Source organism: Liolophura sinensis, chromosome 12 (genome assembly GCF_032854445.1).
Source record: "Liolophura sinensis isolate JHLJ2023 chromosome 12, CUHK_Ljap_v2, whole genome shotgun sequence".
Lineage (NCBI taxonomy): Eukaryota > Metazoa > Mollusca > Polyplacophora > Chitonida > Chitonidae > Liolophura > Liolophura sinensis.
The window spans coordinates 1,603,194-1,675,282 of NC_088306.1; the positions used below are offsets into that span (position 1 = coordinate 1,603,194).

The 72,089-nt window shown below is 39.6% G+C and overlaps 1 protein-coding gene across 1 annotated transcript; it reads left to right on the forward strand.

Annotated features, from left to right (window-relative positions):
• The first annotated feature begins 10,637 nt into the window (after positions 1-10,637).
• LOC135479267 (fibropellin-1-like) lies at positions 10,638-50,160 on the forward strand. Its single transcript, XM_064759084.1, has 11 exons — positions 10,638-11,047; positions 39,174-39,280; positions 40,285-40,460; positions 43,061-43,200; positions 44,486-44,639; positions 44,954-45,193; positions 46,503-46,645; positions 47,313-47,412; positions 48,282-48,416; positions 48,968-49,172; positions 50,007-50,160. Exons 1-11 carry the CDS (start codon positions 10,874-10,876, stop codon positions 50,152-50,154), a joined length of 1,722 nt encoding a protein of 573 aa, XP_064615154.1. The 5' UTR covers positions 10,638-10,873; the 3' UTR covers positions 50,155-50,160.
• Positions 50,161-72,089: the final 21,929 nt, after the last annotated feature.

A 72,089-nucleotide genomic window follows, 5' to 3' on the forward strand; every position in this document is an offset into this window, starting at 1 on the left:
TCAGTGTCTGATGGAATCTCTCTAGTGCTCCTTGACTTTGTGGGTGATAAGCTGAGGATTTATACTGGCTAATACCTAGCTCATGCATAACTTGTTGGAACACACCAGGGATTGTCTGATTAGGTTTCCCCACTAACTGACATGCATGACAAGACCTGCAAAATTCAGTAACATCTTTCCTTATTCCTGGCCAATAAAAATGACTGAGAATCTTATGATAGGTCTTATTAACACCTAAATGACCTGCTAACGGCGTTTCATGCGCTATAGTCAGTATGTCTTTACGATAAGACTTGGGCACAACTACCTGATGCTTAACTGCCCATTCATCCTCCAACGAAACATCGGGAGGTCTCCACTGCCGCATCAATATGCCAGACTTGACATAGTAGTAGCATGGGTCAGGTAAAGATTCACCATCTTTAGCTGCATCATTAAACAAGCAAGAAATACTTGGATCACTGTGTTGTTCAGCAATCAACTTAGTCCTACAAAATGGCTGATCACCACTAACAAAATTAGTATCTACTTCCTGCTGGCTGTCTAATTTGGAAGAATCTCCATCCAACATGTTGTTGAGAAAAGTCTCACTCAAATCAACAGTACTACCCTGGTCCGTACTGACTTTTCTAGACATAGCTCTTGTAACAACACAGGACGGATATAAACCCGCTATCTCGCTTTCAACTGGCTCTGTGACTGAATTCAGAGAAGGCTTATCAACCATTAAGGGATCAACAGTAACCTTATCATGTGCTAAGTCATTTCCTAACAACAAATGAATACCCTCAAAAGGTAATGAAGGCTTAATGCCTACCCTGACAGGTCCAGATATCAAATCTGATGACAAATAAATATCATGAAGGGGAACACTGACAAAGTCACTAGACTCTACACCTCTAATAAGGGCACGAACCCCAGAGTATGACTCTTCAGAAAAGGGCAGAGTATTCATCAACAACAGAGACTGAGATGCCCCAGTATCCCTTAATATCTTTATAGGGGTAGCACAAGACATGTCGCTTCTAAGCGACACTGAACCAGAATTGATAAACGGAGCGAAGCTATCCATAGAGCATTTGGGAATCTTATCCAATCCCGTATCAGCTAACTCAGATCTGCTTTTAACTGCTGATGTAACGTCCGGCAATGTTTTGTGCATTGCAACACAAAGACCTGTGGGCTTAGACTCATTCTGAGCTTCCCGTCTCCTTTTCAACTTGTAACATTCACTCATCACGTGACCTACCCGCTTGCAAAAATTACAAGTGACCCTATTTCGAGGACTACCATTCCAATCTGAACTACGTGAACCATGAGCTGTAGAACCATTGGAGCCTGGTGTAGAACTCTTCTGTATAGAGCTACCTCTACCTGTTGCATGTGACTGGATATTTCTACGTATAAATGAATTAAATGGCTTACCCGTGTATGTAACCTTATGTGTCAAGGAATAATCATCAGCTAAACTAGCCGCCTCTTCAAGTGTACTCGCCTTCTGCTCATCAACGAACACCTTTACATCATTATGAATACAACGCTTGAACTCTTCTACCAGCACAAGCTGACGCAAACTTTCAAAATCCTTGCCTATTTTCTTGGCTATACACCAGCGATCAAACAACTGCTCCTTAGCTCGACCAAACTCAACGTATGTCTGATCTCTACCTTTTTCACAGTTACGAAATTTCTGGCGGTAAGCTTCAGGCACCAATTCATAACCCTTCAAAATTACCTCTTTCACATAGTCATAATTGGAAGCATTCTCTACACTTAACTGAGTGTAAATTTTCCTGGCCTTTCCAATTAGCACACTCTGTAATAACATAGTCCAGAACTCTTTAGGCCACTTCAAGCTATATGCAATTTTCTCAAAATGCAGAAAATACTTATCCACCTCTTTTTCCTGAAAGGATGGAGCTAACCGAATGTATTTGGTCACATCAAATCCTGTACCCTGTCTACCGGAAGGACCCGGTTTCTCATCTCTCTCTACCTCTAACTTTTTCATTTGGAACTCCAATTCTCTTTCCCTCTCTCTTTCTTGCCTCTCTCTCTCCTCTCTCTGCACTTCCCTCTCCCTTTCCTCTCTCTGCACTTCCCTCTCTCTTTCCTCTCTCTCTCTCTGCATTTTCAACTTTTCTAACTCTATCTCATGTTCCCTCTCTTTCTTCTTCTCTCTTTCCTCTCTCTCCAATCTCAACTTTTCTAACTCAAACTGCTTAAACTTAAGCTCGGCATCAGACTGACCCTCGAACTCATAATCAGATAATGCAGAACTATCAAACTTCCCTATCTCCACTAAATGTTTCAACAAAGTATGCTCCATATCTCTTTTCCGACATGAAGACTTTATGGACAGACCTAAAAATGTCCCTAACTTAACCAAGTCGTCCTTCTTTAAACTCTCAAAAACATCCTGATCGGGCGCATTAACAAACTGTTTAGGATCAAAATCTCCCATTGTAAATATTTAGCCACTGAATCATTCACTGTTAAAATTAAGCAATCGCTTCTCACATATGTTTAACTTCAAATATCCGGTGCAAAACAAAAAGGAAACAATCAGTTCCCGGACAAGCCCCCAATTTCTGTTACGATATTGACAACGGCAACAGAAAACAGACTCAGTGACTCAATATTACAATGTAAACAATGCTTTATATATATAAAATGAGACGTACAGTTTTACAGACAGTTCAACAACAACAACATAAAAAACACACATCAGTATTACCGGTCTTTAAAAGTTTCCAGTTCACCTTTTCATCCCAAGGAATGTATTCCAGGAAATCCAACGTAAAGACCATGGGATAAACACACAAGTCACAAATTGTCCCAGACAGGTACTTCGCCAGGTTAGCGAACGCAAACACAGTACACAGGTTACACAGAACTGGAACAGTCAAGCCTTTGAATGACGTCACACCCGCAGAGCACAACACAGGGTAAATACAGGCATGTAGGTATAATCCACTTCAGATCAGTCACAGCTCCCGCAGAAGCTCACAAACGAGCCGTTCAGAGACGTAGAGTAATGTCACCTTGTGGCAGAACGAACGTCCTTTGCAAAAACTGAAAACTTCAGTTTAGAGTCCTTGACGACCTTGTCGGTCAGGTCCACACTGTATAATCATAATAAAGATCCGAACACCAATAGACGTGACTTCCGCAGAAATTCACATAAACCAGACATCAGTACTACTGTGGTACACAAACGGTGCCGGCATAAAAATCTGTCCTCCCAAATGAAACTGGCATCACCAGCTCATATAAATATAATGGACTCCATACGAGAGCGTCGCACACTCTCCCGGCTCCCAGTGGATGCAGCAAAAATACCTCCCCTCTGCACAGAAAACACGGCTTATATACGCTCCAGGTGGATTCAACTATTTTTAGACACAGAATTAACAGCCAATGTAAAGCTAGTTAAATAAACAGAGCATTGAACAAGGTGCTTTCGGCCAGGTCCGCGCTGTACATATATAACAGGGCCTGTTATGCTTTCACAAAGGTCCGCAGACTAACAGTACATGAAGACGTTAAATAGTCATACATAACAATACCCACACATCGTATAGCAGATTATACCTACACATCGTAGAGCAGATTATACCCACACATCGTATAGCAGATTATACCTACACATCGTATAGCAGATTATACCCACACATTGTATAGCAGATTATACCTACACATCGTATAACAGATTATACCCACACATCGTATAGAAGATTATACCTACACATCGTATAGCAGATTATACCTACACATCGTATAGCAGATGATACCTACACATCGTATAGCAGATTATACCCACACATCCTATAGCAGATTATACCTACACATCGTATAGCAGATTATACCCACACATCGTATAGCAGATTATACCTACACATCGTATAGCAGATTATAACTACACATCGTATAACAGATTATACCCACACATCGTATAGCAGATTATACCTACACATCGTATAGCAGATTATACCTACACATCGTATAGCAGATTATACCCACACATCGTATAGCAGATTATACCTACACATCGTATAGCAGATTATACCTACACATCGTATAGCAGATTATACCTACACATCGTATAGCAGATTATACCCACACATCGTATAGCAGATTACACCTACACATCGTATAGCAGATTATACCCACACATCGTATAGCAGATTATACCTACACATTGTATAGCAGATTATACCCACACATCGTATAGCAGATTATACCTACACATCGTATAGCAGATTATACCCACACATCGTATAGCAGATTATACCTACACATCGTATAGCAGATTATACCTACACATCGTATAGCAGATTATACCTACACATCGTATAGCAGATTATACCTACACATCGTATAGCAGATTATACCTACACATCGTATAGCAGATTACACCTACACATCGTATAGCAGATTATACCCACACATCGTATAGCAGATTATACCTACACATTGTATAGCAGATTATACCCACACATCGTATAGCAGATTATACCTACAAATCGTATAACAGATTATACCTACACATTTTATAGCAGATTATACCCACACATCGTATAGCAGATTATACCCACACATCGTATAGCAGATTATACCTACACATCGTATAGCAGATTATACCTACACATCGTATAGCAGATTATACCTACACATCGTATAGCAGATTATACCTACACATTGTATAGCAGATTATACCCACACATCGTATAGCAGATTATACCTACAAATCGTATAACAGATTATACCTACACATTTTATAGCAGATTATACCTACACATCGTATAGCAGATTATACCTACACATCGTATAGCAGATTATACCTACACATCGTATAGCAGATGATACCCACACATCGTACAGCAGATTATACCTCCACATCGTATAGCAGATTATACCTACACATCGTATAGCAGATTATACCCACACATCGTATAGCAGATTATACCTACACATCGTACAGCAGATTATACCTACTTATCGTATAGCAGATTATACCTACACATCGCAGAGCAGATTATACCCACACATCGTATAGCAGATTATACCTACACATCGTATAGCAGATTATACCCACACATCGTACAGCAGATTATACCTACACATCGTATAGCAGATTATACCCACACATCGTATAGCAGATTATACCCACACATTGTATAGCAGATTATACCCACACATCGTATAGCAGATTATACCTACACATCGTATAGCAGATTATACCCACACATCGTATAACAGATTATACCTACACATTTTATAGCAGATTATACCCACACATCGTATAACAGATTATACCCACACATCGTATAGCAGATTATACCCACACATCGTATAGCAGATTATACCTACACATCGTATAGCAGATCATACCCACACATCGTATAGCAGATTATACCTACACATCGTATAGCAGATTATACCCACACATCGTATAGCAGATTATACCTACACATTGTATAACAGATTATACCTACACATTTTATAGCAGATTATATCTACATATCGTACAGCAGATTATACGTACACATCGTATAGCAGATTATATCTACACATCGTATAGCAGATTATACCTACACATGGTTAACAGATTATACCTACACATCGTATAGCAGATTATACCCACACATCGTATAGCAGATTATACCTACACATTTTATAGCAGATTATAACAACACATCGTATAGCAGATTATACCTACACATCGTATAACAGATTATACCCACACATCGTATAGAAGATTATACCTACACATCGTATAGCAGATTATACCTACACATCGTATAGCAGATGATACGAACACATCGTATAGCAGATTATACCCACACATCCTATAGCAGATTATACCTACACATCGTATAGCAGATTATACCCACACATCGTATAGCAGATTATACCTACACATCGTATAGCAGATTATAACTACACATCGTATAACAGATTATACCCACACATCGTATAGCAGATTATACCTACACATCGTATAGCAGATTATACCTACACATCGTATAGCAGATTATACCCACACATCGTATAGCAGATTATACCTACACATCGTATAACAGATTATACCCACACATCGTATAGAAGATTATACCTACACATCGTATAGCAGATTATACCTACACATCGTATAGCAGATGATACCTACACATCGTATAGCAGATTATACCCACACATCCTATAGCAGATTATACCTACACATCGTATAGCAGATTATACCCACACATCGTATAGCAGATTATACCTACACATCGTATAGCAGATTATAACTACACATCGTATAACAGATTATACCCACACATCGTATAGCAGATTATACCTACACATCGTATAGCAGATTATACCTACACATCGTATAGCAGATTATACCCACACATCGTATAGCAGATTATACCTACTCATCGTATAGCAGATTATACCTACACATCGTATAGCAGATTATACCTACACATCGTATAGCAGATTATACCCACACATCGTATAGCAGATTATACCTACACATTGTATAGCAGATTATACCTACACATCGTATAGCAGATTATAAGTACACAACTTATAGCAGATTATACCTACACATCGTATAGCAGATTATACCCACACATCGTACAGCAGATTATACCTACACATCGTACAGCAGATTTAACCTACACATCGTACAGCAGATTATACCCACACATCGTATAGCAGATTATACCCACACATCGTACAGCAGATTATAACTACACATCGTATAGCAGATTATACCCACACATCGTACAGCAGATTATACCCACACATCGTATAGCAGATTATACCCACACATGGTATAGCAGATTATACCTACACATCGTATAACAGATTATACCTACAGATTTTATAGCAGATTATACCCACACATCGTATAGCAGATTATACCTACACATCGTATAACAGATTATACCTACACATTTTATAGCAGATTATACCCACACATCGTATAGCAGATTATACCTACACATCGTACAGCAGATTTAACCTACACATCGTACAGCAGATTATACCCACACATCGTATAGCAGATTATACCCACACATCGTACAGCAGATTATACCCACACATCGTATAGCAGATTATACCCACACATCGTATAGCAGATTATACCTACACATCGTACAGCAGATTATACGTACACATCGTATAGTAGATTATACCCACACATCGTATAACAGATTATACCCACACATCGTATAGCAGATTATACCCACACATCGTATAGCAGATTATACCTACACATCGTATAGTAGATTATATCTACACATTGTATAGCAGATTATACCTACACATCGTATAGCAGATTATACCTACACATCGCATAGCAGATTATAACTACACATCGTATAGCAGATTATACCTACACATCGCATAGCAGATTATAACTACACATCGTATAGCAAATTATACCCACACATCGTATAGCAGATTATACCTACACATCGTATAGCAGATTATACCTACACATCGTTAACAGATGATACCCACACATCGTATAGCAGATTATACCCACACATCGTACAGCAGATTATACCTACACATCGTATAGCAGATTATGCCTACACATCGTATAGCAGATTATACCCACACATCGTATAGCAGATTATACCCACACATCGTATAGCAGATTATACCCACACATCGTACAGCAGATTATACCTACTTATCGTATAGCAGATTATACCTACACATCGCATAGCAGATTATACCCACACATCGTATAGCAGATTATACCTACACATCGTATAGCAGATTATACCTACACATCGTATAGCAGATTATACCTACACATTTTATAGCAGATTATACCCACACATCGTACAGCAGATTATACGTACACATCGTATAGCAGATTGTACCTACACATCGTATAGCAGATTATACCTACACATCGTATAGCAGATTATAACTACACATCTTATAGCAGATTATACCTACACATCGTATAGCAGATTATACCCACACATCGTACAGCAGATTATACCTACACATCGTACAGCAGATTTAACCTACACATCGTACAGCAGATTATACCCACACATCGTATAGCAGATTATACCCACACATCGTACAGCAGATTATAACTACACATCGTATAGCAGATTATACCCACACATCGTATAGCAGATTATACCCACACATCGTATAGCAGATTATACCTACACATCGTATAGCAGATTATACCTACACATCGTATAGCAGATTATACCCACACATCGTATAGCAGATTATACCCACACATCGTATAGCAGATTATACCTACAAATCGTATAACAGATTATACCTACACATTTTATAGCAGATTATACCCACACATCGTATAGCAGATTATACCCACACATCGTATAGCAGAATATACCCACACATCGTATAGCAGATTATACCTACACATCGTATAGCAGATTATACCCACACATCGTATAGCAGATTATACCCACACATCGTATAGCAGATTATACCTACACATCGTATAGCAGATTATACCTACACATCGTATAGCGTATTATACCCACACATCGTATAGCAGATTATACCTACACATCGTATAGCATATTATACCGACATATCGTATAGCAGACTATACCCACACATCGTATAGCAGATTATACCTACACATCGTATAGCAGATTATACCCACACATGGTATAGCAGATTATACCCACACATTGTATAGCAGATTATACCCACACATCGTATAGCTGATTATACCTACACATCGTATAGCATATTTTATCTACCCATCGTATAGCAGATTATACCCACACATCGTATAGCAGATTATACCCACATATCGTATAGCAAATTATACCTACACATCGTATAACAGATTATACCCACACATCGTATAACAGATTATACCCACACATCGTATAGCGGTCCCTAAATAGTTGGTATTGTTTTAATGTGTTTGTGTTTTCTATGTGAGGTAAGATGACAAGAGGCCGTATTTTACTAGTCAACTGTGGTAAGATTTTACTCTCTGTACTGTACTCCGTTATACTGAAGTTTCAAGCCTGTCGTTAGCTGCTTTGCAGTACGGCACTTTACGGTGCAGCACAGGAGCTGTATGGTTCTGTGTGAAAACAGTACAGTATAGCCATTGGCTGACGCTTAGTACTGTTCCGTCATAAGCCATAGGGTAATGTGTAGAGGTACAGTACCGTATACTTACCGGACATATCGACAGTAATAGGAAAAACCTCAGCTTACTATTGCTATTGTTAGCTTATGGCTATTTAAGAGTAAAACCAATGCAGCAACGACAGTCTGATAATTGGCACGTGGCCATACATAACCTGTAAAATCCGGCGTATTTTGTTTATGCAGTTATTATTTTGATTCTATTTACGAATGTTCATCTCGAATCGAGTAATACCATTTGGCCACAATGGTAATTTTAGCACTATCTCGCTTGACGCACGTCATAACCTACTGGTCGGCCAGATGTTCGTATAATGTGACTCGGTGTTGCGTCGTGTGTGTCGTTAGCATGGCGTTCCAGTGAGGCAGTGCCATAATTACGGTGTGTCTGCACTGGGTCCGTACTGCTACAAGGCGACGCCGTCGTAATATGACCGAAATATTGTTGAAAGCGACGTAAACCTACAAACAAACAATTTAACTGTTCGTGTAAATGCCTAAACAGAAACAAGGTAAACTATGCCTATCACAGCTGCTTAAACAGTAGAATTAGGTTAATGAATGCAAAGATTTTCAGACTGCAATCAAACTCTGTCGTTAGATGAGTAAAATTATACTAATAGTGAAGTTAAAGAAACAGACAACCACAAGTTTGGATTAATTTTACAAATCCCATAGTTGCATGCAACGTCAGTAATGGCACCCACTCGGTAAACCAAGGAGATTAGTTTTCGCTGTCTGCAGTGGACGTATATTCATCTACCAGTATTCACTGGGTATAAAAGCGAAATTACTCTTCGCCTCTACCTACCAAGATAAACTCTCTGTCGTATCTCCGGCTTAGGAGTATTATCCCTCATGACTATGCATGTGTACGTAAATCAGTGGTCTGCATTTGCATATGGCAGTTAGTGCGTGCAATAGAGCATCACAGAATCACGAGGAATTACCATATCGCTAAGTTAGAGCATGTGTGTTAGAGAATACTTATGTGGCTCCATTTTAGCACGTCTGGGCTACCATAATTACCACCCCTCTCGGTCTAATGACGAATCAAATCTTTTATGGGGCTGTCTTTATCTTGGTCATCGAGAAATGACCATTCTAGTGTTGGACATGTCTACTCCAGGGCCCGTGGCCGGACATCGGTGAATGAGTATTAAATCGTTGTGCCAGGATATCTAACGACTTAATTTAAAATGTCTTTCGATCTGGAGCCGTATGTGTACCGGGTGATACACGACGCGGATTGTACTAGGCGTGCTTTGTGCGGACCGTATGGACAGACTACAAATACGCGGTATTGATTGGTGTAGGCCGAGAAGAATAGCTGTGTAGTCAGATGGTCTGAGTTAGGCCGTTCAGCTCGCTCGCTTCGCAGTTGGTTACGACGGGCCAGACCTGAGCGTATAGCACCCACCCATTCAGTCTCAATCAGTAGTGTCGACAGAGGTGATCGAAATTGGCGGCAGGCTTTTTGAATACGTCTGAAATTGTCCCTCGTTAGATCCATATTTTATTTACTGTGGTGAGTCGCTCAGGTGAAACGACGTCGGTTTCACTGCTAGTATCAATACGCGCATTGAGTTTTTGGAGGCGGAAGTTTACAGGCTTTTAACGCAATTTCTGGTTCTCATCAGTGTTCAACAGGTGCCCTGAGGAAGTTACTAAAATCTTCACCTAATTCAAGGATTAAAGAATGCAGAAATATAACGGACGACGGATGTTTACGCTGTGTGGATATTTGTTGGGGTGTTTCGCGCTAACTTTCGGTCAGAATCCGTGGCCAAACTGTTCTGTGCCAGAAAGGAGCTTAGTATGGGACGATTCTTTAACAGGAAGTACCGTCACAGTAGAATGGGCCTATGGAAAGGTAAGTCACACATGAAAATATTATTATTTGTGGACTTTAACATATTATTGCATAGTTTCACAGATAAATCAACAATTTCCAATTCATTGTCGAAGTTCAGGATTTGGCAGGTTCTTCAGTTCATTTACAGCCGTTTAATTTGCCTAACGTTGATGGAACGCAATGCGCACACAATGACGTAACAACAATAACAACCATTTCAGGATGACATTGCCCACAGACTGACACTCATCCCGCATTATAATACAGTATCGTCGAAAACTGATACAGCTATTTCAGAATCAAATTATAACAAATTTGTTATGAATCTGACGATCCAAAACTGCAATAAAAGCCTTTATAACGTGAGACTAGTTGCTGGTGATAACCTTTCCTAAGCATCCTCGACCCTATGCCCTAAAGCTGTTTTCATTTGGCCTCATCTTCTAGAAAATATATTCTGTCTACTCGACCTGAGCGCTTCCTCATCAGAAGCTCTCCTGAAATCTGCCGGGAAGAGACGGTAGATCTTGAAAAACTTTCTTCCAATTTTTGACATTTTTTTATTTACTTATTTATTTATTTCACTGGAGTTGCAAGAAATGCAACTCTCGTTCTTTCTTCTTTTCGTCCTATTTCTATACATTCGTTCAGTGATCCACTTAACCATTTATTCACTGTCTCTCCTCTGTAAATCCTTCTGTTGGCAAATGTCGGTTTGCCTCCATGGTGTCTCCCATTGTTCCGTCTGTATTGCCTTCATTTATTTCTTGCCACTGGTTAACCTGTATGCTTGACACGGGTCTCTTTGCTTCATGGTTTATTTAATTTCTTTGCACGAGGTCACGTCCAATTTAGTGTTCGCTTGTCCATGCCTTCGACTTTTCGTTCGCATATATCGGCTTTTTGTCCTCTTCCAGATTATGTTTATTCCAACGTTGTTTTGTTCCATTGCAATAACACCCTGTCGAGATGAGCTATCGTATGCCAGATTTGATTAACCCGCACAGCAAACCTCTGGCTAATTTCTCTAATGTCTCATGGGGATCAGGACATCGGTAGAAGAAACGACATGAATACAGAAATCTCCGAAAAGCAAACATCAGAACGCAAAAAGCATTAAGGATCTAGGAATTTGTAGTTATGGCATGTCAAGTGAGAGAATGGAATCGATATCGATAAGAATCAAAAGAAAGAATTCGTTTGTTTTTAGGTGTGTTTAAGGCTGGTTTATTTTTGTCCTTATTGTTGTTTTATATTTGTTTTATTTTGTTGAATTATTTCGCATGGCTTGCTCAGCAACAAAACCTGCATTATTTGTTATAGTATTTTGTAAGAATATCTCATATACGTTTTCAGAGACAACTTTGTGCTCATTGCACAAAATCGTCTTACTTCCATTATGCAGACGAGGTAATAATTGCAAATAGGATCTACCTTTTTTCAGACTTTGACATGCGCAAGTAGTAATCCGTTGTTTTTTGTTTTTTTTTTGTTATGAGATGTTTTGCAATTATCTAAGGTTGTTGCACGTTCCTGGAGCGCCAATGTAGTTTAACATTATTATAGTAATGACACATATGGCATAGTTTTGTTATAGCACTGTGCATATAAATGTACTGTGCGTTATGAATGATAATCAAATATCACAAATAAATGACCTACGCAAGTTCACCTTTTCACCCCCAGCCTATGAGAGACTATGTACTTAGGTAGCGAGAAATCTGTATAATTCATCAACAGCGAATCCCTGGTCTTCAAATAGTAGCCATATCTTGCAAAAACGCTAGGAAACTAAACAATACTGCACGACCTAATTAACTGGGATTTGCATTGTTAATAACGAAGAAAGAAATGATAACTACATTATTTACAGTCTCCACATTTTTCTACTGTCCCAATGTCATTAAGTGTCTGCATTCAATTTCGCAGTGTATCACATTTATGTATAGGACGACATAGCCCATTACAGATAATGTCCCCTTATGCGAAGCACATGACGACAGATGCGCTGTAATTCTGCGCTGTAAATTCTGCCCACATCTTTCCCGACCAAGATTTTGTTGACAGCAGACTCATTGTAACCCCATGATTTTACTTGATACGTGGTAAGGTCTGTCAGCAACCTGCAGATATTTGAGGGCTTCACAGGATAGTGCTGTCCGCCGTCGCATAATTGACATGTGCTAAAACACGCTTAAAACATCAATAAAATAAATAAATAAATAAATTTTGTCATTTCGCTGGTGTTATACGGCTTAATTAAGACTGTTTACACTGTGTAACCCCCCACAGCCTTTGTAGAAATGACAGATCATGACATTCCAATCTATGCGTAGTCCAGCCGTGAAGCAAAATGGACGTTCCGAGTTAAAACTCGCAAGATCAATTGCAAATCATTCCCATTTTGTATCCGATATATGCCTTCAACACACCTCTTTGAAACAACCAACATGTCATCCGTTGTTCAGACCAATGGATGAGAAACAAAACCCCATAGATGCATGCGACGTAGATGAGAAACGGTAAGTTACTTGTTACATTAGTGGATATGATCAGTAGACTGTAAGCGGGCTTATTAGTGCCGTTGACAAGGTTCTAAAAACTTAGTGAGTTGAGGAGTTTTCTTCATGACACCAGTAAGAAAGATTTTTCGGACAAATACGATCCAGTCAGGGTAAGTCTATAGACACCATTCAGTAAGGTTGCATGCCGATTCATTCCCGCAAGAAGATGACAATATCCCTTGCAGGCAACCCGAGTAAGGCGGACGGAAAAAAACACGTACACGAAATTCATTTAGTGTAATTTAGAATCTTTTACATAACCTGCTCTTGTCCCAAGGGAAAACGTTGACGCCGGATGCTCGAGTCACGCTGGAGGGGATTTTAAATTTTCCTGAGGAAACGACCGTAATAGGTATGACACGACACGAACCCAGACGGTGGACTCGGTGCCATTCTTGACCTGTAAATTAGGATATAGCGTTTTCTACAAGGATATTCCATCGAACTCTTCCTTTCGAAGTTTTAAAAATCTGTTTTTTAATATATTATTTCTTGTATACTCCTCTTGTGATTGATGTTTGGGTTGTTTTGCAAATGGATCTCGCCATTATTGATTTCGAACGCCCTACCATGGTCTACGTGTGGATTACGGGTGTCGGACTTCAAGCTGTTGGATGACACGTGAACGCCTAGTGGCTATGGCAACGTGCCGATTTTGTTATATTTCATTTCTCAATATATATTATTTGTAAAATCTTGATATTACCATGCGTGATACGAATGATCTATATATCTAGCACACCCGCGTCTTGTATTGTGCCACTGGGTTAGGAAAAATCCGATTTGTCATTGTGAAGTGTGTTGATATATAGCGTATATTTCAGCTGTTAGTTTTATATCAACGCTAAGTAAGAAAACTTAACTATGGGCAGCTTTATGTGTTACAAGCTTGCGTACAATACATCCATGCCCTAAAAACATTATCAGTAGCACAGCATATAATGGCAATGTGAAAGCCGTACGCTTTTTAGCCAGATGAACCTGTAATTAGTATCAGATCTGACGATGAAGCGCATTACGTCAAGCTAACGTTATTTCTCTGCAGGACAGAAGGACATGGTTGTGGGTTCTAGGCAGCTGACAAGTTTTTAAACATGTTTTCACCACAAACAAAAAAATTCAAGAGCTCACAAATCCGTGGCTAAAGCGAGTGTATTCTCCGCGTCTCCAGAAAACACGCAGGGGGCACTGGCGCCATCAAGATGTTTTTCTATAAAAACCCAAACCCGCCTTAGGAATCTTCTGGCGAAAAAGGACTTTTCAAAGCTTTCTTGAAGGCCTTATCTGTCAGCGGTGGAAAGGTTGTCTAGGCGTGTCTCATTACAAACACCCAAATCCAGTCTTTTCCGCGACATTGCGGCTCTTCGCAGAAAGGGTAAACGAATTCTTAGCGGTGAGTTAAGTGTGAAAAACGTCGATAGACGCAATGGAGCGTTGCGGGCGGTACTAAACATGTTTGATACGTTGAGTATGTTGGGATAAAGGGAAGTGCTAGAAAAAACGAACCAGTAATGAAGGCATACACGCACCGCCAACATGCCGGGGCTGAATTGGATAAGCTATATCTGTTCTTTTCAGTTTTGGGGGATATTTATTTCTGTACCATTAATTTCAACAAAGGCCAGTTAAAAATGCTTTTTTGCTGTACTCCAAATGTTAGGCATGCTAGGAAAATGTTAGATGAATACGCCGTTCTTTGACATCAGCTGACCATGAGTGTCTGTTGCATTGATACTGAAATCGACAAATTAGCTGTTTGCTGGATTTGAAAACCGGATTGAGGTATACGTGGGTTTTCCCTACTAGGGGCCATGAGTCTTTATAATAGAATAGTTAGCCAATGTCTGGTGTTCGGAAACTCCAGTGTTGGACATCATTTAATCAAGCGTATGGCAAGCGAATCGTGGTGGTCTACCATTAGTAAATTGGTCATAATGAAAATACATTCATAACGCGTCTGCGTTCTGGCACCAGTAGGACACCAGCCTTGCCAGAACGGCTGCTGCTGAATAGGCCCTGAATTCACCAGCGGGGATTCGGTTTCGCCAGAGATTCTAGCGTGGCATTGGCATTAGTAGCAATTCCGGTCTACTCAGAAGCACCGAGGCGTATTGTAAACTACTTATTCCTTGTGTCTTGGTTAAACAGGGCCATAGACTCGCCGCTTCTAAGGTATAGTCCAGACAAAGGAAGATAGCATAGCTCATTCCTTGCGATATAACACACATATTGTTAATTTTGGCCAGAATGATATGACAGTGGAATGTTGTATTGGTAGGTTTGTCGTGAAATTAGTCCCTGGTTCCATAATTCCCCAGTGGCAATTTCACAAGTTTGTCTTGAGGATTTGAACCATTTTATTGGATGTTGGCACATCTGGCATGCAAGTTCGTATTCTGATTTTCAAACACTGTAAACATTTAAATGTCCTGTGGGTTAAGACACATAGTGGATTCCAAAAGATACTGATAATGAGTTACTGCAAAACTTACATCCGACATACACCCGAGAACCAAATCTCCCACTGTGAACAACAACTTTCAATCTCCTAAATTTATCATAATCCTCATGATAACAAGCGAAGTGTTCCACGAATTAATGAAACCACATCCGCTTCCTTAATCAAGATTCATAGATGTACCGCCATGTAAAGAGGCTAGATTTAACGGTAGTGTGTGCGTTTTCAAATACATTCGATTTTCTAGAAAATCACCCAATAGATTTTAAAAGGAAGGATTTACTTGCTCTTTGACAGAATCAATTGTCATTTTTTAAAATAAAATATACAAGGTTGTTGAGCATGGCGTTAATCAAAAATCAAATTCAATAACGTTTATTGAAATATTTCATTTATTGTGTAATTCGACCGACAAATTAATCAAATCAAACGCGTAACTGGTCGATAAGATCAACTTGTGAAATTACGATGATAGTGATGAGACTTTTATTTCTCTCAGTACTCTCACATTCTCCAAACTTCCCCATGGGAAGCGATACCTCGGATTTCTCGCTTTTATTTGGCGCCTATTGTTCCGGGTAACTCTAATCAGGAACCATTGTGGCCGTGACGGACAAGTCGTGCATGTTAATGTCGTATCATTTGTGGGTCTTGCACTAACTAGTGAAGATGAATGGCTCTGTGGGAGAGGACGTCTGTTCCTATGTCTGCTTACTCGGAACAGGCCCTCTCCTGCTCTGCTATTACACGGTACATTTGTCAAATGGACTGTCTACAGATATGATGGATTTAGTACCGAATTCCGCCCTCGGCTCTCTAACAGGTCCCCGTCGCGTGAAGGAGGCGGACATGTTCAGCAGGAAGTCGTCAAAGACATTAATGGCGACCTCATATAGATAATGACAAGGAAGTATAATTATATGTTCAAGACGATATAATCATCTGATGACATAAACACGTTTTGTTTGCGCTTCTATGATCTGGATTTCCTATTAACATTATTACACCAAGTTACCTTTCCCGATCCATCATAAATCAACGTTATTACACCAAGTTACCTGTTCTGATCCATCATAAATCATCTTTATTATACCGTTACGTGTTCCGATCCATCATAAATCAACGTTATTGTGCCAAGTTAATTGTTCCGATCCATCATAAATCAACGCTATTATACCAAGTTACCTGTTCCGATCCATCAGAAATCAATGTTATGATATCAAGTTACCTTTCGCAATCCATCATAAATCAGCTTTATTATACCGTTACCTGTTCCGGTCCATCATAAATCAACGTTATTATACCAAGTTACCTGTTGTGATCCTTCATAAATCAACATTATTTTACTAAGATACCTATCTCAATCCATCACAACTCAACGTTATTACATCAACTTACCTGTTCTGATCCATCTTATTACACCAATTTACCTGTCTCAATACATGAAATACCGAACTTATTATAGAGGAATTTACCTGGGTCCAACATAAAAGATATTTTCTTTGATCTGATACAAATACAACCCGTGCTATTTTTCTGGAATACCGGTATCAAATTGGCTAAGGGCGTTATTTTTTTTAAATAATTGTGGACTGTGGCTAACTAAACATCAATGTCCATACTCACACTGTGAGATCTGACTTACTTTATTAAGATGAAAACGTTTATTTTTGACCGTACTAAAGGACAAAGTCGGGAAGGGTATATAAGCAAACAAAGTTGAAGTGTACATAAAATGTTGGGGTTTGCCCGTACTGAATGTCAGTGTTCACAATGACATTGGGGGCTTTGACTCACCAAATATACCAAATGACAATGTTGTCATTTGACTAACTACAAGGAGTTACAATATATTATTGGTAAATATTGAAGATTGCCGTACGCGGTTTTTGCCCGCAGTAAAATGTTACTGGCTGCTCTATTGCAGGGGCTGTGACGTCACTTGTACTGTGAGCTCTAATACCGTGTTATAGCCTGATTAAGTAACTACTAACATGTATTGAGAAATTGAGAATGCTGACAAAAGTCACTGCTGTCAGTAACTATCTGTACAGGGGGACTTGTCGAGTTTATTCTTCTTTTAACTATTAGCCTAGGTTTTGGGAAATATGACTTAGGCAATAGAAAATTTAGAATGTACTATATTTCACAGGTGTCATCATTCTAAACTTTTCAAATTTCTGTGGTATAATAACTTGACAGGAACTTTTGACTGAAATAAAAGAATTTTTGTTTTTACCAGACTATGAAGGATTGTTATTATTACCAGGCTGTACGGTAGTCCGAGTCATCGTGTCTGCTGTGGTGCTCCACCCAAATGTGATCGATATACCTGAACTCGACGGTGTGTTTAGGTTACCAGGTATTGAACCATCAGACGGCAGTTGTTGTTGAATGTTGTTGTTCCTCGCCATCTGTTCACTTGTTGACCGCGCCTTGTCGAGTGCGCGCGTGAGGAGTGAATGTTAATTACCGTGCGGGCCAGCGACAGATGTGACGTAGCAATAATACTGTTCGTATTATAGACATCCTGGCTTTATAGAAATGCTGGTTTGAAAGTTCTGTCAGATAGGTACTCTGTCAAACTTCCCTGCACATCGCATAATTCCGATGGAAATTGTTTGATGATGGTTTAATCTCTTTAATCCCATGTAACACAGAGAGTATAATTTGCCTATATTACCGGTGGCAATAAAATAGCTCTTCAAGGCCACCGTCTGTGTCTCGTCGGTCGTTTGGTAAAAATGTTTGGTAACATGTCCTATGTAACATAGACATTTTGCGTGGTATGATGATATTCTGAGAAACAAGGTATTTTTTCATTTATTTTATGGGTGTTTTACGCTGTACCCCAAAATATTTCACATATACATGCAGCGCTATGTTAGGCAAGGTGTATGGTTTATCGTAGCTAAAAGGACTTTCCCGCTGTAATATTGATTTGTTTAATGTTAGCATTGTTAAATGTCACAAGGCCAAACTCCGAAAGAAAAAAATACACATTAAGCGACAGAACTGCGAATCTCAATATTAAAGACGAAACATAGGTTCGTCATAAAGGTTACAGGCTAATAATTCTGGTGAAAAGTGGTATTTTAAAGTTCTTGTGTCCAATGCCATGCATCAATAGTTTGGTACGCTAATCTTCGTGAAATAATCAAGTTGTTTTCCCTCTGTTAAGTACCAGCTAGAAATTGTGTTATAGCTACGAAATGAAACCGTCCATTAGTCCATCAGTACTACAAGGCCCTAGTTAATTTACCTTTCCGTTCGTTGGTCGCCGCCGTATACTATAACAGTTTCACTTCTACCACGGCAGCCAGTCTAATAGGTGGAGGACACGGTGATAGACAACCCCCTTTCCTAAGGTACTAGTTGACAGTTTCTGACTAAGCTCCAACCAAACCTATGAGAACTAGATTTGTATCTGGGCCTAATGAGAAAAAAGCAGAATGCGCCAGCGAGTAAATTCACAGAGAATATGATGTCTAAACATAGACAAGCTTTTCTGGCGACCCCCAAAAATCCAGATTCATTATAGAACCTGGCAGGTTTATTTTATTCCGATGGTTTCTTGTTCCTGTAAACGTAATTTCCTTGTAATGCGAGCGGCATTTAATTATTACAGCAGTGGCGAAAGCACAGAGGAATGTAAGACAGGAGCAGGATGTGATCTGACGCGCCCTGAATTGTTAATGGACGTTTTCCGACAGCCGCAGATGGCAGCGGCGCCCCATGTGCCCCTCACTGTCTCAACCTGTGGTCTTGGTCCTAAGAAACGTCATAAGTAGATAATTAGCAGCACAGACTTTGTGGGCATGGTTAGGTATAAATTGAGGATTTCAATAAGAATCCGCACAAGGATCAAACGTAATTGCGAAAGGCGACGCGTTGTCTCTAAGGGCTTTCTTTTCTTTGCACAGCAGCCTTCCGACATCACACCGATTTTTCTCCACGCTATTCGTCCCCTTTCCACGAAACCTATGCAAAAGAAGCGTCCGTTACTTTTTTCTTCAAATTTTCTTCAGCTAAACGCCTGATTGGTTCTGCACTAAACATGTAATTCCCTGTCCAGCATTATTGGCTGAGAATTATGTTCGCTGCCGAACAAATTACTTTCTATTTTTGCGCACAATTGGCCCGGGTATTTCTACTTCGACTGTCAATGACAAACTCAATTAAGATACAGTACCGCTTATTTTTTTTTGGGGGGGGGGGGGGGGGATAATGTTGAAGATCTTTGAACAGGGATGTCATGGAAGTCCAGGTTATTTGGTTTTGTTTTCGCTGTAGTGTTAAAAGTATCGGGTTAACACTCATAATATCATATTATGACATAATCAACTATTAAACTCACAATCTGCAATATTTATTAAAACAAACATCGGCGTGACTCACAATTTTAACATTTAAAAACCGCACAGACCTCATAAAAGGGGTCTTTCTATAACGGGCATTGGATCATGTGCATAATGTCCTTGCTTGTTAATTCGTCAAACTTTATGCTCAACACATATTGACTTCTAAGACTTTTTGATGGCAAGAACTTCTACACAGAATCCAAATGAATCATGGGATTAATTGTGTCCTTCGCAAAATCGTGTACTAGTTTTTGGATTGGGCTGTCGAGCAGCAAGCGAACAAATTAGAATTTTTCATTTTCCATCTAAACCCAGTAGAATTCTCTCTGTCGCATCCTAGCGCAAATCCTAATTTTGCTGATACCCGAGACTTCTACCTGGTCCTCCGCCTAAAATACTTCCCCTCAACTGAATCTGGGCATTTCGGTTTTTTATGGTATCCGAACCAAATTGCCTCCCTAATCACGAAGCCAAGGAAATCTGGCCTCAATCACATAGATAATTACTTTGAATGCTACGACACGGCTTCAGAGAGAAATTAAATCGCATTTTCTGTTTCCGTAACAATCTCGTCTCTGATGGCTATCTGGAAGGCTCAATGTTAGGTCAATGGGTTTTCCCTACATTCGGTTGTACTGTTATGTAGCCTCGTTTACAGGCTCAAGGGCCATGCTGTTGTGGTCAGTGTAAATGACAAGAAATCTTCTGATGCATATGTTAACAAACCAACTCATTTTCTCGAATACACATCATGCAGATTAAATACACGGACAAAACTCTATACAGAAGAGTGATTTCCAATAATTTCATGTCATTGTTTATGAAATATGATGACAGCACAACATTTTGACCAGTTCTACGGGAATAAGTTGTAATTAACATCACGGAGTGTATTTTTTCTTTTTATTTACCTAACTCTGCTTGTGCGATAGTCGGGTATGTAGCTTGTTGTGGTTGGGGCACTCACTTCGGTGATTATGTGTGGCCATTTGTTTTACTCTTCACAGTTGGTATGTTTTAACTCGTACGTTTATTTTCTCGTCTTCACCTCTATGTTGATATAGTCTTATTTTCTCAGCCACCAGGAATCTTCCATCGTTGTCTCAAGCCACCACTATGTAGCTATAAATAAAAGGTCTGAGACACTTCAACCTTTGGACGTTAATGTTTTCAGAGGAGATTAAAGACAATCCTTTTTCGCCAGATGTGCTTAGTTTTAGGTTTGACTTTTTATACTCGCCGTTGCACCAGAATCTCATTGCGTTTTCTAGAATCACGGATAAAAAATCTGATTTCAGACGTGTTTGATAGAAAAAAAATACGTCAACACGTTACGAAAGAACGTATTGCATAAACTATTGTTTTTCTTTTCTTAAGACAAACAATACAGAAGGAAATAACAGAACTTTAGTCTTAAACAGAATGAATTCCGAAATGGTGGACAGCGTGGACTGTAATTCATAAGAAGCATTTTTGGAAGATGCAAATAAGTTTTGTCCTATGTCAGCGAACCTCCGAACATACAGACAGTGGTAGAAGTACAAATGTTCTTGAGTAAACTAATAGCGTTAAACACCATTGAAACAAAGGTACCAATGAGCCAGTTTTACCCCACACTTTTTTCCATATAAAACAGAAACAATATCTTGCAAACGTTTGATTTATTTTGACTGATGATTAACGGGCTCGATTCTATTGTTGGGGAAAACTGATTGTCTCGTGTGACGCACACATGATCCGGAATATCAGTTACCCTCACGAGAGTAACATTTGTTGTCCATTTTAGTAGATTCTAGCGGCGAAATACGGTCACATGATACGTTGTGTGTCATATTGATTCTATCTATAAAACTTTATGAAAGACGTATCCGTGTACGGCATTACGAGAGCTGTGGACCGCTTGTCACCACCAACTCCGTGCTAGAACTGAATCAACGATTAAATTGAATGTTCACTGGCGTGCCGGATTGTATTCGCGTCTTTCATGTAGATGTACTTAGCGATCATAAAACTTTTAGGTACTTCAAGGTTTATCACCGAATTCTATCGTGACTATTTCGTTAGCCACCACATTTTCGTTGTTCTTTCCTCAATGAGGACGTCGTACCTCACGCCATCCAGTAATCTGCTGGCTTTACCAGGTATTTTACTCTCTGATTGTACCCGAAAATTACATAGGCAAACGGCCATGACTAGTGACCCTTCGTTTTCACTACACACACGCACACGCACGCGCATGCTATTGTTGCCATCTCGGACTGCCAAGGCCGTTATTTTCTTGCACTGCAAACGACGAAGTAGTCACGCAAAGGAATCTGGGTTTGAAAGTGTTTACTTTGGCTGATTTTCGGTTCAAGGTCAAATCGATAGTCACATTTATTCCTTGACTTCATAGATAAGTCTCTTTGGAGTTAACGATATGGCCCACGTTGGGAGATTTCAGATTTCTTTATGTGTCTGGGTTTCTGAACCTTGAACTTTCATCTGACCTTTGGTTCAAAGTCAACGTTGAAGACAATCACTTTCCTTCGACTTGAGAAAAAGCACGGCTCGGGTTTATAGATTAAAACTCTTTCTTTATTGCACCTGGGTCTTTGCATCAAGATCTAATCTGTCTTCAGGTTCGTGCTATTGTCTTACAAAAGTAGATATGGCAATAAACTAGTGCATTGTCAAGGGCAAGTTCCGCTCAGATTATGTCAGAGGGTTGTCCTTTCCTGAAATATCATCAGGTGTCATTTTACAAGCTTTGGTCTTCATTCGGCATAATTTGAGTTCTATTCGTGAGTCACGTTCAGTATCAGATGAACAAAGAGGAGATTTAATGTGCACGGGTTCTAACAGGGTAATTTTTATATCGAACTCTTTTGTCCCTCAAGGTAAAGATCGTACGACGTAATGAAATTCCTTTACTGAAAACGGATATGCACGCTGTCGCAAGCTACCAAATACATAATTCTAACTCGTGAGATTTTCTCCGGTGGTTGCCATGTACTAAGTTAAAAAAGTAAAAATGAGATCAATAAGAAATGTGTAATCTACACATGTATCTCAAGTTCAAGTGTTAGCTCACACGTACTTCTGTATGATACATGTAACTGAGCGGCTTTACCCCTTCTATTCTGAGTGATACTTAAATCGATAATAGTCCATAAGAAACCTCTGTCCTATCCCGTCTGTCTCAGCCTTCTGTGTAAGGCACACAGCTCAGCTCACCCCTAGTCGTGACAGTAATTCTAACCTCCTGTCCGAATGAACAGATTCAATTTGTCGGGGTTAATGAAGCTAATTTGGATCTATATCTGTAAAATGAGAGAATGGATCGTATTGTCAAATCGCGTTATGCTCAGTCAATTAGACTTCATCCGAGCTGAATTTAGTCCAGGAAAGGAACAGGCGAATTTCATTTCCCCTCACTAAGTTGTTAACGAGCTCACAGGGAGATGAATTACCAGGGTCAATTCCTGTCTTAACTGATTTATCAAGGGTTCCATTGTTCCATCGCACGAAACTCTTCAGGTTTTTAATAACACTTAAGATGGAGTTATATATACCGATACGGTAATATTGTGGTGCACACGCTTGGTTTATTCCTGCCCTAGCTGTAACGTTTTGTGGGTAAACTGGTAACGTAGTACATATGTACACTCAAAAAATTAATCTGTTAATGTTAACAGAAAGTCTGTTGGCTTAGTGATGCTAGAATGTATTCTGATATTACAGTGGGCTGTTCTGTTAAATATAACACACATATTCTCTTAATTCAATATAAATATTCTATTAGACTAACAGGATATTATGTTTAATGCAACAAATATTGTTCTATAATAACAAAATACATTCCAGCATTACTCAGATAAACATACTTTCGATTAAAATTAGCAGATTAATTTCTTGAGTGTATCACAAGAAAGCAATGGCCATTCCATCATACAAGTAGGTCTAAGTTACCATCGTAAACACGTTCATAGGTGCAATATGATCTGGAAACACGAGGCATTTCAGCAGAAAACGATATGGTTTTTATATACTTCGATTCTCACCTCTTTCTGTAGGCTATCAGAGTGCTCCGTTCTCGGTCTGGTTGTCTTCGGCAGCATTTTGGCGGCATGAACTCGTCCCGTCACAAGAAGACGGTATATACACATACCTAACTTCATGTGCATACATGCATTCGTCTGCTGAGTCCATTTTCTTGTCTGACAATGTCTATAAAGCTAGTGTAAGTAATACTGTTAAGATGTTTCGGTCTTAAAGACATTCAGCATTGAATACACAGTCGAATGATGTTTGCTAATGGCTGTTCTATTGAATGACACGCTTTTTATTGTTTTCCTGGCAGCGTACTCTCAGGAGTTTTGCCTAATTATACTTAAGCCATAGTGCTAGGGTGTGTATAGGGTTAGTTACGATTTAGGCGTTAACATGAACAGTCAAAAAAAGCCTAACTGAGGTAAATTGAGAAGAAGCCGTATTTCAGCGGTTACCTGTCACCATTTGCCAACCATCACACAGTCATCGCTGCTCTGGTTTTCTATCTGTGCAGTAATATTTAATCGCAGGTCACAAACCCATGTTAAACCTTTGCGTCCGGTTTGTGGCCAGCTGAAACATTACATCGGGATACTGTTGTCCTGACTGAAAATTTTGAAACCAAAATGAAACCCAACGCCGACCAAAAAATCAAAGAGTAGATTATTTGGCAATTATGATGAGCGGTGTCTCTGAGAAAACACACTCGGTGGACTTGGCACTGTGTAATAAGCAAAGTAACCGAGAGTATCGGAGAATATATAAACCCTTTTCGTGCTCATGGAGTTACTTATAAGCAGATTATTCATTTCATCATTTGATGTTGATGTTGATGTTGAACGTTGTTGAAGAATGTTTCATGTATACCATGGTGGCCGCTTAATAGGTGGAGACAGGGCGGTGTCGGCGGGAAACTACCTACTCTTCTCACCTACAAGGGAAACCTCCTGACTTAAATACGCAGCCTATGTAGAAAAGAGGATTCGATTCTGAGAAACAGGCAGAAACAAGTATCTAGACCACTGAACCAGAGACGACAACAAAACAAGAAGTTGGAGCGAATAAAGAACACAGTTAGGCCTGAAAAGTATCCTGACTGAGAAGAGAATTAGTTCTTCTCGACAAGTCTTATTATTTAACGGATTATGCAGAATGTGTAACCGCTCAATGCCACCCGCGTCCCCCCCCCCCCCCCCCCACTTCCTCCGACCCACCTCTCACTTACTCCACTCTCCTCCGTACATCTTTCAGTCCTCGCTCATAAACATTGAACAATTTCTTAAGCAGAACGCATCGCATACCGGTTAAACACGAAATACAACTCTCTACGTGACCGTTACCATAGCGACAGTGTAGCTGGGTCGTTTTAACATGGCAATTTTCTCAACACTTAATAGATTTCATCGGAAGGTTTCCATAAAAGTCGGAACAAACCATCAAAAGTGATTGAAAGCAATGTACTTCAAGGCAATTGTTCTCGACTCGAAAAGGTTAGATTATAAACTTTTAATGCTGGAAGCCAAGGAGAGAAAACAACAGCATCTCAGAATCACTGAATTTTTTTTAAAATTTGATTTATGAAGGGTCTATTTTTGATATGTTTTCATCAATGCTTGCTTTATGATTTAAATTGAATAAGCATGAATGACCGTGGGAACTGTCAGATAGTTTGAAAACAGGTACGAAATCTGAGAAAGAAAGCTGGTGAAAATTCCCCCTGCCAAAGACAATTGTCTGCGGAGGCTGGATTCGAACATGCGTACGTTAGATTAGAATTTGAATTCATACGAGAATGTATAAACAATTCTTGTTTAACACCATGGACAATTGGTAGTATTTCATCAATATCATACCATGGCAAAACTGATCTGAAAAATATGTCTGTTTAAACCCAAGAGCTAAGCATCACTCTTGTATTTTTGAGTACGGCGTAAAACACCAGTCATATAAATAAATAAATGTCATAAAACGGCTTTATATGAGTTTGTTTTTGGCTTCCTTTCCTGGGGCTTTCCTTTCGATTCACATCGCGATTTTAAGTTTGTTTACTGTAAAACTATTCGAATGCAGACATTTTGATATTTATTGCTCGCGGGCTATGTAACCACAACTAGTCGTCTCAGTATACGGAATGTAGCTGTCTGACGAGTACTTGACCTGCGTTATTACGAAGGATGTACGCAGATTGACAACTCGGCGAACTTCCGTACTCGGTACTGTCTGCAAAACTACATAGACATCTGGTTATTCAAGAGGTTTTTTTTTAGTCAGCTACAACCAGATAGGCTGCTGTATCGGATCTTCCTTCGTGCCTGGGTTTGGCGTCTCCAGCAGATTTTAATCCTCTTATCCAGTTGGAATCTGATTACAAGTGCTGCCACCCACTAATTGCTTTTGTGGTGACCAAATCTGATATAGCTCCTGACAGTGTGTGTTCTAGGAGATATCTGCAGAACATGGGGAAAAAAACATTTTCTGAGACATTCTGGCCTTCTTCATGCCAAGAGGGTATACGTAAAAGATGCATTAGAATTGTTTCAATTTGTCACTGACGAAAAAGAGAGAAACAGAATACGTTAAACTGATTGTGTCTAATATATGCGATTTTGCGGAGCATAAATTGCAGCATGAGTGTTCATTTCGACATCATCTCTATAACTCATTATTACTGTACAACAAGTTAGGTCATGTCTGTACGTTATCTGGCACTGCCAGGAACTCCATCAGAGCTCCCGTGACAGAGGAATTAATAAGATATAAATGATTACATCATGGAGCTAGAGTAAAATCAGAGCTGCGAGGACAGTGTAATAGTGGCAAATTATCATACGTTCTCTTGGCAATTTATCTCAATTAGTGTTTTATTTTAAATCTTCATGTACATTTTTTAAAAGTGGCAACTCAGGCGCCCTGCCCCCCATCCCAGCCCTCTTTTCTCCATGTCTAAGCAGAGTGAGGTAAAATGAAAAGAGAAGTGGTGTTGAGAAGTGTAAGTTATTAGAAGTCAATGGTCTAGGAATACCCAAACGAGACATTGTGAAAAATGCACATGTCCTGGCAACGATCTCATTATCTCAATATTTTGTCAGTCCATATTTTTTCAGTGGGCTCCCTTGACCGAGTGGCTAGGACCATGGCTCAGAAGCCTGGCGCCAATGTGATTGCTTTGAGTTCAAGCCCAGCTCAAGCTGTCTCCCCCTCCGGAACGTTTGCCATCAACCTGCTGATGGTCATTAGCTTCCTCCGGGCTCTGCTCTTGCCATTATATTGGCCGCCGCCATAGATATCCGTGAAGTATTCTTGAATACGGCGTAACACACCAAATGTATTTTATCGGACATTAAACCATTCACACAAGAGCCATTGAGACACTAAACCATGCATTCAATCGTTCATACACTGAGTAATTCATGCCAAAATAAAAACAAAAACTGGCCACGGTGAAAACAGACAAAGGGTAACACGAAGACCTCATGGGACCAGGCGTGCTTGAATGTGTTCATTTAATTGGCGTTGCTTGCTGAATTCAAATGTTTATTCTGGCTACTTTTCGTGAAACCAGACGATATTAACAAAAAAGCCAATCCTGGCATCTGAACATTTGGTGAAAGTTGATGCTGATTTTGGAGCACATGTACATAGATCTGGTTTGCTAGGCTCTTCACGAGGTAGCTTGGCTTCATGTATATAGCAGCAAATCGAAAATAAACCATCCCAGGAATAATTTTTGTGCCAAGTTTCATTGTGATTAATGACCACCTCCACCACACGTCCACAGATGCACACCTGGCTGTGGATATAATTGGCTTTCCAGACAAGACGCCATCGAATGTACCGATTCTCGGCAGGCGTGTGGAGTACACATTAATTGTGATATGTGTTTCTCAATAGAGATATAGAAGTACACGAGGAACTGCCTGACCTCGTTTCCGTCCACAGAGGCACACGCAGAACTGCCAGTCCGCGTTTCCGTCTTATACCATATCCATAATATAACATGGCGAATGAATATTTCATAATTCACAGCGTTAATCCCAGGCAGTTCATTACTGGTAACACCTGTTCAGGAAATCTAAACCATCGGTATAAACGTGCAAAGGCGGAAAATGAAACTTTCATGTATCTGTCTAGCTGTCAAGTACAAGGAGGTATGAATTACAACAGTTTCGTGGTCTAGCGGATCAGCTTTTGCAAAAACGTAATGCATTAGTTGCCATGATTATTTTAGCGCGACTTGTTTACAATTCTTTCGAGATCAGCAATAATATAACGGGGTTCGACTATTCGCGCATTGTCGAGTTCTCAACTGGCCCGTTCTGTTGTAAAACCAGCGGGATGATATCGCGAACATTCCAGTTTAGTCAGAAACTGTGCGAGAATGGGAAAATCTTGTTCGATTTTGATAATCTTGACTCACATGTTCTCAATATACTGCTCGAGAGCGCGAATTGCGGCGTCCATCTTTATTAACCACATGTCTAGATACCACCGTGTACCACTAGTGTATGATAAACAACGTAGATCTCTTATCCCCGTAAGGGACTATAAATATGGATTTACTTATCAATCAGCAACCCCTCGATGGCGAGTTAATGTGGATTTGCAGACGGTCCCTTGATTTATAGCTAGAAAGGTACTTTACGCTCTGTCAAAGTGAGGGATGCGTCCACGGATTTACGTGGAACGAAAAGACGTCGTTCTTTATAAACTGGAAAGGCGTCGCATACAGTTTTAATAATTTAGTGTTTATCCGTAAGAAGAAATCAAGAAAACGATTTTCTATAAATTAGGAATTAAGTCTCCAGTGGAACAAACAGGAGCTCTTTTCTGAGCTGGGTCATGCCTAATATAGTATATTTGCCATTCTTGTTATGACTTGAATTGATGTCTGAGTGTAAGAAACCTTAAAAACATGAAGTAAGGTTCATCAGACGGATCACTGAAAACTGTGAACCATAGGGTTCAACAGACAAACCACTGAAAACTGTGCACAGTAGGTTCATCAGACGGATCACTGAAAACTGTGAACCATAGGTTCAACAGACAAACCACTGAAAACTGTGCACAGTAGGTTCAGCAAACGGATCACTGAAAACTGTGAACCATAGGGTTCAGCAAACAGACCACTGAAAACTGTGCACAGTAGGTTCATTAGACGGACCACTGAAAACTGTGAAACATAGGGTTCAGCAAACAGACCACTGAAAACTGTGCACAGTAGGTCCATTAGACGGACCACTGAAAACTGTGAAACATAGGGTTCAGCAAACAGACCACTGAAAACTGTGCACAGTAGGTTCATTAGACGGACCACTGAAAACTGTGAAACATAGGGTTCAGCAAACGGACCACTGAAAACTGTGAAACATAGGGTTCAGCAAACGGACCACTGAAAACTGTGAACCATAGGGTTCAGCAAACGGACCACTGAAAACTGTGCACAGTATGTTCATCAGACGGACCACTGAAAACTGTGCACGGCAAGATTACTTACTTTCTTATTTTTTAAAATGCTTTTAAGATGGTTAACTACATCCAAATGTTTGAACTCGTTGGTGGGTTTTGTGAACTATATAGACTGTTTAGGTACTCTGACTGAAGTTAAAAAAACTCGTGTTTAGATCAGTATGAATGTAGGCCAATTACGTGACATAAGACGTTCACAATACATGAGCTCCGTGGGCTACTCTGGATTTTCATTGGCTGAAAACGTTCAGAGAGTTGGATGTACGTTACTAATTCTGAGGAGAGTACAAGTCTTCAGCCATTCAAATCGTTCTGGTATATGAGAACTGGTAACTTGGGAATCCTTTTGTGGGAATTGAATCTTTTGATGATAATTGGTTCTTAATTTTCGTTTGAGGAGTGGTGTACGAATCCCGGATTTGAAACTTCGACCAAAAAATAAAACGCATACAAGAGTAACAACATAACCACCATACTTAAGCCGATATCGTACGCGTGTACAGCATACTTAGGACGAACTAAACTTTGCTAAGAAAGTTCCAACACGCCGTCAGACTTAAATTGGCATTCCGAAAATAAAACACACACTAAAGTGAAATCACGGTGCTACATCTCACTAGCAGCGGTGACACTTTCTCTGGGATAAAACACTGTTTCGTGGCAACGTTAATTATGTCCGACAGATTGTTCTTACTTACAGTGTCTCCGGCAAAACCCATCAAGACTCTACCGCAAGACATTTTTTTTTATTATTTTGCCACCTGGGCTTAAACAGTCTGTTCACATTACGAAGGAAAATACATGGACTTTAACCTTTTCGGAGCTTGTCAGTGCAAGATGTTTTTATTATTGTCCGCTCTCTTGGGGGGATACGTCTATATTACGAGGGGACTCTTCCATAATGTTGTATCTACTCCGAAGCGGACACTTACCCGAGATACCGCACCTCGATGCTCTTCTAGACAGGTACTTCTCTTGTTACAGCTCTGGGTGGATTGGTAACATATCACTCAGCATGAGAGCTTGAGGGATAGGATCGTATCACCCTACTCCCCTAACACACGGAGACTTAAGCTTCCGAGCCCGTCTCATCGATCTGCTCAGCGGCCTCGGGTAGGGTCTATAGTTCTTAGGTAAGCTAAGAGCACGAAAGCGTCTCCCAGGCCAAATAGATGACTCTATTCAGAGACGCCCGAGAAGAAAGGAAGGGATTTCAAGGCGAACTAAGATAAGCCAAAGTAAGCATGGTCAACCACTCTACGGGAAAATGCCATCGGAATTAAACTCCCGGATTAAAACCGCGTCGAGATATAATGGCGGCCTCAAGACCTTCAGCAAGAAAGACTTAAAAGCTTCTAGCCAAGGGCGACCAGATACAAATTGAAGAAGCTGACAGAGAAGACCTTTAGAAAGATAGGACGCAAAACAGACAGGCTTAGGGAATTGGAGGCTGGTTTTGTGTCCGCTTGTTTATAGGGAACTTCAATGCGGAGGAGCATGTGTGGTATAAAAACAGCTTCCTCATTAGCCAGGAAAACATGGACAAATGATAAATGGAATAGACAAAGGCAGACCGTATTTGTGTCTGGTAGCTATCATAAAAGAGAAAGGAACCATTGAATAGAACACATGCAAAACATTTGGAGATGTTAGACTGAACATAGTTTATGGACAGAAAACAATGAAGCAACCTCTCTTCTGTTGGACACTAAAAGTACACTCAAAAATTAATCTGTTAAACTTAACCGAAAGTCTGTTATCGGATTGATATTAGAATGTATTCTGTTATTGCGGTAGATTATTCTGTTTACACACGTATTCTATTAATTCAACACAACCATTCTATTAGACTAACAGGATATGATGTTCAATATGACCCACTCTCTGTTAATTTTGACAGATTAGTTTTTTTGAGTGTATAAGTTTAAATTACAAGACAGCACCTGACTAAAACATATTTCAATCGAATGCAGACTACTCAAGCTTTCTAAAAGTACATATAAGGGTATCCAATTTCGGAGAAAGCTATTTATCACTTGGGCCTTCATCGCCCAAGTGATAAATAGTCATTATACACCTTAGTCTTTATCAGTGTTATGTGGCTCATTTTTATGTTTGTCTCTGGGTCATCATACACCTTAGTCTTTATCAGTGTTATGTGGCTCATTTTTATGTTTGTCTCTGGGTCATTATGCACCTTAGTCTTTATCAGTGTTATGTGGCTCATTTTTATGTTTGTCTCTAGGTCATCATACACCGTAGTCTTTATCAGTGTTATGTGGCTCATTTTTATGTTTGTCTCTGGGTCATCATGCACCTTAGTCTTTATCAGTGTTATGCGGCTCATTTTTATGTTTGTCTCTAGGTCATTATGCACCTTAGTCTTTATCAGTGTTATGCGGCTCATTTTTATGTTTGTCTCTGGGTCATTATGCACCTTAGTCTTTATCAGTGTTATGCGGCTCATTTTTATGTTTGTCTCTGTGTCATCATACACCTTAGTCTTTATCAGTGTTATGCGGCTCATTTTTATGTTTGTCTCTGGGTCATTATGCACCTTAGTTTTTATCAGTGTTATGTGGCTCATTTTTATGTTTGTCTCTGGGTCATCATACACCTTAGTCTTTATCAGTGTTATTCGGCTCATTTTTATGTTTGTCTCTGGGTCATTATGCACCTTAGTCTTTATCAGTGTTATGCGGCTCATTTTTATGTTTGTCTCTGTGTCATCATACACCTTAGTCTTTATCAGTGTTATGTGGCTCATTTTTATGTTTGTCTCTGGGTCATCATGCACCTTAGTCTTTTTCAGTGTTGTGCGGCTCATTTTTATGTTTGTCTCTGGGTCATTATGCACCTTAGTCTTTATCAGTGTTATGCGGCTCATTTTTATGTTTGTCTCTGTGTCATCATACACCTTAGTCTTCATCAATGTTATTCGCACCCTAGTCTTTACCACCGTTTTGCGGCTTATTTTTATCTTTGTCTCTGGGTCATTATGCACGCATTATGCCGGTCATTTTTAAAAATTCCGTGAAATGCTGCATCTTATATTTTAGTTTGCTTTCTTGTCGTCGTTCTCTAGAAGGCTCCAGTGGTCCTGGCTAGCGTTCAATGCCAATGCGTTCCTAAAGCCTCTTCATTGCACTTGATCGTTTCCAATATGTTGCTAATGGCCTTATTCCCTTTCTGCAGAATTATTTTTCTCCTGAATTTTTCTCTTTCTGCTGTTGTTGCACACCTTATGGTTTTCTACTTCAAGGATGGAGAAATAACGAAGTTAACGTCCCATCCTCTCCATCCATCATCATAAGGGAAGCCTTTAAGTCTCCCTCACGGATAATAATCGCCATTTGATAACATAAATCGATATTAATAAGTTTTAGCGTGAGTATGAGTCGTCAAAACTGGGGATCAGTGGTTCTGAACGATTGTGGAACGTCCATGGAAGCCTGTCGTCGTTAACGTTTTGATAAACCTGCCATGGCTAAAGTATAAATGGCTCGGGGTTTTTGCCTTAGGATTCCTTAGTCCGTGCTCACATTTTGATTTCAAAGCATGTTTTCTGATATCCGTAGTTTTGTATTTTTAGAAGGGGCAAATTTGACTGAGTTGTTGATGACTGTAGTTATCCTCTCGCTCCCACATCTTTTACATATATATCAACGTCCACATCTTTTACCTTTATAATAACTACCACATCTTTTACTTTTATAATAGCTACCACATTTTTACCTCTATAATAACTACCACATTATTTACCTTTATAATAACTACCACATCTTTTACCTCTATAATAACTACCACATCTTTTACCTCTATAATGACTACTACATCTTTTACTTTTATTATAACTTCGACATCTTTTACCTTTATGAGCCAAGTCCTTAAGGAACATGTTTTAACGATGTACACACAGTATACATTTCGCCAGAATAACATCAAAGAACAAACATGTAACCTAGACTGAAAACCGTGCGTCACTGGAGTTTTTGTTTTAACAAGAGAGGTCTGAGTGTTAAAACTCTTCCACCGTCTCTTTCCAGTTATTAAGCATTCACTGAACTTTTCCTTGACAGTACCGGCTGTTTTATGTGGTTAAATTGTGACAGGTGTGAGTTACAAACGAGCTTCCATACATTTAAAGGCTTGCTTTACATAATTCGCCTCAGCTCAAGCTATAAAGGTAAATGTCGAACGATGTCAACTGTCACATTCATCTGAAGTATGTGTCATCAGATAGGACACCTGTAGCACGCCACTTACGTGGACTGTGACGCATTTATGTGTGTTACTCAGAATGACTTCACGTATAGTTAGTTATAAACGTTGTAGACAATCATTTATTGATTGTAATAAAGGAGATGCCGGTATGGATTTACGCGTTGATGGAAGTAACATGTTGTAGAGTGATCCATTCTGTAACTTCAAAAAAAAAATGAGCTGTAATAAGGCGAAGGTGTTCTTTTTGTCCACGGCTTCGCTTTTTCGGCATCGTGTTAACTTTTGCAGCTAAGAATCCAATGATCTGAGAGCTACAAAGCGAATGGAGGGAGGTCATGTTCTCCGGACATGGTCTTTGAAAACTGATGACTGCTTCTCTTTGCATGAATCCGTTGCAATTTCGTACTTTCGTAGTTCTTTGGTGGTTTGTGTTGAACGTTGTTTTGGAAACTCGACTTGCGATTATTGACCTGGAACTTACCTTTTGTTTGACGGCTGGTAAACGTTTCGACGCCTAGACTGTCCGATTTGCTTCACGCATTACTCTGTGCCATCACATACTTGAAATATTGCTGCCTATGGCGTTAAACATACAGCGGTTCTCCTGACAGCACTGCTGTGATTTATTGACATCAGTTCATTCTTGTAATAAAGATTATACGCCTTTTCTAAGTGCGATAACGTCTATGGATTGTATAAGTGGCAGTATATTGAACTTTCTCTTGGTTTAACGCTTTAGCGACGGCAGACAACTTCGGGTGATATTGTAAAACCCAACGAGCGAAAGAAAATGCGGTACTTTAAAATTATCGTTCTTGCGCGCTATATTTATCAATAAAGGGGTGGTGCATCAGCCCAGCTCTATTTAACTCTCAAATCCCACATCAGTTATGTATTCAAGCAACTCTTCTATAGGAGACGCAAACTTGGGTGTTATTCATACCGGAGCGATAGCAGAAAATGACTTCCGTGTTTTATTATGAGGCCAAATAAATCGATGTATATCGCCCTAGCAATTAACACTCGACACTTCAGTCGTGGATGAAATGTGATAAGAGGCCAATTCGGGGCGCGCGCGGCAGCCAGCAGGCGAAGCCACAGTTCGGACAGAGAGTTTGTATTGATCGGTCCTCTCCACATTCTCCACAATGTGTTCGCTCCTTTGTTGCTGGCCTCCGAAGCGAGACACTCTCTGTGGTGTAAATTACAGCCATGTTTATCAGAGGAGAAATAACTCTTGCTGGTTTGAATGATAACTCCGTTTTCCGCATCCTGGGCAATGGTGACTAATTACCACAGAGTATATGTTATTGTAATGGACGGCTGGTGTTGTATGAGTAGAATGAACCTGCACTCCTGCTGCAATAGGCTTGTCTCTTTCACTTACAATAAGTCTTTCAAACTTCGCCTTTCATCAAGCTGAATACTTGAATATTTAGTAAATAAAATAAATTTATTCCGATCAAAATATGCATAACATATATATACACATATATATTTTTACTGTAGGCCACTGCGCTGTCCAGATTCCAGGATTTTTTTTTTTTGTCTTTTTACACAACATCTTGATCGTGACAGAAATTAGGAGATTTACTGATACTGCGCTGACCTGCATCCTCGCGTACTGGTATACTGACATGAGTCAACTATCGAATCGACCGTCATCTGTGTGTCATCTGCGGCTGACGTGAATATATCTATAACAATCAATTGTATAGGTGACACACAAAACTTCGGTAAATTTGGTATACGGTTAATGATTTTTGTGGCCCAGCTTTTCAGAAAGACATGGATGAGGATTATGAAGTGTTGGACTTGGACACGGAAGCATTCTACAGTAGGTTAACTATTATAATATCACCTTTGCTGTTAAAGGTTAGTTTAAACCTAAACGTTGCGCACTTCATAATTGGTCAACTGTCTCGTGGTCTCGAAATTTTATCAAGTTGTGAGCATGAGATCTTTACTAAACCGTCGGGCGAACGGTTTATTTATAGAAAAACATATCTGAAACTTTAAAAGTTGTACTGTTTTCTTTCTATTGACAATTATTTCCCACCAATTCACTTTTACGGCTCAGTGAAATACAGACCATACGTGATGTTCTGAACAGAGTTCTGATATTTCACAAAGCAAAAACTATGTATATTTCATGTTTAGCTAGTAAAAACTGCTGCCGTTGTCCGAAATTCCTCAGGCATGCGCACCATGACTGGTTTAGGTTTTTCGCCCCATCCATCACCCCATACATGATGATCAATCTTTGATAAAATAAATGACGAATCTGTTCGAAATACATACACTTTATGTGGTAGCTTGTCATTGATCTGAAAATAAGACATCTATCTGGAATAAAGCACTCAATATTACATATTATGGACGGATTTTTTGGCTCGTCCAGGCGCATTTCGTGACTTGCAAAAAATCTGCCTAGTGTGTCCGCGCATGCGATCTTGTCTGCCCCGAAAGTCGCTCGATTAAAATATGTCAGATAAGAGCGAAGAAATACGCCGTTGATTTCACTCTGTCCGCCTTGTGTGTCCGCGCCAGCGAATTTCGGTGATCAAGCCGACATTTTGTTTGTGTCACACGATTTACCTGGTCACACGATATAACCTACTGAACACGCTGCGAATATCGTCAGCGTATTTCGCTGGCGATTAAGTTCGTCCTGACAAAATCCGCCTAGTGAATCCCCGGCATAAGACTGTTGACTGGAGGTTTTGGACAAGTTGTTTCGCGCGAGTTGACTGGAGATTTTGGACGAGTTTTCTCGTGCGAATTGACTGGTGATTTTGGACGAATTGTCGTGCGCGAGTTGTTCTCTGGACGAGTTGACCTGATGCCTCAGGTGTAAACATGTTCTAGCACGATAGCATGTAATGCTGCCCAAGTGGCGTTCAGTCCTCATGATTCATTTATTTAAGAACTGTATCTCCTCATGGTGATTTGTTATCCTCGCTCAGTCAATTTCTTGACGCTCTCACGAGAGTTGGGGGAAATCTTGTGGATCTCGCGAGATTTAGGGAAATACGCGTGACTCTCGGAAGATTGGAAGGAAGTCTAGCGGCTCTCACGAAATTTGGGAGCGGCGTGAATCCGCGTGTATGAAAAGCACGACTCGTTCAGCCTGGCTCCAAAATTTGAGCTATCCTGAAAGCATAGTAATGTTTTAAAAAATCTAAGTTTAAAAAAGGATTAATTTAGACTTTATGAAAGGTGAAGATATGAATAAAGTCAGTTTGGTGGAAATGACTGAAGTCCGCGTGAGGGTGAACAATTTTCTTTTTGAATCAGTTATTTCCACGCTAGCATAACTCGGCTCGCAAATAACGCTTGATCATAGATCACTGGACTTTAAATCCAATCCGCTCTTTGCGAAACACTGGATAAACTGATGACAAAATTATTAATTTAGTAAGCTATTGATTCGATAACGTCGCCCATATTGACTCCATCCATCATCTAATCTTCTCAAACTGCGCCTAAGAATGGCATGGCCATGAATAGAAATTTAACCTGGGTGTGGGTAACGTTGATTAATAGGTAACTGAGCTGTCAGCCTTGCCACGATCCGCTTGGCCTTTTATATGTCAGGCTATGAGTTTTAGCACATCAAAGAAGCGTTGCTGCTGAAGGGTGAAAAAATCTTCAATAAGGTATTTGACTTCACTCGGATTGGCTGCATAACGATAGCATTGTAATCATTCCGCTAAACCCGGAACCGTGTAAATTCGAAAAGGGACTTGTGGATCCTGGTCGTGCTTTCATAATTAAAGACGATTTTTAGAAAATCGTTTTAGGTTAATGCCAGGCCATAACGTAAGCCAAACAATCGACATGAGAAATTTCTCGGAACTTATCTGCGGATTGGTCCAAGTTTTCTGACTAGTATATCCGTCTTTGTTCTCTGGTTGGCAATTTACCAGAAACGATTCACGAAATGAAATATTACTGACAGAGAAATTTTGCCAAATACATTTAGTGGCCCCGTGATCTTCGACAGACCTATTTATCTTCTGCTTTTGCTATGTTTGCTTCTTTGTAAGCCGTTCTCAGAAAACCGTTTTAGACTAATTCCTGTGAAGGGACTGGCGCCAAAAGCCAGTGCGACGGTTTGGAAGATGTTTTTAGCTTCGTCATAAATTGAAGTTCACTCTGATAGCTTGTTCCCAGACAGACCCCATCATTGCAAATAATCCACTTTTCGTTTGCGTAGCAATTCCAATTTATGGTTTTTACCCGACCTCAATATCCCGACCTCGCACCAATGTTAACGTGATGTATGACACTGCAGGGATAAAGCAAGTTTCTACTCAAAGAAAATGGCAACTCATCATACTTGATCATGAAATAGGATTTCCTACAAGATTTCACAAACATAATAGTGAGAGTGAAAAATGAAATTTCACTGTAGTGTCATTAATAATATTACCAGTTCTTAATAAAGAAAAGAAACTTTATACATTTAATATCTCATTCATTTCTCGCTGCATTAAGAAATGAAAGTTTTAGTCATCAATAACGAACATTATCTGTGGTTACTCCCCAGCTGTGCATCTGAACTACATTTCATTGATCTTCGAACAAAACAGAAACAGTGACTCATTACAGAAAAGAACGATGAATATATATATATATATATATATATATATATATATATATATATATATATATATATATATATATATATATATATATATATATATATACATACATACATTTTATTGATCTTGGAAAAGATAATCGAGCTAAATTTGTCGGGCACGTCGGTGTATTCATCGTTCTTTTCTGTAATGCGTCACTGTTTCTGTTTTGTTCGGAGATCGATGAAATGTAGTTCACAAGAACAGCTGGGCAAAACTGTAATTCAGCCTTCTTGTGTAATGCATATTGTATATTGATATATCTGTGTGACTCTTTCTGTGTAACAATTCACGTTTACTGTGTGAAAACCCGGCATAAGAAAGAAACTCACAACAACCCAGAGGCATTGTTTTTGAGGGCTTTCGCTTTTTTTTTTTTTACTTTCCCTTCAGGCGACCTGTGCCACCATCCGGCAGTGTTACGGCGAGTCCTGGCTTCCTGACGATAGAGTCGAACCACAACTCCGACCAGTTGAGATACAACAGGGGATGCACATCAGGTATAAGCAACATCCGCCACAAAAGCCCAGCGTTATATCAGTATATATGTTATGTATATATGCAAGAATACAACAGCTGGTATTGTATTTTCATGACTATTTCGTTGAGCTTGTGTTTAAATGTGTGTTGTTTCTTTATCCTGATGTTTTTATAGTTTTAAGTCGGCCACAAAAACTGACAGAAATTATTTCATTGCAAATTAATGAAAAGGTCACCAATGTTTGGTACAGGTGCTAGGATACAAGTATTTTGTAGACTGACAAGCCAAATACACCGGGACAGACTGTGGCATTTGATTTACCAGGTACCTGAGGAAAGAAGTCAGTCAATTGACTATAAATTTGCCATGAAGTCAAACCGTGGCCCTTGATAGAAATAGGATTTATTTACGGCCCAGTCCAAGGGACGCAACTGTTGAGGATAGTCAGAACAGAAAGCTGGGAAACTAAATTAATTTTCGAGTTACCTTCATCTTAACATTCATTGATTTAGAGATGTCCTTAAACCTTCAAGTCTTTTACTCAGGCCTCTTAGGTCATTACCAATCGATGCTCTCGATACATTTCTGGCAATCGACATTAAAGAGCAACCTTCAAAATCATACCCAATATTACAGCATCTAGGTCACCAAAAAAAAAATAATAAAGAACCAAAATGTGCTAAATAGTTTAACTTTTTTTTATTTTAATGACCATTTTCCTTAATTTACGGCGAACATTATCCTGGCATATATACGAAGAACTTTATCATGAGAAACATCCTCCAAAGAAGACGAAATCGACTAGATAATTGAATGCTTCATGTCCGCTGCCCCTGTTTCAGTTTCCTTTCTCTTATTCAACAACTTTGATTTTTAACAGTCGGCTCAATAAACTGGGTTGACGCCACATAAACAATTTGCTCCGTTTGTATGTACCGTTTTCTGCAGTAACCGGAAGAACAGTTTCAAATACGATACAGTATTTATTAAATATTTGTCCATATTTGGTTTGTTTGTTTTCAGATTTCATCCTATTAAAGACAGTGGAATTCGATTTCCTATACAACCCTTCAAAGTGAATGAAGACAACTACCGGAATTGCTCAACCAATGACAGTATTCCAGTCATCAGCAAGGAAAGCGAGGAGGATTTCTTACTGGATGATTCCTTTTTACAAAACGGAGCCAACTATTTCATAGGTAAGCGCCACAATATCTGGCAGCTGGTGTTGTGTGTAGGTATGTGTATATATTATCTCACAGCTGGTGTTGTGTGTGGGTATGTGTATATATTATCTCACAGCTGGTGTTGTGTGTGGGTATGTGTTTATATCATCTGACATCTGGTGTTGTGTGTGGGTATGTGTTTATATCATCTGACATCTGGTGTTGTGTGTGGGTATGTGTATATATCATCTGACAGCTGGTGTTGTGTGTGGGTATGTGTATATATCATCTGACAGCTGGTGTTGTGTGTGGGTGTGTGTATATATCATCAGACAGCTGGTGTTGTGTGTAGGTATGTGTATATATCATCTGACAGCTGGTGTTGTGTGTGGGTATGTGTATATATCATATCCCAGCTGGTGTTGTGTGTGGGTATGTGTATATATTATCCGACAGCTGGTGTTGTGTGTGGGTATGTGTATATTTTATCTGACAGCTGGTGTTGTGTGTGGGTATGTGTATAGATTATCTCACAGCTGGTGTTGTGTGTGGGTATGTGTATATATCATCTCCCAGCTGGTGTTGTGTGTGGGTATGTGTATATATCATCTGACAGCTGGTGTTGTGTGTGGGTATGTGTATATATCATATCCCAGCTGGTGTTGTGTGTGGGTATGTGTATATATTATCCGACAGCTGGTGTTGTGTGTGGGTATGTGTATATACCATCTCCCAGCTGGTGTTGTGTGTGGGTATGTGTATATATTATCTCACAGCTGGTGTTGTGTAGGTATGTGTATATATATCATCTGACAGCTGGTGTTGTGTGTAGGTATGTGTATATATCATCTGACAGCTGGTGTTGTGTGTGGGTATGTGTATATATCATCCGACAGCTGGTGTAGTGTGTAGGTATGTATATATATCATCCGACAGCTGGTGTTGTGTGTAGGTATGTATATATATCATCTGACAGCTCCTGACACCCAGTAGTAATGTGTACGCATGTGTATATGTCATTTGACGGCTCCTGACAGCCAGTAGTCGTGTGCAGGTGTGTGTATGTCAACCGGGCCCGTTTTAGCCAATCGCTTTTTCCCATTCTTTTTTATAAGTGCCTTGTATTGGCATACTTGCATTTTCACTGGGATATTTTTCCGCGTAATGGCGAGTTGCATCAGAGGTAAACTGACATCTGTACCTTTGCAATACATGTGTTCTTCATCACCACCTGCGGACCTCCATGGCATAATGGTTCGCGTGTTAGCGCAGACCCAGGAGCCTCTCACCAGTGCAGCTCATGATTCCTGCCTCTACAGCCGTACTTGGGAAGGTCTGGCAGCTGCCTACTGATGTTGTACCTCGGATCATTATGCTATAATTGAAATATTTATGAGTACGGTGTAAAATCTCGAATTAAATCCAATCAAATATATTACCAGTTTTCCCGTATCAAATGTACCATATCTTGTCAAAGGCAAGAATTTATTTATCGATTTGTGTTTTACGCCGTACTCAAGAATGTTTTACTTATACGACGGCAGCCAGCATTGTAATGTGACAAAACTGGGCACAGCCCGCGAGAAACCACAACCAAGACCGCAGGTTGCTGGCAGACTTTCCCACGTACAGGCCGTTTTGGTGACCCAATGGTTAGTGCGTCCGCCTCGAAGTCGGGAGACTCGAGATCAAATCCTGGTCGAGTCATATTAAACTTTAAAAATGGTGTTTGTTGCAGCCTCGCTTGGCGCTCAGCATTGAGAATTTAGAGCAACCAAACAGGACTTGTTGGCCCGGTGTCAGTATAATGTGGCTGGGTGGGGTGTCATGTCTGGTCTCTTCGGCATGATGCTTCATTGGAGGCAGCAGTATATGTACACACACCAAATGACTTCTCGTCGCCGTATAACAAAAATTAAGCACGATGTAAAACCCCAAGCATACATACATTTATACTCCCATATACAGCCCACCAAGAGGAACCCACCATGAGTTACAAAGACCAAAATAACCATTAGACTAAACGGCTTAGAACCGAAATACCGAAAAAGTAAATGATTCTACATTAACGTCTTGAAATTATGGAGCTGGTTCTTAGCATTAAGTTTTACACGAGCGCAGTGACTTTCTTCACTTTCTTCAATAAATTTGCCAACGTCAACCTCAAAAATCTATCGTTTTTCGTTTTGGTACCATGCCATACTACCACATGCAGCCTGCATTTTCCTCTGAAACATATAAAAAAATCAACCTGTCATGACCACTTCTTGTTTTAGCTGTACTTGCTGGACGTGAAGTCATAGCATTTTGTTACCTTTGTAACCCCATGTGTAGTAACACTGGGCATATAGTTTTCAGTTCTATCCAAAAACAAACAAAAAACTGAAATATTTTAACTAGCTGCAAGACAACAGTGTAGAAATTTATGCTGTTTCAACGACCAAAACTGTGTCTGTGGTATTTGCAGTATTATCCAATCAGTGCTCTTTCACTCTTCAGTTCGGAGGCAAATCGTGGACCCAATTGCCCGAATTGCGTATGTGTAACCTTAAGGAAATCGAACAAGTACATTTCTATTATAAACCATATGAACTATAAACATCGTTGTATTATTCGGAATTATTTCTTTTCAGTTGACATGAACGATGAGCGACTCATACGCTGTATTTTTGGGTTGAGGTTAAAAGTCGTTGTCAAAGAGAATGACTGTTCATTGCACGAGGGGCCACTAACATGCAGTGGAAACGGCCATTGTGTTACCCAAAAACTTGCGGTAGGTTTCTCTAAATGCTGACGTCTTACTTTTCTTATTTTCTCCATGCATCCATAAAACTTCTCTCCGTCGTTTTAAGTCCGCAAATCTTGAGTATTGCATTAAACAATAAAAATTACTAGATTATGAATTTATAGTAAATTAAGTCAAATGTTTATTATGTCACCGTCGCTGAAGAAATTCATTCAAGTCGATCTCCCTTCATTTCGTTTCTTCAATCTCAATAACAGTCTTTATTCCTTAATATATTCGTGTCAGTGATATGACAACATTGATTTAAATTCCCTTATCGCACACGTTATATAAACTAACCGAAGTTTTGCTTGGTCACCTGAACATCTAATGACAAACTTATCCAATGAAGTACACCTGAAAGCAGGACTACTTGTTAGACTAAGCCATGCCAAGGCTATATGGATGGTCTCGGACCGACATTGGGTCCATGGAGATAAGTTGAAAATCTTAATCAGTCCGTAGCTAGACCGTAGTGATACAGTAACGTACCATGGTGAACTGGATGGTCCATATCTCAACCGGAGGCTCTGAACTGTTCAAAAGATCGGCGAACATCCGGGATGATCCTTGTACCAACACAAGTATTTACATACTTGTACTCAAGAATATTTCATTCATATGATTTCAGCCAGCATTATGGTGGGAGGAAACCGGGCAGAGCCTGGGAGAAACCCATGGCCATCCGCAGGTTGCTGAAAGACCTTCCCACGCACTTTTATATATGAATGGACCATAAGACCATCAAATAAGTGCTGTGCTGAAGTGTTCGTGTTGAAAAGCCAAATTTGTATAGTTCCTTCAAGATGTGTTTCAATCACCGCTCCTTGAACAATGAAAGACATCACGTGGCGTCAGTTGTCGCAGAAATGCGACTTTGATTTAGGTCAAACTTCTCTATCCAAATGTTGAGGGAAATGATTGGTTTAGAATGCTGATATTGACCAAGTAGCCCTCACATTTTCACAGATACCGATATTTGTCAGCACCTTATTTACATACTTGACAAAACAAACAGACGTTGTCTTATCTTTCAGCGGCGTAAAATCGTTAGAAGATGTGATGGAATGAATAGGACACGAATTTCGTCAACCTTATATAAACTTTATGGAATTAGTTTAATAAATTTGATATATTGGGTCACTCGCGGTATATTCTCTATGTCTATTTTGTTGCATTTAAAGTATTATTGCGCTTAAAATAAAAAAGTCGTTCTCTTCATGTTTGGACTGTTACACTAAATAAAAACTTTGGACACTTATGTTTTCATCAGGGCGATTACCACTGCTCTTGTTGCCATGGTTACACAGGAGACTACTGCGAACTGGTAGATCATTGTGCTGACGAACCGTGCCAAAATGGTGGCAAATGTTCTCTGTACTTCGGACAGAATCCGGAAAAGAATTACTCATGCGAATGCAAGGAAGGTAAGTCTAAGAACATGTACGGTGGCCAATTAATACCACCCGGATTTTGCAATATTTTGTACATATTGCGCAAACATTTTTTAAAATTATTGTTAAGGACAAAATATTTATTGATATCCAAAAGCGATAAAAGAAACAAAGTAAACAGCACTGATTAATTCTAATGTAACTTTTCTCCCCGGTGAGACAAGTTTTCCATTGTTTGATACTTGATATTTCCGAGTATGCTTTATGCGTTGAACACTATAGGCCACGGTCAAAAAATAAAAAATATCAACTACAGTAAAGCAAATTTAATCTACTCTTTTATTCAGAGCCTGGATACAAATTTGTTGGTGACAGTTGTGAGACGAACATCACGTCTCTGTGTGACTTGAACCCGTGTGAGAACGGCGCCATCTGCCGGGGGAATCTGCAGCGGTACTCTTGCTTCTGCCAACCCGGTTTCTCTGGCCACCACTGTGAGGTGAACATTAACGAGTGTGAGTCCTCACCCTGTGGCAGTGGAATGTGCGTGGATCATGATAACGGCTTCCAGTGCTTCTGTCTCCCAGGTAACCCCCAAAATCGCCAAACCCGATTTGATTGCCTATCCAGCACGTACAGGTATTTGCTTCTCCAGCTACACGGAGGCACTAGCATCCCAAATTAACTTCACAAATTGACTAGTGTGCAGTCACAGTCTGAGGCGCATAAACATTTCAAAATTCACTAGCCAATCAAGAAGCACAACAACAATCCTCCTCCAAAGAGTCGTTGGTCGCAGCTAAAACAGGAACAGTGTTTGGGTGGGTCGTCTCCAAGTGTTTGGGTGGGTCGTCTCCAAGTGTTTGGGTGGGTCGTCTCAAAGTATTTAAGGTGCTTATGGCGTGTTTGGGTGGGTCGTCTCCAAGTGTTTAACGTGCTTATTTTTCAAGCACTAGGATATATCAAAATCCCTGACATCCACTACTTTATGAGCAATGCTCGTATTACCATTTACGTATGGTATTAGCATGGTAAGGTTCCTCAGTTACTATGGTTTACTATAGCTTTGCGCGCAGACGGCGTGTTTCGTCCACATGATAAAGTGTCGAATATCCTTCAGATAAAACATTAGTGAGCATGACATTTCACCCCAATCATATAAAATCAAATTCAAAATACTACTTAGATCAGGTTAATTAGCGTTGATCAGTCTTTCAAAGGCTCTGGTCGGATAGACAATAGGCAAAAGCAAACCTTTAAAATTGCTTTACATTTTACCAAACCGGCTGGTATAGCATAGCTCCACAAAACTTCAGTGACGCACCACCGAAGACGGCCCCCCTCACTAGTCATACCCATATCTAATATACGGTTTCTGGCTGCCTACAGATAAAGTATGTATCAATATATCGAAAATTTGAGGTAATGGCGACAAAGAACGTAGACAAAACAAAACACACTGACTGTTTCACAGGTTTTGAAGGTTGCTAGGTACAATGTGTAACGGCGGTACTCAGTGGACATACCTGCTGTACTTCTTCCGCAGGTTTTGGCGGAAAACAGTGTCAGATGTGTAACAGCGATACTCACTGACCGTTTCTTCAACTCTTCCACAGGTTTTGGCGGATAGCAGTGGCAGATGTTTAACAGTGATAGTCACTGGCCATTTTTTCGTCTCTTCCACGGGTTTTGGCGGAGAACAGTGAGAGACGTGTAACAGCGGTACTCACTGACCATTTCTTCGACTCTTCCACAGGTTTTGGTGGATAGCAGTGTCAGATGTTTAACAGTGGTAGTCACTGGCCATTTCTTCGTCTCTTCCACAGGTTTTGGCGTAGAACAGTGACAGATGTGTAACACTGATACTCACTGACCGTTTCTTCGTTTCTTCCACAGGTTTTGGCGGAGAACAGTGTCAGATACAGTATAACGAGTGTGTGTCTAATCCTTGTCTGAACGGCGGATTCTGTGTGGACGAGCTGGACAGCTTCCGGTGTGACTGCGGAATGGGTTATAATGGCTCCTTATGTGAACAGAAGGTGAATCTAGTGTGCCTGCGTGAACTTATATCGACTTGTGGACCATGTAATTCTATAGAACGTGTCATTCCTATAACATACCAGATGGTATATGGGTGACCATATATTGATATTTTGTGGAAAATTAATACAGAAGGGTATCATCATTTGGAAGGGGAGTGTAATGTCTCGCTAAAGTTCTGAAATTTGTAAATTCTGTATAATTGGCTGCCTGAACAATGTTTATATCTGGTTTAGCAAAGCTTAACGCGTTTGCCTTTTGTACAAATGTAATACGATTTGTATATATTTTACCTACTTAGGGTACAGCCATGGGGCTAGTGGCTATTTCCGTTGCTGCCATTCAAACTTTGAAATGAACATTTAGAACAAAACCCTAACCGAGGTAAATGAGTGCATATTTCACCGGTTACGTGTGGCCATTTCCCAACTCCCACACTGTCGCTGCTGCTCTGGGGCCCGTTTTACAAAGGCACGCAGCGTTATCAAGGCGATGTAATACCTACAGTACTGGTTGCCATGGAAGTTGCATGGCTGAGCTGCGCTAGCTTTTTGCAGCGAGCCCCTGGACTTATAGTTTTATATAGTATTTTGTGTTTCAAGCATTCTACGCATGCGAATGTATTAACCGTGTGATAAGGGGTGTTTCGTAATGTTTGTTGAGTAGGTAAGCCCGTGTGCGGATAACCCATGTCGGAACGGTTCTCACGCGGAGTGTGAGGATCACGTGGACAGCTTCACGTGTGTCTGCAAGCCCGGTTATACAGGTAAGGAAGAAATGCTGCTTTCAGAGAGGAATCAACGTATGTTATGCCATTCTAAGATTCTAATAAACTTTACGAACTCAATACAATTAATTGTTAACCATTTATCATAATTTGACATGGCCCTCCGGTGATTGCAAGAGCTGTAACAAATACATCAAGCCGATTAGACCCTATCCCTGCAAGTTAACCAATGACTTCAAAAGCGTTTGTGGGCCTCCGTTGCTCAGTTGGTTAGCGCGCTAGCGCAGCGTAATGACCCAGAAGCCTCTCCCCTATACGTCGCTGTGAGTTCAATTCCAGCTCATGCTGGCTTCCTCTCCGGCCGTAAGTGGGAAGGTGTTCCAGCAACCTGCGGATAGTCGTGGGTTTCGCCCGGGCTCTGCCCGGTTTCCTCCCACCATAATGCTGGCCGCTGTCGTATAAGTGAAATATTCTTGAGTACGGCGTAAAACACCAATCAAATAAATAAATAAATCAAGTTTTTCGGCACTGGAACAAGCATTATATTGCAGTGCAGTGTTTAGTTGTTTGAAAGACTATTACCTAATACTGAGTGGTATTACGGCATATGATATGGTTAAAATTCCAGTGAAATTTAGCAGCCGTTGCAGTTGTCCAATATCAAAGTATAACAGCAGAAGGCTTAGTTCATATTTAATATTCTGTTAGGCAATTATTTTGGGGCAAATGACTAAATTAACAACTTGGCTTAAAGTTAAACCTGGTTTTAAGTCTGAAGACAGTTTTGAACAACCGGGCCCAATTTTTTGTAGTGTTCAGCGCTTTTTCAGTTTGTCTTTTGGCGGCAATAAACAGATTTAATCAGCGAATCTTTCAATCACCTAATGTTTAATGTTTTCACACTCTAGGTTCTCACTGCGAAGTGAACATCAACGAGTGTGAAGAGAACCCGTGTGAAAATGGCGGGACGTGTAAAGACGAGGTCAACGGCTACTCTTGTCTCTGTAGCGATTTCTACTTCGGGGACAGATGTGAAAAACTTGGTAAGTTAATGTTTTCTGCGAAATTATGGAGAAATGACGAAAACATTTGCAGTAGTGTGGTAATCAGCTTTCTAATTATATTTGTCAATGGACATCTTTCACTAAAACTTACTTGCCAAGACCATGGATTCCCATCTTGTTCTGTTCACTGATATTTCAACTGTTGCGTTGGAACCCATCTTTTGTTAGTCACGAGGCTCTGACACTTTGTTTCACCAATAAATATTGCATATTAATGGATTCCATGGTTTTTAAAATGTATAAATTTCCTAACAAGTAATACATGTAAATTATCCGAACAATAACGCAATATTACAAAGCTGATGCACTACAAAACTTTGGATGCTAACAAATACGCTGTGCATGTACAAAAGGTTCTCCGCTGAAACATAACAAGGGGCATAACTCTTCCGTATGGGAGATAACTTTGTGGGTAATGTAAAAGTTGCCTGAGACGGATTTAGAGAATCCAAAAGCATGTTAACGCGACTACATTTAAGGCAGCCATTAGTCAAGAATAACATCTTTCAACAACATTCTTTGCATTTCAGACGAGATCATTCGGCCTAGTCGCCACGGTGGGGCTGGCTTTGAACAGGAGACCTTTGGCATGCACATACACAACCTCTACATCGTGGGCGGAACACTAGGTGGCGCTCTGGTCATCGCGCTCGTTGTGTTGATCACGTGTTACTGCCGTACTCACCGGACGTACGAGACGTTGTCCAGGAGGGCAGGCTATGAGAGACAGACGGAGTAAGAGGATTACGTCACATCTGTATCCATCCTGACTTACCTATACTGTAATAACAAAGGTTGAAGTTTTACAGTAAAATTTGCTTACAGTTTGGTTCCTCCGCTTTTATCTGTAGAAGAAGTGCTCTTTTCTGAACATAAATTTACCGCCAGTTAGTTACATAAGCGATGCACTAGTGAAAGGATATAAACACCAATAAAATGTGGACGCTTTTTAATGATACAGCTAAAATGAGTACATGTAATTCGATGGTATACCGGTATAGTAAATAAACAGCAGGTACTTATACCTCTACTGTGTCGTATGTAGATCTGCTTCATTTGTCTTTGTAAAGCATCTCAAAGATCTGGCTGGAAAATTGCCGGTGTGCCGTCAAGCCATTCTTTGTAGAGGATTTACAGCGCTTTTCTCTGTCGTAAAAAATGCTGTTTATATATACAGAAATTATGAGAAGTGTATAATATGTTCTTGTGGATTGTCATCAACAGAAAATAAAATATTCTGTAACATAAAAAAGTTTGGTCTATGGCGACGGATCATTCACATGGTTGGAAATTATCTCAGTTTCAGTGCTGAAAACGAAACGGAAATCGATATTCCCTCAAAATCATTGCAAGAAGTTCGCCTTAAAGTTTGTACTTCCATTTTCCCGCAATTCTTGCATTGGTTGTTTGCGTTTCAAAGTTGACTGAGAACAGGTGTGGTATGACTTACCACAAAAGTTCACAAATTTTTACATTCACGTATGCTTATATGTGTTGCTAGCCTCATTTCCTGACCGAAATCACACTTAGTTACTTTTTTAAGTTTCTCCGTTTTTTTTCTGTTGACAGTGACTTCCGGTTTGCCTCTCATGACGTCAGTTCCGTTTGCAGGCCGCGACCCTCCATTGACTCGATCTGGGAAGCCACCACTTTGAATTACCACTCAAACCAACTCAACACTCCCGTTGCCAAATCGTTAAAACCGAAGAAAGTTTAAATGTGATAAGATGTAAGATCACGATGTGATAAAAGCTGGGAGTCTGAACACTCATGTAGCATGCGATTTGACGTACATTGTTTCCAAGTGCTAATATGGACTGCTTTTGTTTCTCTGTGGCTAGAATAAGAAATAGTCGACAGAAAAGAGCCCCGAATGACTGGGATTTACATAATTTGTCCACCATCTGACCTTTGACTTCTCGGTATTCCCTCATCCCCACTGACCTATCACAGTCAGATGGTCTGCTACCTTGTCTTTTTTCAAACTTGTAAAATGTTTCATATTACCTTACAAAAATCTACTTGTATTGGATCTTAACGCTTCTGACTTATACATTCGTTATATTCAGGAGGCATTCGGATCGTTTTTAGACAGTGTCGTTTAGATAGTGGCTTTAGTACACACATATCCAAATCGAGTGAACAGAGGGGTGGGGGTAATTTTGCGAGCTTTATGCTTTGTTACACAGGATAAAGTACCATACCTTAGGATGAGTCTAAGGTAGACTCATACGAAGCAGGCGTTATTATCAATAGATCTGCTTCATTACATACATCGGCATAATCACAGTTAACACACCCTATAGCCTACTCACTTTTCACATTGCGTTAGATTATTACTTTTTTTCAATTCTTCTTTACCTTAAAACGCAGCTTATATTTCGTTTTTTTATGGTGGTTTTTTCTTATCAGATTTTGTATTTTACTGTGTAATGTTTTCAAAACAGGCTTTTTTACCCATCGTATATGATAAGTGTGTACATAAATACAAATACATATATTAACCTTCTTTCATGCTCATTTGTTTGTAATTGTACGCATATAATGTGGTGATGGTCATTCATCTGCGCCATTTCCATATACATGTAAGTATGTATACTAAGTTATCACGGCTTTTCATTGCTTACGTCAGCGTTATCGGGTGGGAATTTCCCTTTTGCTCAAGTGAAAGAGTCCAGAATGTCAGAAGTGGACGCGCGAGTTCAAAACCCGGTGTAACTCACACTGTACATCCAAGTACCATTCAAGCATTACAACCGGGTAACGGTAGGTTTGATGTCTTCATAATCAGGTTCTTGTTAATGGCATCATTCAGGACCATGATAGAAAAGGAAATGTTTATTTTTGAAGTGGGTGTTTATATTATAATATTAATAACATTATCCCATTATTCCGTTTTATTGTCTTACATGTTTTTGGTTGCTTATTAACCCACGTAAAGGTTAAAGGCAAAACGATTTAATTGGAGTATGAATAAAAACCGATAGTTCAGCCTTATGAACGTAGTTAATAGTTTTATATCCCTGGCTTACAGAAAATGTCTTTAAACATCAGTGTCCAGTTTCACAAAGCGGTGTTTTTTCGTACTATTGTCCTACATGTGCGTTTAGCATACATGTACGACATCTTTGCGAAACTTGGTCGTGGTTCTCCACCTCCCGAGAATGATTTGCCAGATTTCAGTGAACCTGCTCTAAAGAAAGAACATTTGAAACAATGTGAACGATGCATGTTAATGATAGGTTGTATGAGAGGTGTGTATTTTCCCAAGTGGCTGTCGCCAGTAATCTAGACCCCATTCTTCCACAATCATGCAACGGTTTTACTATACATGTACAAACAAGGCGAAGAGTGTCCAAAGATGAACCTCACCCATAGTCGATACAAAGTCCACAATAAGAAAGCGACATGGAAAATGTTCAGTAACATAACTCGCTTTAAAAACTAAATCACGTCGTTATTCGTAAACATGACTATCCATAAAAGTGAATCACACTGACGTCCATAATGAGTCCTTGGCCAAATGCTTGCATAATTGACTTTAAGTCATCATGTGCATGCGTATGCAATTTGTAATGGACGGTTACCACTTTTCCTTTATGAATGATCTTTCACTTTTCCTGTATGACTGACATTTAACTTTTCCTGTATGACTGACATTTAACTTTTCTGTATGAATGACTTTTCACTTGCCCTGTATGAATAACCCGTCTCTTATCCTATATGAATAACCTTTAATTTGTCCTGTATGAATGATGTTTCATTTATCCTGTAAGAATGACTTTTCACTTGCCCTGTATGGATGATCTTTCTCTTGTCCTGTATGAATGACCTTTTTCTTGTCCTGTATGAATGACCTTTCACTTGTCCTGTATGAATGACCTTTCACTTGTCCTGTATGAATGACCTTTAATTTGTCCTGTATGAATGACTTTTCACTTGTCCTGTATGAATGGCCTTTCACTTGACCTGTATGAATGACCTTTCACTTGACCTGTATGAATGACCTTTCACTTGACCTGTATGAATGACCTTTCACTTATCCTGTATGAATGACCTTTCACTTGTCCTTGTATAAATGACCTTTGATTTGTCCAGTATGAGTGATATTTCACTTGTCCTGTATGAATGACCTTTCACTTGTCCTTGCATGAATGACCTTTCACTTGTCCTTGTATAAATGACCTTTAATTTGTCCAGTATGAGTGATATTCATTTGTCCTGTATGAATGACATTTCACTTGTTTTGTATGAATGACCTGTCGCTTGTACTCTGTGATGTTTTTTTTTCACTTGTAATGTATGAAAAAAACAGTCCACACTAAGTGATTTTCACTTGACACTTATGTCTGGATTTTCTCTTGTCACTTATGTCTGGGTTTGCACTTGTCAGTTATGTCTGGGTTTTCACTTGTCACTTATGTCTGGGTTTTCACTTGTCACCTATGTCTGCGTTTTCACTTGTCAGTTATGTCTGCGTTTTCACTTGTCAGTTATGTCTGGGTTTTCACTTGTCCTTTATGTCTGCGTTTTTACCTGTCACTTATGTTTGCGTTTTCACTTGTCACTTATGTCGGGTTTTCACTTGTCACTTATGTCTGGATTTTCACTTGTCACTTATGTCTGTGTTTTCACTTGGGTTTTCATATGCAAGATATAAGGAAGGTATCGTTAATCGGATCTCCCAATCGCAGAGTACAAAATGTAAAACTTGTTTCCTGTTCTCAACACTGAATGTCTTTCCTTGGTGAATATGTACCTATACGTGAATTTCCGAGTGTATTAATAGTACTCATTGGTAATAGTATATATTAAGCCACATACAAATGTTCTAGAATTCATTTCCATTTATTTGTGAATCGATTTTAATGTGAGACTAAAGTCAAAACCAGTGGCCGATCCGTACGTGAACTTACTGCTAACTAGATCTGAAATGATACCTTCTCTCAGCCGATCCTATCATCCTTTATGCTTGGGGTGGTCAAACAATAGTCTGGCACGTATTAAAATCGTGGATGTAATAAGCGATAGCGTTCGAGCATCCTTTGTTAATCTTTGTGACTCATGAGACTTTACATTAACTATATCATAATTTCAGGTCGAAATTTTACTTAAGAGGGTCAAATTCTTCACTTTAGGTCAAATATAATTTTGTACCAACAGAGACGCTGAATTTTCCTACATTTATCCAGAAAAGCTCTCCACTGGGGTAGTCGTTTATCATGTCGATCATTCTCTGTACATATATTAATCAGCTCTGTTTTTTGGTTTCTTTTGCTGTTGATGTTGTTGTTATTTTGCAGACGAAAGGGAAATGTCTGTTGTCCAAATTCAGCTAGCACCATATATAAAATGTTGTAACCTGAAGAATTTGTTTCAATAAAAAATATTTATTCAGGAAAGTTTTGACTACGAAATTAAATTATTTATGTTCGAATGTACGCATCACTGATTTTATTAATTTAGTCCATCTAGATAATGGCTTAATCAACTGATAGAGAGAAATCGCAGTTCCCATTTCATTTAGATATACATGTCTCTCGGTCAAACCGTGTCAGCCTGTAGACTGAAATAATTTTTGCATTTTATTTAGTTATTCATTGATTTGATTGTTGGTAAATATCATACCTACATGCAAGTTCTCCTGGCTTTGTGGTTAGCGTGGTAGCCCAGAAGTCAGAAGCCTGTGCAAAGTGTGCAGCGCGAAGAATATATTGAACTGATTAAACTACTATCAGTGTAGACTACACAACATCCATCCTTTGAATTCGTAATACATTACCTCGATCTACGATAGCAGGAGAGATTGATGTGGATCTTGCGTTTATATCGCAAGGATTATAGCATCACCTTGAACGGAAATGTTACCGCACTTAAATTTAAAACATGTACTGAACAGTGTAACAACTACAACATAATTTCTAATGAACAGCAAAGTTGTACCAATCGAGCATCACTAAAAAAGTCTTTGGCAGACCTGCTTGCCCGCCGGCTTAAAATTGCATCTGGCCTATAAACCGTCTTTTGGTTGACAAAGCCGTTCACATGTGTCTGTGCGAGTGTAAATTCTTTCTTTATCTAAAACGATATTACATGTATGTTACCGGCAATAGCCGAGAACACAGTCTTGTTCACTGCGCACGGAATTCTTTGAAGGACAGGCCCTAGTTGGCCAGCCTTGTACACTACCGGTAATGGTTTTATTTCCACCTGTCACTTGAGCTATGAGATGCCCTGTTTGAACTAATCTGTTGCTATAGACGGCGAATGGAACTGAGATCGAATTCTTGAACTAGACTAGTAGAAAACTTTTTGCTTGAGGATAACTTGAAATTGTTCAAATGAATATATTTAGTCATTAATAGGTCACCTATTTAGCCATATCATGTGTTTTCTTGGAAGTGAAGGCCGCTGCTTCAGAAATCATCTTCAGGTGAATTACTTATCATTCATTTAGCCAGATGTAAAAGACTATTATGTCTGTAATTATGCCAGATTTCTTTACACAATACATAGCTCAGTGACTTCTTTCAGCAGCTTATTTGATGCAAATAAAAAATAAAACAACTTCAATTTATATTGAGAAATGGCTTTTAAGTTACGCGTGGTTGATCTCTGTTAATCGTGTTCAAGTCTCAAAATAGGCCTATTTAAAATCATATAAATGCAAGGGGAAATCACACATCAGAATATATGGTCAAGTGACAATAATTATGGAGCTTAACAGTAAAGATGAAAATCCTGTATACAGAGTGGATCAGGTATACTGTAGTTGTCGCTGTTCCGCTTGACTGCCAATTCACCTGTAACAGGTGTATATTTAACATTTGCGAGATAAGTTCAAGACCCTGCATGATGAATACAAGGCTTATTCAATCTACTGTGGTTCAAACATTATCGGTATATCATGTTGTATCTCTGGGCGTAATCCTTATATCTCGCGCCGTACACTACGCATTAGCGTAATTATTACAGCCCAGGACGCTCTGCCTGGTCATAATTTGAATTGTCGTCACGCACCAGCCCGGTCCACAATTCTTACGTGCCGGGTCTGAGAGACTGCTGCAGAGTGGGATTGTAGCAAACCGATACAGCAGTGATACAGTAACAACAAAGTTCGTTTATAATAGATTTCCGCCAATAAATGAGACGGTGGTTATGGCGTTAAACAACGATCAAAATCTTTGTCGACTTGTCATCTTAAACTTGTCTTCAATACATAAGCCCATCAATCAGTCAATCAATCAATCAATCAACCAGGCAGTCAGTCAATCGATTACTTAATCAATTAGTCAATTCTTTAAGAAGCATATTCATTAGCAGTTTATATTATTTATAAAACAAAATATCACTCCTTGATATTTCGGTATAAGGGAAAAAAACAAACAAACAAGAATATCTTGTCGTTTTTACATCCTTGTATTCTAGTTACAGTAGAAACTTTCGCTATGATCAGGGACACAAAGTGCTATACAGTGTAAAATCATGACTATATACAATACAGTTAGTGTTTACTTTTGCGTGGGCTTGTCATCTTCTTGGGTTAGAATAGACGCCGCATGTCTGTGGAAATGAATATTGTCTATACATTAACGGTAGATATACAGGCACTTTTTAAAACCCACTTATCCATCCAACAACGATTGACCTTAATAATGTCTTCATATTTTTAGTTTATTAATCAATACTTTTGTATTTAAAATAATTAAGGTACTGCTGTTCTCATTTCCTTTTTGCAGGATCTGAGCGGGTACAGAGTTTCACCGCCTTTCTAAAGTGGCTTCCACACAAAAGTTGTCCAACTTCTCGCCACAGCTTGTTTCGATTACGATTTTATGTATAGCCTACAACTTTCAATTTTGTGTGTGTGTGTGTCGGGGGGGGGGGGGGGGGGTGGAGGCAGGGTTAGGGTTCGTGATGTGTCCACCTTAGTGTTTTCAGGGGAATAGTGTTTGAAATGTACATCCTGGGGGCCTCATTGTGTGTTGTGTTTCGGGGTTGTGTTATTGTGTTACGCAGGGTAAAAGTATATACCGTATGTTCTTTACCCGCTTGAGTCTTTTCAGAGAGGTAAGTTTGCCGCCGGAGTCGTTTGACGGGTGCAATCTTAATGTTATGTGTTTGTTTGCTTCCTACCTGAGTCGTTTGCCATTGTTTTGTGTGTGTTTGTATGTTTGCTGCTTGGATCGTTTTCCGGGAGCATTGTTCTGTGTGTGTTTGTAAGTTTACTGCTTGGATCGTTTCCCGGGAGCATTGTTCTGTGTGTGTTTGTAAGTTTGCTGCTTGGATCGTTTCCCGGGTGCATTGTTCTGTGTGTGTTTGTAAGTTTGCTGCTTGGATCGTTTCCCGGGTGCATTGTTCTGTGTGTGTTTGTAAGTTTACTGCTTGGATCGTTTCCCGGGGGCATTGTTCTGTGTGTGTTTGTAAGTTTGCTGCTTGGATCGTTTCCCGGGTGCATTGTTCTGAGTGTGTTATATACATACGCTGATATCATTTGATCTTAATGGTTTCTTGAAAATGTGATATACACATAAACAATGACAACATAACTAGCAACATTAGTCAACATTCATGAGTTTCATATACTCCGGTGGCATGGTGCGAGTATTTCTGTTGAATTATATCTATGTATCATGTATGTATGTACCCTTGGAGTTTAACGTCGTACTTAACCATTTCTTTAGTCACATGACCACGACGAGACATTAGGTGTGTATACATATATTGTGTCTTTTTGTGACAGAAAATTATCACTATTTCAGTCTCTAAATCTGCCTATGAAATCTATGAAAATGCATCAGTACATGTAGTTATATAGGCCCCCCTCAGATGCTCACGAGGTATACACATGTTGTCTTGTATTTTTTTGTATCGTGTGTCTACTTTAAATGAAAATGACAAATGAAAATTGAGACGACCGTCAGTCTAAAATGAGTGTCAGCGGTAACTGCTCTACTTGCAGTTTCCTCGGCGTGCTCTCAAGCCACTTTGTTCTTAGGGTTAGGATCAGCCACATCGGACACCACTTGCCAAGAACTTCCCGATATATTCTCGCAGAAGTCCACCGAGTTTCTGAAGACTTCCGTATATCTGCGGCATTGGCTTCCAGCTGGGCACTTGTTTTAACCTGTTGATGTACACAACACATTATGAATCTATAGACGTGAAAACAGACATTCGTACACCGTGCAGACGTCAACCACAATGGACATTCCCACCAGTTTCCAAAACAAGTTTAAACAGAGTTTTGTTCAACAGTTCATTTGTGAACCTCAAACCTCCCTATTAACACCCATTTTGTGAACCAAACATCCCCCTTTTAACATTTAGGTGGAGCAATCCCTTATGAACCATACATATGTTTTTTAACATCCAGGTGTAACACTCCGTTTATGATTCTTAAAAACCCCTTTTAACATCCAGGCAGAGTACCCCATTTGTCAATCCGAAATCTCCCTTTCAATATCCAAGTGGAGCACTACATTTATGAACCATAAATGTCCTTTTTCACATGCCCCAGTCCATCCTTTCGGAACCAGCCCACCAGTACGCTCTTAGAATGAAAGGTATGTGCCGAAGGTTCTTCACGAGTTCTATATGAATCTATAACTACGTTTCGTGAGGCAGAGCTGTCTTTGTGATGTTTTTATTCTCGTGAAACGACAAATCAGCAGATTTTGGGGTTGACGGGAGATGTGTGGTTCACATTTGGGTTGGCAGCTGGGACGAATTTTTGGTTGTGCACAGGGTGATGAACACATTCGTATCATGCAAATGCTCTGCATGATATATTACAAGTTTAAAACTACATCTGTTAAAACAACTGTAAGGTTTCTTTCATAATGATATAAGGACGTCACTAACCTGCCTTGCATTACATAAAGCACCGTGGATGGTTGTTACAACCTAACACAGTTCCACACAATGATAAAATGAAATTCAAAATGATATTATCTGTAATAGACGGTTTTTAAATAAGATCAAATGAATTCTTCACTCAAGGGGTCCAAATGAAATTTTTGCCCATTCTGTACAATTAAGGGATATATGGGAGCCTACAGGGGACGTCACTACCCTGCCTTGTATTACAAAATTTGGAGTTATATGAGGTATAGAATGATCCTATCGGCTCGCATAATACCATAATCTCCCCCAGAATTCAGACTAGATTTACCAAATATTTTCAAGACACAGTCCTTCATTATTCATGTTATGGCCTTAGTATCTATCTATAACCTTCCGATCTATCCCATGTGTCAGTAAAATGTGAGCCGTACAAAATATGTCTCATACCTTTCTCAGCCGTACACTGGATTAGGCAAATATCATGGCGCGAGGGGTAAAATGTCATGGCCGTTTTCATGGCACGAAAGGAGTAATGTTTCTGCAGTATGTACTTGTTTTGGATTACACAAGATAGAGTACTGTTTGAAATAAAAAAAACAGTTTCCTGTTTCTAATCCAGTTCAAAAGACCTTCTCAACCGTAAAATCTTGCCATTAAAAAAATACAAAAAAGTTCCAACATGTACGATCGTGAGTATCCTTTATATCGCATTTGTCACAGGGAAAATAGCATTGCTTATATATTCATGATCACCCATTCATGAACAACTCACCTTGCGACCAGTCGAAACCCTTATCCCATCTAGATAGACACGTATAGGCGTCCTTACAGGCTTCCCACCAACTTAAGCAATCACTCTCTCATAGCGGTACGCCCAGAAAGCGTTCTTTTCTGAACGTCTGGTCCACCTATATAAAGAATCCAATTAGACCCATAGGGGCGTGTTCTGGTTTAATTCCCACTGTTGTGCTTTTGGTCATAAAGTTTGTCACATGATAGGTGTGGCGAAAAGGTTTCCCATGTAAGGTAATTGGTTTCTGCGATCCATAATACCTAACCGATGTTACATAACTATGTGAAATATTGTAGAAAGCGTGTGCATTTTTGCGCAGCCGAAACTTAACTGTCACGGTAACATTTACTGGAGGAAGTAATACAATGCCATGACAGTTGAGCCTGTTGCAAATTTACGCACGTTTTTACGGACCCCTGGAGCTTATTGCATAAAGCATGCGCATATTTGTGCAAACGTAGCTGCATGGCATGGTGACAGACAAGGAAGTGCTACGTTGCCATAACATTTGCGAGTGCTGCAAAGTTTCGCACGCTCCGTAAAATGAATATGTGCCCCTAATTAACAGCCCAGTAATAGCATGAAATAAATAATAAACATACTACACGCAACGTAACGGTTACAATACTGCTAAATAGGTTTCCTTATTGCAATATAAAACTCATAATTTTCCTGACCATAGAAATATATAAATGGTAAATGTCTCGTTCATTAGGCACTGCTGATGTAAACTAACGAAGAGCTTATGACCTCGTGTGTTATTAACTGAATGGCATACATCTCAACCACTCGTCGGTGGTAATACATACTGCTGGATATCATTCCAAACCAAAAGGCAGTATTTTACCAATGTACCGGTTCAAAAGCCTTATTCAAATAACTGGGGAATTGTTTACATTGGCCTACACTGAAGAAGCATTGTTATATTTTGTAACAAAACCAAGGATAGGTTATTGGAAAGTGTATTACCTAATACTGGTATTAAGTCATATTAGATTTCTAAAATCTCCCCAAAACCAGCAGTCAATGGAGCTGTCAAAGTACAAGGTGTAATAGTAACACATTTAGTTCAGATTTAATGTACAGTTGGGCTATTATTTTTGGACTAAGAACAAAATAGAAGATTTGGCTCAAAGTTAAATCTGGTATTACGTCTAAAAATAGTTTTAAACAACCGGACCCAGGCGCTCATTTAAAAAAATCACCCTTTTAATCCAAGGCCCTTTGTTGGGTGAACATTCGTATAGAGACCAATATTAGAGACCATATTTGCAAATAACCCTTTCGTCTGACATTTGCATCATTTCTATTTCCCCCCCCCCCCCCTTCACTCTCTAGAGCATTCGTAAGGTAATCACACGGTTTCAAGCGAATTGCAGTGATTTCTGGGGCTGAATTTGAACTGATTTCATGTGTGAGTTGACACTGACATCAGGATGGGTAAAAAGTTTCCTGGAGACGAGTAGAAAATAATTTCAAGATGGATACAATTGCGTCAACAAAAAAACCTGTATCAATTTTTAAAGATACAAAGTTTGAACATTTTCAATACATCCCTTATGTTATACGCTGTGCTAGTATGCATAAAGAAAAGAAGAACAGTTTTCTTAATTTTTCCCATGAATTATAAGAAGAAAGAGAACAAGAAGGAAAATGCTTACCACTCCTTCTAAGCCAGGCTCTGGACTTGGCTTCGACTTTTTGACTTGCTCCCCACACATTTGTTTAACAGTTCGTCGACAGCTTCTGTGCTAGAGGGCCGAGCCAGGATACAGAAAAACACCCCACTACAGACAACTCTAATGAGTGCCATACTTGTTCCTTCACTTGAAACCCTTCTCGCTTGACGAATACCTTATCTGTGCGCTGTTACGCAATATAAACTGTCAAACTCTCATGCGGCCACCGCAAGTGTATTCCATGGTGTTGACGATGCCTTGTTGGACATACCTGATTGAAAACTTGAAAATCAGGTTGAAAATAAATTCTAAGACTTCGTAAGAAGCTCTGTGGCGGAGGAATCTGAGTTGCTACCAAAACCTGTGTCTTTTTAAAAAAGCCTCTACACTCAATTTGAGGTGTATGTATTTATTGTATTTATTCACGTATTCATTCAGTGTTCCAGGGGCTACAGGTGGGTACTTGGCGCATTTACACCTGTATGAATTGCTGTAGGAGATTTCTTAACACTGTGAAGGTTTATACGCTCACAATTGGATTCCTCGAAACTTCTGATCGAGTGTTATAGACCATTAAACTATGGCTCTTGTCCCGCATTGTTTGTTTCATTTTCTCTCACGTGAGATGATGTTTGAGAGAACACAACTGTTGGATTATTTCTACCATTACTTTACAGGTGGATAATATTTAGGTTAACAAGCTGCTGTCTGCAGGGCCGCAGTCGGATTCAGCTGTCAGCCTAAGCCGTGTTTTGTGCGTTTTTTGTTCGGGTTGTTTAAAATCCCATGTCGCCAACTCCCTTGTACGTGGGTGGCCTGTGTTTTCCCACATTTAAACATACAGGTGCAAAAACATCGCTCCCACAATCAGTTTAGGTTGTACGGGTTTTTTTGAAAAGAAGAACGAATTTAATTTGATTTTATTTTATTTCACTGTAGTTTAACGCAGTACTGAAGAATATTTCACTTATATTTATGTAAGAGCCTCCGTGCCCGAGTAGTTAGCGTGTTAGCGCAACACGATGACTCAAATAGTATCATTTTTAATGGGGCATTTGATGCCAGGACAGCTATTTTCTTTCCTTGAAAGTTACATAAACAAAGTTCCCATGGATTCTGGCCATATCGGCGAATATGTGAGTGTGATGCCATTGTTCTTTTGACTATAAAAAGTAATCAGTCATTACTGCAGTGCATTCGCTGAAAATATTATTAAATGAATGAGTAAAGGCATTTTCAAAGACACTTTATATTGATATCTATGATGAGTAGAGGGAAACTGATTCATTTCCTATAGTTATGGAATCCGGCTACGGTCATGCTGTCTTCCATAACCTAATCTCACCAGAAACAGCGACATTTGAACGACTTCACCAGATTTGGTCCAAGGAAAATCAGAGATTTGGTCCAAGGAGAATCACGCATCGTTTACTGAATTTAATGTTGTTCACTGAATTTGGCGTTTTGTACTGAATTTCAACTCGATGTCGACAAAATCCCTCACTGACTAGGGCGCTCAGGACAACAAATAGATAGCGGACAATTAGCCGGATTCTATGACGGCCTGTCGGTCATCAAATGATCTCAAGCGGGCAACGGTAATTGACGATGATTTATCAAACTGTCCCAGTCAATGCACGGACTATCTCCAGTGAGAATCCATGAAACGCCAGACATGGAAATACAAAACCGATTGTTTTGGAGCAGCCTATATTAGCTGGTGAAAGTGACATGGAGTACCGTATGTAATCCTTTCTTGTTCAGGATTGGATCATATATCTGCTTGTTCAGGGAAATCAGAGCTGAGTAACAACGCAGTTTGTCATAACAAGCAGTTCGTAACAATTATTACCAAAAGGCCACTCTTAAAAACTCGTAATACATTCATAAAAGGAATAAGTTATCTCAAAAAGCAACTCTGGGAGTTTCAGTTTGTAATAACTCATTACATAAAGTTACCCCCTGAGTGTAACCACGCAATTTGTAATAAAATTCAATTCGTAAAATAATTATTAGAAAAGTTCACTTTGAGAGTAGCCTTTTGTAATACATTCTTGAAAGAAATACGTTAAAACAAACAGACTTGCAATTTGTAATAATTTATTACATAAAGCCACTAGCAGCGTGTAACAACTCAATTTGCTATAAAAAGCATTTTATAATAATTATTACAAAAACCCTGCTTTTGTTAAAAAAAAGTTGAAAGCAAATAAGCTGTTACAAAAAGCCACTCTAGGAGTAGCAGTTTGTAGTAAGTTATAACAAAAAGAGTGTTTTTTGTTTTGCAATTTGTAAAATAATTGTTAAATTCTTGAAAGGAATAAGTCATTACAAAAAACCACTGTGGGAGTGGCAATTTGTAATACTATATTACAAATTGCGTTTTTATTACAAATTGCGTTGTTACAGAGCTCGAGGGGGCTTGATCACAGTATGTGGTGGACGACGCTCGTGTGGCGGTGAGAGCGGGCTAACGCTCACTGTAGACCACGTTGTTATTTCAACTACTTATTTCTGAAAGTCGGAAAGTTCATCAGCATAAGTTGCCAAATGTCTGCTGAGCTCATGGCTTCCCCCAGGGCTCTGTCCGGTTTTCAGCCACCATAATCAAATAAATAAATCAATCAAATTACTTTTATCGCTCTCTGGCCAATGGCGTCGCGGACTAGAATCCAGTACTCGCCGCATGGTTGAGCTATGACCTCAAATACACAGAAGGATGGTGGGGAAAAGTTCACAGCTATTACACACACATTTGTTAGGCAGTTACAGAGTCAGACACAGAATAAACAACATGCGCCCCACATGTTCGTATTATTCACACAAAGCACTATTACAAACCACTATACAAAAATAAATACTCTGAAACCGTTACATTAGTCTGATTAAAAGTAAGGGATCTGATTTTAATCTGTAAAACAACAGCAGACGATGATTAATAGTCCAGTGTATCAGTTAAATGAAGAGCGCATTATTTTTTTTTAAATAGCCCTGTTTATATGGTGATGTTTACAGGACTAATATTTATTTTAAGTTTGGTGTTACGCTTGACAGCCAGGCCACAACATCCGTATTCATTTCATTTCAGTACGATTGAAAAAGCACTAAGCGGATGGACTAGATAATGTCACAAACAATACCAAAGCACTGGTTTAGGCTTCGCACAGCGAACTGTTACCAGCAGTTAATGGTGTACAAAGCTTGCCCACAGATGACATCCGGGTATCTGATGTCCGTAAACACGCATGCGTGAGGGCTTCGGGGCATACAACAAACCCCCATTTTCTCTGGCAGGTGCGATTATGTCAACCAAATCATCCATGATTATTTTCATTCAACAGACCGAGGATACTTTTCCTTTACCTCCTTTGATCTTCTAATTTATTAAACTGCTTAACTACAGGTTGTTTTTATAAAGTAATCCGCATGCTGTAATCTGGGATCATTTTAACTTGTATCCATGCAAAATCTTACCCAAGTCGTACCCATCTTCAGCCAAGTTGTACCCAACTTCAGCCAAGTGGTAGGCCTACCCATCTTCAGCCAAATCGTACCCATCTTCTGCCAAGTTTTCCCCAACTTAAGCCATGCTTTAACCAACTTCATCCAAGTCGTACCCAACTTCATCCAAGTCGTACCCAACATCAGCCAAGTTGTCGCCAACTTAAGCCAAGTTTTAACCAACTTCAGCCGATTTGTCCCCAACCTCAGGCAAGTTGTACGCAACATTAGTCGCCGTACTCGACTTCAGCCAAGTTGTCCCCGGCCAGCTTCAGGCAAGTCGTACCCAACTTCAGGCAAGTCGTACCCAACTTCAGCCACATCGTATCTAACTTCAGCCACATCGTACCCAACTTCAGCCACATCGTACCCAACTTCAGCCACATCGTACCCAACTTCAGCCTTCGTACCCAACTTCAGCCAAGTTGTACCCAACTTCAAACAAGTCGTACCCAACTTCAGCCCGTTCGTACGCAACTTCAGCCAAATCGTACCCAACTTCAGCCAAGTCGTACCCAAATCCAGCCCGTTCGTGCCCAACTTCAGCCAAGTCGTACCCAAATCCAGCCCGTTGGTACGCAACTTCAGCCAAGTCGTACCCAACTTCATCCAAGTCGTACCCAACATCAGCCAAGTTGTCGCCAACTTAAGCCAAGTTTTAACCAACTTCAGCCGATTTGTCCCCAACCTCAGGCAAGTTGTACGCAACATTAGCCGCCGTACTCGACTTCAGCCAAGTTGTCCCCGGCCAGCTTCAGGCAAGTCGTACCCAACTTCAGGCAAGTCGTACCCAACTTCAGCCACATCGTATCTAACTTCAGCCACATCGTACCCAACTTCAGCCACATCGTACCCAACTTCAGCCAAGTTGTACCCAACTTCAGCCAAGTTGTACCCAACTTCAAACAAGTCGTACCCAACTTCAGCCCGTTCGTACGCAACTTCAGCCAAATCGTACCCAACTTCAGCCAAGTCGTACCCAAATCCAGCCCGTTCGTACCCAACTTCAGCCAAGTCGTACCCAAATCCAGCCCGTTGGTACGCAACTTCAGCCAAATCGTACCCAAGCTTCTTGATTGGTGCTTTGTATTATGATCATGAATATTTCTACGACGCTGTTTGTTTTGTTTTGTTTTCGGATTTCTTCCTATTTTTTAATCTGCTTGTTGAAAGAACCGCTAATGATTTTAAGATTATAGACACAAGGCGGGCTGTAAAATAGAAGATATATAATGAGCGACCCATTACATCAAATTCATTAGGCCTAAACAAGTGGTGTAATTTTCATTTGTTCCGAGCCTGTGCGATAAGATTGTGAAGATTTATTCAAACTTAGCGCGAACAATTCACCTCAAAACTTATTTTCTGGTCTCACTAGCCATCAGGGAACTTGGACAATGTAACAAGACTGTCTACGATGCTTCAAAATGCTTGATTTTGGTTGTGTTTTGGCCTTTCCGGGTGATGGTACAAGTGAATAGGTCACACTGGGGCAAGCTATCGTGTTTGATGTGGCAAATAGAATAAACTAGATCTAAGAATAAACTTGAAGTACATCAATTGTAGACCAGTTCCTACACACGAGACAACTCCTTCGTGCTCTACAAACTGGTAAGGTAAGTTTCTAGGTGTTTAATTTCGTGCGAATCTGATACCGAGGCATGCTGCTGTCGTTGACGGTTCAACTTGCCTTTGTCAACTTCACCAAACTTTAGCCTTTTCATATTTCGTCACGATAAATTTTATGCCTATCTAGTGTATCCGTTTGATACCAAGAAACTGCTGTCCTGGTACAGTAAATTATCGCTAACTGGGTGTTTCCATGGCAACAAACAATAGCAGTAGTCCGGTTGTTCAGTAATAATCCGCCAAAAATTGAGCTCTCGGTCAAAACGTCAATTTTTCGTTCAAACCAGGCATTGTGTTTTTAATTTATAGCATGAAGATCAACGTTCACTAGGAAAATCTCTTTAATGAAGCTTTCATGTGTGTATTTCTACGTGCTGCCAAAGATTCGTTTTGGTTAACGTTTGTCTTCACCTGTAAATATATATACATCAAAATGCGATCGGTTTTGTCATGTTTTGGCAAGTTTAAAATCCGTATTTTTGCCGTAATCTATTGAACATCCTTCTTAGTAGACCTACATTGAGCAAACAAAAGTTATTGTGGAGAATATATTGCACCTTGAGGAAGAGTTCGAATCTTTGTCGTTCATTTTGTTTTCTTTGAAAACATACTTTTGTGTGAGTAGAGATCTTGCATTGTGTGAGTAGAGATCTTGCATTGTGTGAGTAGAGATCTTGCATTGTGTGAGTAGAGATCTTGCATTGTGTGAGTAGAGATCTTGCATTGTGTGAGTAAAGATATTGCATTGTGTGAGTAGAGATCTTGCATTGTGTGAGTAGAGATCTTGCATTGTGTGAGTTGAGATCTTGCATTGTGTGAGTAGAGATCTTGCATTGTGTGAGTACAGATCTTGCATTGTGTGAGTACAGATATTGCATTGTGTGAGTAGAGATCTTGGATGGTGTGAGTAAAGACATTGCATTGTGTGAGTAGAGATCTTGCATTGTTTGAGTAAAGATATTGCATTGTGTGAGTAGGGATCTTGCATGGTGTGAGTAGAGATCTTGCATTGTGTGAGTAGAGATCTTGCATGGTGTGAGTAAAGATATTGCATTGTGTGAGTAGAGATCTTGCATTGTGTGAGTAGAGATCTTGCATTGTGTGAGTAGAGATCTTGCATTGTGTGAGTAAAGATATTGCATTGTGTGAGTAGAGATCTTGCATGGTGTGAGTAGAAATCTTGCATTGTGTGAGTAGAGATCTCGCATGGTGTGAGTAGAGATCTTGCATTGTGTGAGTAGAGATCTTGCATGGTGTGAGTAAACATATTGCATTGTGTGAGTAGAGATCTTGCATTGTGTGAGTAGAGATCTTGCATTGTGTGAGTAGAGATCTTGCATTGTGTGAGTAAAGATCTTGCATTGTGTGAGTAGAGATCTTGCATTGAATAACTGTTATCATGAAGTAGAATCAATGGTTGTTAAGGTACGGGTATGTTATAACATAACGTGTGACAACAAGGGAAATCATACCTGAAGCATCCTGGTCGAGAGCATATGTGGTCCTCAGGCTATCATTAACATTACCATGTTATGCGTAGAGGAAGCATAAGGCTGAGTAACAAAGTTACATTTGTTATATATTATATTATATTTATTGATTGGTTCATCACTGCGTACTCAGGAATTTTTCAGAACGTTACATTTGTGGTTCAGTCATTTTACCTGCTGTACAGTGTCTTATGCAAAAAAAGATAATAACCGATGGATACTGTATTGTTCTCATAAACTCCCTTCTCCGTGACCTGTAATAACCGATGGATGCTGTATTGTACTTACCAACTGCCCTCTCAGTGACTTGAAATAACTGATGTCTACCGTATTGTAGTCATAAACTTCCGTCTCCGTGACCTGTAATAACCGATGGAGTCTGTATTTTTCTCATAAACTCCCTTCTCCGTGACCTGTAATAACCGATGGACACTGTATTGTACTTATAAATTTCTCTCTCAGTGACTTGTAATAACCGATGGATACCGTATTGTACTCATAAACTCCCTTCTCCGTGACCTGTAATAACTGATGGCTACCGTATTGTACTCACAAACTTGCGTCTCATTGACCTGTAATAACCAATGTACTACGCCACACAAAATTTTGTAATGACAATCCAATAAAGTAGGGTTTCATGCGTAAAATCCGATGCTGATGTTTGCTGGATGTAGCATTATTAGCTTGATCACCCACTGCCACAAAATCATAACTAACATAGAGCACAATCGTTTTATATTTATATCCTGCACAATTTTCCGATGTCAGTGTTTGTGTTCACCTTTACTTTCTTCGATTTTACATTTTAGGCTCGTATATCAACATGCATTTACTAAGATTGGATGAATTCTGTTACTGGTAAAAGTTAAGCGTTTTTGAGTAGGGCCTACCAGTATGAGTATACATGTACGGTTTGAAATCAGTTTACACTTAAACCTTTCTTAAATCCCTCAAATGCCGTTTTGTTTCGTGAAAATACCTCTACGATGCGCGTCTTACAGATATATTTTTGCAACTAATTTCTGACTGCAAAATTAATTTCACGGACTGCTAAAAAGAAACGCAATGGGGATTTTTTACATAATAAATGCGCCCAAGTTACAAGTAGGATAATTGATGTAATACGCTCTTATTTTCAGTCAAGTTATTCAATGAAAAATCAAAATGTCAGTAATCATCACCCGAGACATCAGGTTATAGGTAGACATTTATGTCCGCATTTGGTGTCACCAGCGAGTATCAACTCTGTTTTTCGTTTTGTGACAGTATGTTATTCTATCTCATTTCGTACTTGTTTTCAGTAAACACATGTACGCCAACAAGCTATATACATGCTCAAAAAGCCGTTCAAGAAATGAACTGTTGAAGATTTTAGTTCAAACCTGGTCGTAAAGAGAGCTGGGAACCAGATACACAGTATACTGAGGGAACACGTGCAATCACAATAGATTAAGTTACAGCCGACTTTGCATTATAATGGCAGGACGGTAAGGACATGGGCGAACTTTAATAACCCAACTTCGCTACAGTTCATGGCTGGCATTGTTCGTGTCCTACATTTTATAGGGTGTTGCGTGATTTTATGTCAGTTATACGAAGCTTTTAATCGATTCTGTGAACTTAGCTATACCGTACTGGCATTTTCTCTTTGTACACTCCAGAAATCTAGCTCGAGTTCCGAGACATCCTTGATTCAACGTTTTGTAAGGAGGTAGTGACACGAAACAGCCACCGTGGTTAGGTGTCCGTGTAAACCCAAACTGGGTATGTTTGTGAAAAGCTATGTCTATCCACTTTAGAAGACCACCTGAACGCAAACGTAACAATTACCATACAAATTAAACTTTATTTTGAAATATCCCATGATGCTAATCCGCGTAATTCTCTTAGCTTATACATGTATCGATAGCGCGTGATTTGGATCTAGAATTCAGGTAAATTGGTTTATGGGTGATATGATGGTTACTCAGTGGAATAATACATTATAAAACACTAAAGGATAGAAAGTAAACCACAGCAACTACGACAGCGTGACAGCTGCCAAATGGTGGCACGTATTACAAAGCCCACCAAGTGCCCAAGTGGGGCTGAAACATTGTCGGCCAGGTTCCAGTCTAAAGTGCGTTTTTCTGCAGAGCCAATACCACGATCATAAACTCAGAGAATATGTATTTTGAATCATGCATATTAAATAGATGATTTCAGACAACTGTCAAAGACATTCGCTGTATCATTATTAAAACATGATTATTAATTTTTATAAGTCACATGCGATACATATTTAGAAATAAAATAGCAAATAATTCCATGTATACTAGCAGAATGTCATTATGATTGAAATCATTAGTATTGAGATGGCAGTACATGTATAGCACCCTGTGCAGAATTTATATTGAATTTTGATAGATTCTATTCCTAGAGTTTTGTGGTATTTGTAGTGAGGTTTCAGGGGACTAATAAACAGCATAGTCGGTGAGTGAGGTTTCAAGGGACTAATAAACAGCATAGTCGGCGAGTGAGGTTTCAAGGGACTAATAAACAGTATAGTCGGCGAATGAATTTTTAGACCACTGCATTCTTACTGCCCGAACGTGCTGCGCAATTTTGTACTTCAAGCTCTTCAAGGTTTCAAGCAAACCCAAGCTCTGTGGTTTATCCCTGCTAGTCCGGTTTACCCCCATCCATAAAAAGTGTATTGTCAATTTGTTCCCAGTATAAACTATTAGAAACATAATTATATCATCTAAGTTCGATTGTTTCGAAACTGATTTACATATGCTGCGCTCTAAACTAGTTTATTGAAATATACAAATTCAGTATGTGGGACAATACAAACTTTGCACGCCGAATAGCTACTTTGGATTCGGCATCCACATCGTTTGGTAGCTCTTTTGAAAGTCTAAAAGGTCTAGGATATATCTGAAAAATTCTCGCGAAATATATTGTATGCATTGGCTATATATACTGGCTTAGTAGATTTCCTGACTCCTAAACAGTCATTTTAACAAAATATCTCACTTAATTTGATCGATTATTTAATTTTCTGACCCTCCAATATCGGGACTGTTGAATCTCTACATTATATACTCAATATACTGGAGCTGAATGCGCAACATTCACTATGGATGTCAGCCATTTCTTGATATCCTGATTAAAAATCTCGAAAAAACATTTTGAGAAGCCTACAGATTCTCAGCTCTGTCACTTTCCTTTAGACTATGCTTGCCACACGGGGAAATATTCCCTGTACAGGGAGACGTATCTTTACAATTGTAGAAGACGAAATTCTTCGCAATGAAGGTAAGCTTAAAACTACCTTAATTACCAAGGGGTGCCCCGCAGGTCTCACTGATCAGGAGATAAACAAAGGCGCTTCCCAGCCCATCAATGAATTAAAAATAGTTTTAGTAAATCAGCCAAAACAAAACCATCCAACATCTGGTAAACATCGGCAACGGATGTTACGCATGACACCATACTTTATTGGATTGCCATTACAAAATTTTGTGTGGCGTAGTACATTGGTTAGTACAGGTCACTGAGAAGGAAGTACAGATATATAATTTGACTAATGTGAAACGTTGTGAATTTGCAGCCTTCACAATATCGGATAGATAAGTGTACAATATTGTGAATAAAACCTAAAGAAATTGTAAATGTTTGCTAAATCCCTGTGAAACACTGTCCTTTAACACAGTTCAACACAGCATATAACATGTTCAGTCTTCGGTAATCTTTACCTCCCATGTTCAAGTTTGACACAATCGTCTTCATTGATATTGAATAGGATAGGTAACTGCAATAGGTAAATTGGATGTTCACGAACGTTTATCAAAGCCAGTCTGTGCACGTTCAGCACGTGTAAATAACTGTATTATATTTCACCAACTGCAAACAAAGAACAATGTTGCAAATAAATCTTTAAAATATCCAATACCTGCACAATAAAACAATTGCAAAGAGGGAAAAAAACAACAATAATATAACTTTCAAAGTTTCAGTTATGTTTTTTTATTAAGTCGTGCTCAGGAGTGAGTAAGTGAATGCTTGGGGTTTAGCATCGTACTTAACAAGTTTTCAGTCATGTGAAGACGAAGGAATCCTTTGAGTGCATGTAATGTGCCTCCTTGTTGCAGGGCGCATTTCCACCGCTCTTTTATCTAGTGCTGCTTCACTGAGACGCCTTACCGAAGGCAATAAGCCGCCCCGCCCGAGCCATTATACTGATACGGGTCAACCACTTGTCGCACTATCCCCTTCATGCTGAACGCCAAGCGAGGAAGTTACAACTCCCTTATTTTAGGTCTTAGGTGTGACTCGACCCGGGATTGCTCACGAAGCGGGTCCTGCTCAGGAAATAATTGACCAATACACACTGATATCATGCGCACAAGATCTTTGTTGAATCGTTTGCACGATTTAGTAAAGAGTGAGTGAGTGAGTGCTTGGGGTTTAACGTCGTACTTAACAATTTTTCAGTCATATGACGACGAGATTTAGTAAAGATGTAGTGCGCATGACATATCTGATTGATTCTATTGGTCATACATCACGTGCTCTCGACAGCATTATTAGATCATGCGCACGAAATCTTTACTGAATCGTGCGTCCTGGTCATACCACCTTTATGGGAAACTGGCTTAGCATTAAATGCCCCAACAACGGGTAAGGTACCCAGATAGTACACTTCGCTGGGTTCCATATGGGCGTGATC

Bases quoted from the DNA above. Each gene is read 5' to 3' on its own strand.
- LOC135479267 (XM_064759084.1), top strand. From the start codon at position 10,874: ATGCAGAAATATAACGGACGACGGATGTTTACGCTGTGTGGATATTTG. The intron at 39,281-40,284 runs GTATAAGCAACA...GTTTGTTTTCAG, and splicing joins CAACAGGGGATGCACATCAG to ATTTCATCCTATTAAAGACA. The intron at 40,461-43,060 runs GTAAGCGCCACA...ATTTCTTTTCAG, and splicing joins CGGAGCCAACTATTTCATAG to TTGACATGAACGATGAGCGA.